The 71,145-nt window shown below is 45.0% G+C and overlaps 3 protein-coding genes across 8 annotated transcripts in view; all 3 read right to left on the reverse strand.

The window, feature by feature from the left end:
* Window positions 1-270: 270 nt before the first annotated feature.
* Window positions 271-11,460, reverse strand: HMGCL (3-hydroxy-3-methylglutaryl-CoA lyase). Of its 2 annotated transcripts, none has more exons than XM_077337598.1 (9): window positions 11,337-11,460; window positions 10,036-10,116; window positions 7,755-7,862; window positions 6,493-6,588; window positions 5,115-5,263; window positions 4,355-4,418; window positions 3,808-3,996; window positions 3,260-3,385; window positions 271-1,255 (listed from the first exon to the last, which is right to left on the reverse strand). In XM_077337598.1, exons 1-9 carry the CDS (start codon window positions 11,385-11,387, stop codon window positions 1,154-1,156), a joined length of 966 nt encoding a protein of 321 aa, XP_077193713.1. In that variant the 5' UTR covers window positions 11,388-11,460; the 3' UTR covers window positions 271-1,153. The 2 variants fall into 2 exon arrangements, with proteins under 2 accessions (XP_077193713.1, XP_077193712.1); XM_077337597.1 differs by having other exon boundaries at window positions 11,310-11,389.
* A 5,314-nt stretch (window positions 11,461-16,774) lies between these two features.
* On the reverse strand, window positions 16,775-43,675 carry FUCA1 (alpha-L-fucosidase 1). Its single transcript, XM_077337600.1, has 8 exons — window positions 43,182-43,675; window positions 31,898-32,032; window positions 31,639-31,776; window positions 29,671-29,776; window positions 27,610-27,810; window positions 22,818-23,008; window positions 20,794-20,893; window positions 16,775-18,462 (listed from the first exon to the last, which is right to left on the reverse strand). The coding sequence occupies exons 1-8, from the start codon at window positions 43,592-43,594 to the stop codon at window positions 18,322-18,324; spliced, it is 1,425 nt and encodes a 474-aa protein (XP_077193715.1). The 5' UTR covers window positions 43,595-43,675; the 3' UTR covers window positions 16,775-18,321.
* A 4,635-nt stretch (window positions 43,676-48,310) lies between these two features.
* The window catches only part of CNR2 (cannabinoid receptor 2), a 28,956-nt gene continuing 6,121 nt past the window's right edge, over window positions 48,311-71,145 (reverse strand). The window contains exons 1-4 of one of the 5 annotated variants that reach the window (XM_077337609.1): window positions 59,990-60,120; window positions 59,080-59,151; window positions 55,548-55,641; window positions 48,311-50,455 (exon numbers count right to left, since the gene is read on the reverse strand). In XM_077337609.1, the coding sequence (XP_077193724.1) occupies window positions 49,300-50,385 (1,086 nt within the window). In that variant the 5' untranslated portion in view covers window positions 50,386-50,455; window positions 55,548-55,641; window positions 59,080-59,151; window positions 59,990-60,120 and the 3' untranslated portion in view covers window positions 48,311-49,299. Of the gene's footprint in view, window positions 50,456-55,547; window positions 55,669-59,055; window positions 59,152-59,989; window positions 60,514-71,145 lie in introns of those variants that run through there. The other 4 variants (XM_077337606.1, XM_077337610.1, XM_077337607.1 and 1 more) reach the window with 4 other exon arrangements.

Here is a 71,145-nt window from a genome sequence, read left to right on the forward strand (position 1 = left end):
CTCTCAGGTAGGCCACTACCCCTCATCTGAAAGGGTTTGAAAAATCTTAAACATTAAAAACCCATGCAGATAACCTGGCATAGGGCTTTGCTACCTTTTGGGAGGTGGAGGTGCTCCCTTACAAAAATATAAACAGCAACCAGCTTTTCTGGTAATCACAGAACATGACAGTATTTTTATCTATCGGTGTGTAAAACATATTCAGGAACTAGAAGATATATTTGAGTGGTTTGTGTGTCCAGGTAATGACTATGAAAGAAAAGAGTTGGCTGAAACAGAAACCTCCTTTATTGGGGAGCTAAACAGTTCTTAAATAGATTGAAAGGAAAAATTGGTTTTAATAAAATAGAGCAAGTGGGAAGAAATATCTTTTCCAGTCAACTGGCTGCCAGGAAGTAAGTTCACAGGAGTAATATTGTCCGGAAAAGGAACAAGATTTCATCATTTCTTGCCTCACAGGGTTCTTCAGAACAAACACACGTTTGTACCACAAGTGTGTTAACTGGTGATCTTCTAGAGAAAACGGCCAGCGCTCTCCCCTCACAAAAGGCCAGGCAGCAGAAAGTGGAGAAAGACAGGGATTTTGCAGGACAGCCTTTTGGTTAGATTACCTTAATGGCAACTCAGTAGCTCTGCATCAATCTGCAAGTGGCATAATTTATACACTGGTTCTGCTCCTCTGGTTTTTGCCCCATCGATGAGTTTACTGCTGCCTGGCTTTGACGGCTCTGTGTTCTGAAATACTGCAGAGAAGGGACTGGGTGCAGGGACCTATTGAGGCTGAGAAGATTCCCAGTTTGATTGGCAGTGCCTCCCAAGAGGATGTTTTCTTCCATACAGCATTGCCCCCAACTGCAAAGTTGGCCCAGCAGGGGCATGTGAAACAGCCGGAAGGAAAGCTGCTTTCCCCCAGCAACGTCTGATCCTGGGAGGCCAGCGGCATCCCGAGTTCTCTTCAAAGAGGCCCCAGAGTTCCAGCCAAGGTTCAAGTGCATCCAGCTTCCCAGAACAATTGAACTGTAAACCTTCTGTCCTGCCACCTCGCCTCAAGGCTGGCAAAGAGTGCTTCGAGAAAATTAGGGCAGCTGGCCCACATAGCAGACGCCAGGCTGCCCCTTTGCTACCAGCAAGTCTGGTAAAGGCACGGTCCATTTCACAGTTTACAAGACGCCTGAGCCACTTTTGAATTGGTCTTCCTGTTCAACGCTTTGCAGATGAAGGAGCCTGCTTCCAGGAGCTTTGGCAGGTCCACACCCTAAGGAACGGGGGAGAGGAGAGAGAAATGTGACTGATTTTGCCTGTGAACCCAAATTCTTTGTTGCTTCCAAAACTTTGGAAACAACAGGAAACACCAAAAGTGACAGACTGGTTGGACAAACTGGGGGAGTTAGCTAAAATGGCTACATTGACCAGTCTAATGAATGATAGGCCTTCAGAGAAATTCAAAGAACTAGGGCGTTTCTATAGATTATATAGATAGGTAATAAATGTACTAGATTATCAGTGAGGCAATAATTTCATAGGAATATAATCTGATCGTATTCTCTTTTTCTTTATCTATCCTATATGAAAATTAATAAAAGCTGGTGATATACCAGCATTTGAACCCAAATTCTGAAAACAGGAACCCATCTGTAATGGACCCACTTGCCCAAGGGTGTCTTGCCCAGTGAACCTACAGGCTGTGAGCCTCAACATGGGGCCTAGCAAAGGGTTTCCTAGCAACCACTTGATTCCCCTCTCAAGTAAAGAGCTAGTTTTGACTCTCCTACACTTCAGCTGAGCAGGAGATACTCCAGAAAAGTCTAAGAGGAATCGCCTTTGCATCAGCCAGGAACGACAGACTCACAACCTTCCCAACTCTGTGGTTGGGCCTGCCTGCTACAGCTGCCCATCTTGTGGGGATGCTCACTTCCTATTCTCAAAATTCCAAGAGGGCCCACAGCCTCCACAGAATTGGGAATAAAGCTATGTTTACATGTTTTAGCTGTAACTCCAGCTTCAGCTAAAGCCAATAAAGCCCACAAGGGAAGAATAAACCCACAAGGGAAGTCAGAAGCTCAAGCGTCCACAACTGTCACCAGAAATGGGAATTACAAAAATGGTTTCTGTTCTAACAATAAGCAGCACCTTCTATTAACTGGGAGGCTTTCACACTTTCCTGTGTTTCAGATAGGCAAATATAGTGAGGTTTTTAGTTGCGTGTAGGTATTAACCAGCTAAATTTAATATCTTGAATCTTTCCAACAGATTGGGTTGCCAACTTTTAAACTGTCCCCTCTTGCTGTCACTTTAGTATCAGCTTGATCTGCAGCAAGTGATGTTTCGGACAGACCTCTATGAGGTGAGAAGGTGCAATTGCCCATTTCCACATCTTAAGAGACTAATCAAGAGTCTCCCGACTAGATGGCACTTCTATCAATAGCAAACCTCAGAATGACAGACCTGGGGGGAGGGAAGGGGGAGGGTAGAGATGACTGGCATCTATCACATGGCAGCTACACGGTTCACTTCATTTCTAATTTACATACCGTCAGTCAAAACAGAACTATGTACCCAACGATCTCCTAGCCTTAATGGTGTAACATACTCTTCCCTCTTTGACGTCAGGTGAAGATGGCTTTATCTCCCCAATCTTTCAATGAATGACATATATTTGCATAACTTCCCCCCGCAATGCTTTTATTGCTATGTCTGATATGTTGTTTCTGCTGTTTTAGCTATGATTAATTCGAAGCTTTTTTTTGTTCTGACCTGGGAGCTTTTCTAAGAGGCAGGTCAGAAAGTGTTAATGCAAAAGATACGAGACTCCTGAAGGAAGCCATGGGGGGCCTCTATCTCCCAGGCCTCTATCTCCCAGGCTGAAAAACAGGGTTATGCTGGAGAACTTTTAGGGCAGGTCTGTGTTTCCTCAGCATAAGGGAATGTTTTCCTGGCTATACACAGGGTGTTTTAGACACTGGTTGTCCTAGTGTATTGTTTAAAGTTTTTGTAAATCCTGAATATAGTTTTAACGTACTGCACATTTTAATGCTGTTATCCACTCAAGCTGTCATAAGGAGGGCCAGCATACCCAACATTTAAATCCAAATAACTAAAGTACAAGGAAAGGCTGAAGCTGCAAGCCTCCAGCATCCAAAAGACTGACAGAACAAACACTCCTTAACACTGCCTCTAAAGCAAAGAACATATTTAAACCCAGCAAAAAGCTCCCGCTTCCAATTAAAGAAATGAGCAGAAATTAAAACAGCAGACTTACTGTATGGATGCCCAGGCCATGAAGCATGTACACCATATCTTCAGTTGCCACATTCCCAGATGCCCCTTGTGCATAGGGGCAGCCCCCGAGGCCGGCCACTGAGGAATCAACCACGCTCACACCCATCTGTGAAAGAAACAAAATCTCTCTAGTTGCTGCCTGCCATGTTTCTCTTCAAGAATGTATGGGGATGTAAGACTGAGCAACTCAAATCTGAGGATGTGATTTTAGGAAAATCTGCCTTCCCTCACTGCTTTCAACCCCAAAAACCTTGTTCATTTTGGGCATCAGAAGTTGCTATGAATGCAAGACACAATTCTGAAGAATGAGGTTATGGCAGACAGGGCGCAAACATTCTTTCTTGATGAGTTTTATGAATAGATTCCACTTTCCATGCAGGTTTGATGGTGGAGGTGTTAGAACAGCTAACAAGGTACTTTCTTTGGGTGACGTCCCTTATGCGGCTTGGGTGCATTACTTGAGCCACCTTTTTTTTTAGCTAATGGTACTTTCATCTGTGGAGCCTTAAACACTGGGGAGAAACTCACCTGGAGCGCCACCAGTGTGTTGGCAAGGGCCTGTCCGTAGGTATCGTGGCAATGAACTGCAAGAGCCCCAACGGGAACCTCTTTCATGACTGCAGAAAGCATCTCTTTCATGTTTCCAGGCGTCCCAACTCCAATGGTGTCACCCAAGGAAATCTCATAGCACCCCATGGCATACATTTTCTTCGATACCTTTGGCAAAGGACAGAAGAGTTACAGGAGACGGATCTCACTTTCAGGTTCCCAGTCCCTCAAAGAGATCTCACGCTAAAGGAAGCCTCTTTGCTCCGTTCTCCATATTCATCTTCTGCTGTTAAGCTGCAAGACATCCCCCATCCAAAGGAATTTCATCTACTATGGCTGCAGCTGGAGCCCAAAGTCATTCACTAGGTAAAGCACTGCTCTAAATGTGCTAAGCTGAATGGCAAATGTGCTTCTGAAATCCTCATCTCCTAACACAACACCAGCATCCTGCTTAGTACCAATCAGACCTACTTATACCACAACACTCCTGAATACCAGACATTTAAAAAGTATGGCGAACACTCACTTCTGCTACTTTAGCAGGAGAAATCTTTCCTTCGTAAGGACAGCCAAGGACGCAGGAGACATATCTGCAAGCAGGAGGAGAAAGTTCACATTATTATAGCTTTCCTCACACCAGAAACTCTGCCCCCCAGCCCAGCATGGGGAGCTTTAGCAAAAGCTGGCCAAGAGAAACCTAGGCATAACTTAAACCTGTGCTGAGAAGCAACCTCTCCTGGACCAGCCTTACCTGGTCAGAAGACCAGACCAACAAGCACAAACTGCTGCTGGATGGCAGGAGGCTCCCAAGCCGAGGTGACTCACATCTGCCTGGGCCGGAGCAGCAACGGCAGCTGCCTCAAGAGTCACCTGGCCAAGGGGACATGGCGGGGAGAAAGGAGGGCAGGGCTACGTCCTGGGTCTTCCCAGCTTGACTGTGAAGCTGCCTTCTATGAAGTCAGTCAATAGGTCTATTAACAACTGTGTCATATACTCTGATAGGCAGCATCTCTCTTGGGTCTCAGGGTTAAGAGGTCTTTCCCATCATCTCCTACTGGATCCTTTTAACAGGAGAGACCATGGACTGAACCTGGAAATTTCGGCAGACAAAGCACTCTATCACCCAGTCATGCCCCCCACACCCCAAGGCAGAAAAGCTGGGTCCTTTCCTGCTTCACTCCCTTCCCCACACATAAGCTGCCCCTCTGCTGTCTACCCCCCAGCAGGTGAACAAGTAGAGATGGCCATAAGTCCTCAAAGCCGGCATCTATCCATCTCTCTCTCACCCTCGGACAGGGATGTTGCCTTCTTTTGCTGCGCTCAGCACGTCGCTAAATCGCTGAAGACTTTCATCAATGGAGCAGTTGATGTTCTTCTTCGTGAAGAGCTCTGAGGCCGCTCCAAAGATCGACACCTCTTTGGCTCCTGCTGCCACCTGGGGGTGAAGGGCAGAGAAGGGGAGGAGCTTACAGAAGTGCTCAATGACAAACTGAAGGCTGCATCTAGCAAATACCTTCCCCGGGCCCCAGAGACTCAATCGAAGCCCCAAACTGGGTACCCGCCAAAAAAACTTCACAATATCCTTGCATCTGTGTTGGCTCTTGGAATAAGGTCTGGTTGTGCCTCTTGAAACTGAATTTTTATGGGATATTTTACATTTCTGTGTCATGGTCTACAAAGTATTCTGAATGTACAAGTTCAGCCAGCAAGAGAACCCGGCGAGATTCACTTCTGTGGCAAGACGGAAGGCAGGAGCCTCAAGATCAAGCCCCCAACTTTCAGAACACAATGGGCTATAAAGTCAAGTTGGGTGTGTGTGCCTTTAAATAAGCTTACGGTGAACAGACATACATCCTGCCTGTATGTGCGTACATCTGTTTGCAAGAAACAGCCAACACACATTCATTCTGGGAATGAGGCAGGGGATCAGTAACTGGATAAATCTGGTGCTTGTTATCACATGTTCAGCTGTACATGTGTCCGTTTAACGTGAGAATTACTCAATTCACTTATAAAGAACAAAGCGATTATTGCATGTGGATTGTGTGTGCAGGTGCTGTAACTGGTGAACTGGATTGCTATGAATTGCACAGCTGTGAAGGCTTGAAACTGCTCTGTTTGTTGAAATAAATGGACAGCCTTCGCAAACAGAGGAGCTCCGCAAATAAAATGGAACTCTGTGGTCACGAAAAACTAAGATGTGTAGCCATCGATATACAGAGTTCCGTAATGACAAAAAAATAAGATGTGTAGCCACCAATATACAGAGCTCCGTAGTCACACATACAAAAAAAAGATGTGTATCCACCGATATACAGAGCTCTGTAGTCACGAAGAAATAAGATGTGCAGCCACCGATATACGGAGCTCCGTAGTCACAAAAAAATAAGACAAAAAAAAAAAGAGCTCTGTAGTCACAAAAACGCCGGAGGGCGTCACCCCAAGGGTCAGACATGACCCGGTGCTTGCACAGGGGATACCTTTACCTTTTTAGTTACAAAAAATAAGACCGATATACGGAGCTCTGTAATCACACAAAAATAAGATGTATAGCCACCAATATATGGAGCTCCAAAATCACAAAAAAAATAAGATGTGTAGCCATACATTTCCCTCTTTTAGACTTCCAATCCTTGAAGTCTCTGCCTTGCAGCCCATCCTTACCGCTGCTTGGAAACCTTTTAGGTTTGGGGTCAGGACAGGATAGCTGATGCCTGAAACCTTGCGAATGCCTTGCATGACTTCAGCGTGGTCTGCCATCTACACAGGAATACAAAGGATATATTTTTAAAGGCACATTACAAAATGCTTAGGCTCCAACACATACACACAAAAACGCCAGCCTCAATGCTTTGAACCTCCCCAAATGACCTGAAGACATCAAAGAGTATTCTCCTCCCTGGGGTTGCCACTTCATCACCAACACCTTAAGCTTCTCACAGTTTCTGATTCCATGCTTGGAAAGTATGAGAGAGCCGTATGTGAAAACCCAGATCTCCATCAGAGCCTACAGGGACAAACGCCCAGGGGTACACTGACCCTGCTCCCTGCTCGCTTGCTTGGGCTAGTGAGAACAGCAGACCAGTTCCTAGCCCTCGTGATGGCAGAGCTATGTGGAACTGGCATGGGCAACGCCTGCTGAGATCTCAGGAAATGCTTGCTTTGGAGGATGGGGAACAGGTTTTCGGGGCTCTTTCCATAACTAAAAGGTAAAGGTAAACGTAAAGGTATCCCCTGTGCAAGCACCGAGTCATGTCTGACCCTTGGGGTGATGCCCTCTAGCGTTTTGATGGCAGACTCAATACGGGGTGGTTTGCCAGTGCCTTCCCCAGTCATTACCATTTTACCCCCCAGCAAGCTGGGTACTCATTTTACCGACCTCGGAAGGATGGAAGTCTGAGTCAACCTTGAGCCGGCTGATGGGATTGAACTCCCAGCCTTATGGGCAAAGCTTTCAGACGGCTGCCTTACCACTCTGCGCCACAAGAGGCTCTTGCGCCACAAGAGGCTCTCTTTCCATAACTAGCAAAGCTCAAACAAAATGATGCAAGACAGTTAAAAACGCAGAAGGACAGAGAATGAATCTGCTCCAATTGCTCAATGAGCACAGAACGAGGACTGTCCAGCTGCAGATTTTTAATTCCTTCAGTGCCAAAGCTGCAGAGCTCAGCCCATAGTAAAATATGGAAACAGCCCACTGATGTTTCAACGACAATAATTAAACCAATAGTTCAGGGCTCAATTGTGAAGGTCCCCCCCATCTTTTTTCAGTTTCTCAAGGAAGAAGGAAGTTAGGTTGACCAGCAAAAGTTCAAGCCTCTGTCTCCCATGTACAAGCACAAGCAATGTGTCTTGCACCCCTACCCAACTTGCACACTTATTCCACTACCCAACTTCAAGGAGAAAAACTTATTACTGCTACTAACCTGAGGGACCCATTTAGGAGACACAAAACTGGTTGCTTCAATGACTGAAATACCAGTTTCTGACAGCATATTAATGAAGTCTATTTTCACTTGAGTAGGGACGATGTTCTACAAAGGAAAAAGAAAAAGAAACATTCTTCATTTACAAAAAGTTCTTAACATTATTTCCCCCTTCTTTTAATCTCAAACTGGAACACAAATACAGGTGTATTTCATTCACGCCATAACTCTCCCATCCTTTTTTAGAAAGGCTCATATCTGGATGCATAAAATGTTAGGGACTGGACTGTGCCAAATATGGTCAGACTTAAAAATTAAGCAACACATTTATTTCATGTAAAATAAATCAGGGTGTGTGACATATGGATTGAACCTTGCTGCTGTTACATGAGGCCTATAGTTTCTTGAAATATGATTATAGCATTAATTTTCTAAAAAGCAACTTTCTAGTCCTCATTGCAGAAGCTTCAAAAAGTGAAAGCAGAAAATATTTACAAATCAGCCAAATTCATTAATGCATCTGGCTTCACACAATTTGGAGACACACAAAGATCTTGTGATTTTTGCCATATTTGTAGGTCATTTAATTCTGAACATGACCCTGTCATGCACAGATAAAAATATTGGGGAGGGGCACCCAGATATATCTGGAATTTTCCCACAAACCCTAAGGAAACACTTAGGTTTACAACAACAACACACTCAGCCCCAAACACTGCAATAACTAGATTCAGTACCCTATCTTTTGAGCTTGCCCATGTCAGCAGTTAATTGGGAGGGGGCTCAATCCAAATGGCAATATAAAATGATCACCTACAAACCCTGAGAAAAGTGAGAAGCTTATAGCACCAGTAGCAGACAGGAAAGTGGACTGCACAGAAGGGAGGCAAAAAGTGAAGGTTCTGCTCTTGAGTAGCACACAAGATGCAAGTATCATGCATCTTGTACAGCATTAAGGTACTTGAAATGCCTGCTTGAACTCCTTTCCCATCACTGGGAGCTTGCCTGCCTGGCCAAGTGCCTAGTCAGCAAAAATGGCCCTGTGTTGCAACCCACTGATGCTCAACTGACTTTAGAACAGGTAAACACGACAGAATCAATATTACACAAATGTTCCCTGGCCACTCTCAGGTTACCGCAGAGCCAAGGCTTCAAAGACGTCAGCACTCACCTTTACCCGACTGAGCAGTCCCCACTGGGGGAACTAGGAAGCCACCTCACACTAGCTCTTTCTACTGTCTGCTCTGAGTACTTACAACCCCCAGGGTCTATAGCAAAGAAAGGGCTTTCTCAGCACCTGCCACCAAGCGCACATTAACTGGTGATGCCACAGACCGAACCTGGAACCTCCAGCTTTCAAAGCAGCAATCCTATCACTGGTCTACTCTGCCTGACTACAATAAATACTACATCTCCACCACAGGCCCTCAGGGCCCCTCCACCTAGTTCTTTCATATTGAGATGATGGCATTTTGAGACCATTCTCTTGGCAGTGCCAGCCCCCCTCCTGTTCTCCATTTTACAGATATAAGTCCACATAATACAGGGTGCATCCAACCCGAGATCCCACAGCCATTCCAGATGCTATTGCCTGTATGTCACAGGTATGACAGATTCAATATATCAAGAACTACAAAGAGTTCACATGTGTCAAAAATGAGATCTGGTTTCTGCAGTCATCCATGTTTTCATCAGAAGAGGCAGCTGACAGCCAGTTTACAGATAGCCTAAGATGAAAACTGTCTTACCAAAAGGCTAAAAACAAGTTGAGCCTGTGTGAACATAGTTTGGCCAAGGGTCATAGTCTGTCCAGGAATCCACAACCAAGCTGAGATTTAACCCATGGTTGTACATGAGCCACTAACCTACCCTTAGCATGCTCCTGTGAACCACTGTGTTTGATTTGCATAGAAAATGGAAATCAGAATGCAAGGTGAAGGTGGAATTGCTGAACAGTTGGTTCAACTATTTCAGCGGGGAGGAAAATCTTCAGCTTGATGTTGTTCTAACAGACAGTAGCATGGTCGGGTAGATGACCATGAGCACAAATGGCTTTAAAGGGGGATTAGACAGGTTTACGGGAGAGAAGGGCCATTAATTGCTGCTGCACCATGGTGAGTTAAAGAAACCTCCACATTCAGAGGCAGTATACCAGTGCTGAAGGGCGGCCTTGGGAAGGCTTCTGTTTCTCTTTGTTGACCCTCAGGAGATCGTGCAAAACCAGATTCTGTATTGGATTTGGTGTCTGACTTAACAGGGCACTGCTGATATTCTTAATTACCTTTTCATTCTGCAGGCCATCCCTTGGTCCAACCTCAACAATTTTCACGTACTTGGGAAGTGTACCAGCTGTTGAACTGAGCTGTAAGAAAAAGGGATGGGTGGATGGATGGAAATAAATCATAGTAGGGGTTAGCAATACATTTTCACACATCCTATCATTTAGCATGTCTAATGTATGAGACACTGAAGGATCATAGTTATTCTAGTCACCAAGGCCACAGGTGAGCTAACCACAACTCAGGGGATATGTCTGACACATCCAGCCCTCAAGCCCCTTAACAATTTGACAGCATCAGTTCATCACCCCACAGCTGAAACAAATGTCCAAATTACCACAGCTGTAAACAAGAAAAGCTGGATTCCAACCTAGAGCCTTCAGTAGCAGACTGTGAGGCAAAACAGTTACTCATCTCATCTATCCCCTTAGTCAGGACAACTAACACACTAGAAGGTTTTGGGCATGGACTAGCCTGAAGACCTTCACTGGCCTGTCCCTTTTTAAAACAGGAATGCTGAGCTTTTCTTAAAAGGCTGCAAACACTTTCAGGATATTATAGTTCAGCCAGCTGGGCTCTTATCTCACCTATCACTCTGAGCTGGCACCTCACAACTCTCCAGGCTGCTCTGTAGAATCAGATTGTTTGACTCCAAAATGCTTGTCAACTAAGACCCCCCCCCCACATACACATAAAGCATCTGCCCCAAGCCCCCCATATTATGCTATGCTTTGGCTGAGATCCTTTTATACACTAACTTGCTTACTTTCACATCAGGACACTAAGGCACTTTGTCATCAAAATGCATTTGCACACGTTACTTTGAGAACATCACCCAGACATTACCATTTGCAGGTCCCAGATTAAAAAACTCCTTTTTTTCATGCACACTTGGAAGTGTCTCTGCACAGATTCCCTCAACTCTACTCCCAGTATAGAGACCTCAATATTCCTCCCTATTTGCCAGCCAGAGAAACCCACTACAAACAGGTGTTACACCTGTAACAACCCACTACCTCTTACAATCAGCTGTAGATGCAACCTGATGCCTCTTACAAACGGGCAAACGTACAACCCACTACCTTCTACAAACAGGAGTCCAGGAGGGGTGTACGTATGTTCGCTGTGACACGTGAACTGAGCGCTAGGTCGCCCAGACATTCTTCCTAACTCGGGAGGTCTCCACTGAGCACTGGGAGAGGGACTTTGGGGGGAGCCAACGTCCCCCCATTTCGAAGGGAGCCCTGCTGAGGGGGAACAGAGGCAGGCTGCCCACCTGTCCGCCCAGGCCCCAGCCACTCACCGGCCGCAGCGACGCCACCAGCCGCGGGAGCGCGCCCTTCGCCAAGCCCATCGTCTTCCTCTCTGGAGAAGTGCGGGTCACATGATACGACACAGAGCCCAGGCGGGTCACGTGACCTCGCCCCACGCGCCTGCGCAGTAGACGGGCCTTCCCTTGTCTCGGGCCGGGGTTTTCTTGAGAGGGGCGTGAGGCTCGGCCTTTGGGGTTTAGGGGAGCATCAAGTAGCCCCGGAACTGATGATTTGCGAAATCCTGGCTTTAAAGGTCTGGAAAATGCCGGCTAGAATTACTGGAGACGCCTTAAGTATTTTTAAAGCAGTACCCCCGCCTGATCAGGAGTCAGCCGCTGGCCCGTCAAACTGAGCTCCAACCGGCAGTGGTCCCTGAGATCTTGGAACTAGAAATAGATCCTGGGATCTTCTGCATGCCAAGCTGGGGCTCCTCCACGCAGCCTCGCCCGTTTGAATAAACTTGGAATACCACCCCAAGCATTTCAGAAAAAGTGCAAAGGGGGAAAAATGTTTCAGAATATTGTGAAGCATGTTAAGATAGGTCCGGATATTCATTTAGTAGAACCATCTCTGCCCAAGCCGGCTTCTGTCTGTATCCCAAGGCTTACACTCACCTGCCAAGCTTTTCATGGCTGAGGAAACACCCAAGAAAGCCAAACCGCTATCTGCCTTTTTAAACACAAGATCAGGATCCTGCCTCAACTCCTTAAGGATGTCACCTTTTATTTGACACCTTTCTATATCCTCAATATCCCTAAGCATCAATTTAGTAAGCATAGAAATAGCAGGATCTTCCACATTTGGACACAAGTCTTGTTACCAGTTTCTGTACTGCCCCAAATTTGGGGAGTTTCTTTTGGCAAAGAATACAGCTGTTTGTTTAAGATTCACATTAGTGACTATTAAATAATATTTTTAGTTTCTACTAGCCTAACCCCCCCATTTCCCCCCCCAAGTTTTCCATGACTGGCACTTATTTTTCACAGTCCATTCACTGCTATTTCTTCCAGAATGTCCAGCTCTGAGGCTACCCACAGTTTTTCATCCCATCCCATTGCCTACTGGAGAGCATCCCATCCCTACAGCAGGAAATGCCCCCAGTCCTGCATTTCTGTCCTCCAAATAATTTGTCCCCCACGGTGTTGTTAGGGGGGGAAAGAGGTATGAGCAGCAGACTTCTCCCCACTGTTCCCATATTGCCCCCAAAGCACTGCAAAACTGGGGACTGGCATCCCCGAACCCTGGATGAAAAAAAATCTTTCAAGATTTATTATCAAAGGGATGAAAGCTCTGCTGCCTCTGATATTTCTCTGTCTCTTTGTTCAAGCAGGGAGCAGGAAAGTCTTCTGTAAAGCACTGTGCCTATAGATGGTGCTACAAGATTACCTTTTAAGAAACTAAGCCTCTATCTTGAACTAGCCAAATTGATCAGCCTTGACTTCAGCCTGAAAGCAACTAACCTTGAGTACCTAACTAAGGGAGCGAGTCTAAGCAGTCTGCTCAGATCTACATCCCATTTTACTTAACGGGGCTTAATCACAGGAAAGCTAGACTGGGCCTACTAGAATAGCCCAGCCTCCCCTTTCCTGCAGTAGCCACAGAGACCTTTGTAAAGCCCAGCAGGAGGAAGACATGGAGGCTAGAAGAAGAGCTGAGGTTTTGTACCCCCTTTTTACTGCCCAAAGGAGTCTCAAAGCAGCTTACAATCACCTTCCTTTCTTCTCCCCACAACAGATACCTGGTGAGGAAGATGAGGCTGAGAGAGCCCTGAGAGAACTGTGACTGGCCCAAGATCCCCCAGCTGGCTGCCTATGGAGGAAGAGTGGGGAATCAAGCCCAGTTCTCTGGATGAGAGGCCACCGCTCTTAACCGCTACACCACTCTGGCTCTCATGTACGAACCCGTGCTGGTTCTGCACAACTATCAGAGCTAATAGCCTGTGACTATCCACTCAACTCCTCCTTCCTTTCAGCTTATAGGACAAAGCCAATTTACAGCATGCCTCCTTTGCAAACTTGGTAGGAAATGTCCCACTGAATTCAGAGGGATTGCATCCCAAGTAGGTATGCATAGGATTGCAACTGAAGTCTGATGCAGGGGGATGCCTTGACTCCCTTTTATACTTGAAGTAATTGCTCTTCTTTAACCGTTCTGCTCAAACTCTGAAACAATATACCTGTCCTATCAGACTTCCTCTGCGCAGAGGCCCCATTTCGAACTCTGGCTGTTCTCGTTCTGTCCAACCGGTTTGCTTGGCTCACACGGTTGACCAGAGCACAGCCCAAGACCTCCTTTATACTAAATCAACAGAAGGCTTGGTATTGCGGTCTGTGTTTGCTTTGGCTGCAAAGCGACTAATTCTAGCTGTGAGTGATATCCTTTGCACCAAAGGGGTCTGCCTATGGGCTGAAGCCAAGAGGGGTGTCGCTATTCTCCTCCCCTTCCTCCTCAAGAGTTTGCAATCGAGGACTTTCTCGTGCCAAGGTGGCAGGCATGTCCTGCATGCGAACGGATGGCCTTCTGGGTGTTGCAAGGAAAAGATCAATGCCAAATGCTCCCAGTTGGCGTAAAAGGGCTGAAAAGATCTAAGGATCAGGCTGCATTTCTAGGACCGACAACAAGATGACATCAATTTGTCTTTCGTCTAGCTGGCATCATCTGCTTTGCTGAACCTGATTGCTTGGTGCCAGCATTAATGATTGAGCCACCGTGTTCATTGGCAATCGCCTGTACTTGGAATGAGCGTTGCGTCGGTCTTTACCCTGGAACAGGTGTTTGGGTATGACGGAGTATAGATAGCCCGAGATTATTTCAGCTCCTGCAGGAGAAAATCCCACCAATACCATCCCTGGGTGGCGAAACCCACGCTAAAATGGGAGCCAAAGTTCATTCAATGCTGGAAGTCTGTGAAGAGAACGGTGTGTGATTTGGCCTGGAAAACAAACTCCCGGGAACCTGGACTGGATTGTGAAGGCAGCTTTGGGGAAAGGGGTCAATTTCCCCCCTCCCCACACCTTTTTCTCCATTGTAAATGCCTCCCCTCCAAGCAGGTGTGGAAGGAGGGGGAGTAGGTGACTCCACCAGGGCAAATGTGGGGGAGAGTTCAAAGCCATTCTGGCTATAGTTGTGGCCCCAATTGAGACTGGGTCCCCCTGCACTTGGGCAGAGGTCACAGAGGCCTTCTAGCCCAGTTCCCTGCTCAGTGTAAGGAATCTGAAAGTAGGACATCCTCCAATGACAGAGGCTGCTCTTTTATTAATAATATATATAATAATTCTTTATATACCACTTTTCTCCCTGATCAGAAACCCCAAATAGTTTTTCATGTAATTCCCCCCTTCCCTCCATTCAGTCCTCACAGCTGGGGTTGCCAGGTTCCCCTTGCTCACTGGTGGGGGACAGGAGGATAAGGTTGCCAGATCCAGGGTGGGAAACTCCTGGAGATTTGGGGATGGAATCTGGGGAGGACAGAGACCTCAGTGGGTACGATACCATCGAGTCTGCCCTCAAACACTTCCGTTTTCTCCAGGAGAACTGAGCTCTGGAGAGGAGCTGTAATTCTGGGAGATTCCCATGTCCCACCTGGAGGCTGGCATCCTCACTCACAGCACTTATATTCTGAGGGTGGTTTAGGCTGAAAGACTGTGATCAGCCTTCCATGGCTGAATAAGGAATTTGAACTTGGTTATCCTCGGTCACTCGAACCAGTATGCCACATCAGCCCTAGGTAACAGCAGGAGCAGCAGCTCAGTGGATGCACCTCTGCTTTGCATGCAGAAGCCCCTAGGTTCAATTCCTGGCATTTCCAGCTAACAGGATCACATTGTTGGTGATAGAAAACGCCTCTGCCTGAGACACTGTGGGCTGTCACTTCCAGCCTGAGTCAATTGGACCCATGGTCTGATTCAGGATCAGGCAGCTTCATGTGTGACTGTTAGATCACTTTAACCATTTAGAAGTTTCTCCTAACATTCAACAACCCCACCCTCCTCTAGATCTCGTACTGCCACCAGAAGAAAAGTGTGTATCTCCCCTCTTTTGAAGAACAAGATCATGTTTTCCATCTTCTCCAGGATGCACACTGCCTTTCAACTTTCCTCAAAGAATTTGTTTCTCAGACTTCATAGCCTTCCTGTGAACCTGTTCTAAGTTAGGTCCCAATAAGACATTCATCCAAATGTTGTTGGCCCAAAACCCCCCTTCTTTTTGATGTCCCAAACTCCATTACTGGAGCCAATCCATTTTGCCTTGCCTAACAGAAGGGCTGTGGGAATGTTCTCACCCGAGACGCATGACCCATTTAAACTAGCCGGTCATCACAAACAGGACACAAATACTATTTACTAGAAACTGTGAGATGAACGTGCATACCAAAGGTTATTCCATACCTTTCCAAACAGCCTATCTACTCAGTGAAATCCCTACTTCAAATCTCACCTCTGTTTCAAAGACCTTAGGCTAGCAACTGTTGCTTCAGTCTTCACCCCATATATGTATAACGGGGACGAGTCATACCTACCTACATTTCAGGGCTTTTTATTCTGATTATCAAGGCATACCTCTTGTGGATCTGTTCTGCAACTGGTTTTCTTATTCCCTTAATCAAGAAAAGTGGTTTTCTTATTCCCCTAATCAATCAATGTTCAGATCTAAAGAAAGTTTTAAGTACTTCTTTTCCAGAGGATTTCTGCCCCCCTTGCTGTGTTTCCTTCAGTTCTAGTCTGTTATTTTACATTACAGGTACTACTTTAGCGCTTGTTAATGGACAGCACATGTCAAGGAACAAAAGGGACGAATATCCCAGAGTTCTTAAATGTTTCCCCACAGTTTCTTGTTGCAAAGCCTGCAAGCAGGGTAAAGGTCAGTCATCCCTTTATGTCCAGGACATCCAAGTTGTATCCACTAGCACTGCAAACCACCACAGCCACTTTGGTGCTGGATGTAAAATGGGTGTGAAAGCGTAGACAGGACAAATCTATCCTGATGGTCAATTTCAGGACCAAGCCAGGCCATCCATTCTGGGGGTTTTGTGAATGGAGTCCCAAGGATGTTTTAAACCTCACATGCCAGGTATACAAGCCCTCCATTTGGACTGGCCCACAGCATGAAGATTTAAACCCCGTTGAGGGAACACAGCTGACCCAACAGGTCAAATAGCTGCTCTGCAGGGTTATAACCATTTCAGAAAGCAGGTGGGGGAAGCTTCAACCATCTTCCCATCCCACCGAGTCCTGCTCTGCATGAGGTTGCAGGATGCCAGACAACTGGGTTTTTAACAATGCTGGGTTCCCTGCTCTCCCATGTCTCAGCACTTTTGGCTCCCCCACCCAAAATTCCTGCCCCATCATCCTTGATCTTTCCCCAGTTCCCATCCAGAACTTGCATTTCACCACCTGCTAACAAGCTTTGTAATTAGATCAACAACGAATTTACTTCAGTTCCATCATTTTTATTTTTAAAAATTACATTTGAGGCCACATGAAAAACAGAAATGCCCCATGATTAATACACCATAAATGGTCCAATCAAAGGGCCCTCCTCAAATAGAACAGTTCAAACTTTAATGTAAAGTTTGAGGCAAATGCCTCTGGCAGTCCAATCCAGCCATAGCATTATTGTATTTGTACCAGACAAAATGGGAGTCACATACAAGAATCATTGGTGTGGCCCAGTTCAAGAATGAATTTGGGACCTCTCAAATTCAAGTATTTTTACATTCACATGCCAGGTAGACATATATCCCTATTTACTTGGGTTAATTTCCGCTCCAAAAGCACAAAAGCATTTCTCCGAGGCATGAGGACAAGAAAAACAGAATCTGCCATCTCTTAAACGTTTTCCTGAAGCTATGTCATTAGCTAGGTAACAGTGGATTAGAGATGAGCTCAAAGGCGAGACTGGGACATTTTGGCACAGTCATGCTTCTGAATGTATTCAAAATGGAAGCTGAAATCCTCCTCTTAAAGAACTAGAACCATAATACAGCAACATGAGTTACCCAGAACTTCTGAAGGGAGCTTCCCTTACTTCCTTACAGTGGTTACAGTGGATGAGCAATAGGGTTGTGAGTGTCCTGCATAGTGCAGGGGGTTGGACTAGATGACCCAGGAGGTCCCTTCCAACTCTGTTATTCTATGATTCCTAGTTAGAGTGCAAAAAAGCATTAAAAAGATTAATGAGACAGAGAACTGGCCCTATTTAGGCCTGTCAAAAATTATTCAAGATTATGTAACTTCCTACATATTAGTTGTTATAAACCTACTCCTAGATACTCATTTCAAGAACCTGTTTGGTTGCTAATTCAGGTTGTAAAAAAAAACCCACAACTTTAATACACTTTAATAATCTGGGAATCATGATCTTTACACCATACACTTGCTGCTTTTGATAAAGGAAGTTTGTTTCCCCAGAGGTAAGGCAAAGATGGCTCACTACCAGTGACTCTGTGTGCCCTTTCATCATTGAACCGGGCTTGTTCAAGGATTTGTTCAAGACTTCAAGGCCTTGAAGCTTTAATACAAGCGTATTGTCTTCCAAAATGGGAAGAAGACATCTGTCATTATAGCTAGACTCTGGCCCAAACATCTAAACTGATTTGGTCCCTGGTTGGCTGCTGGGAAAAAGCCCTGCAATGGAGATGTGCTTCTCCACAGCTACTGTTTAAAATTCTATTTCATCCTTCACAATAATGTGAAAGTTATTTCCCTGAGAAGGCACTGTGGATGGCCCCCATTCCACACAAGTCCCACCTAGCACGTTTACACCAGAGCATTTCCGTTCCTGGAGTTATGCAACATAAATCTTTCCATTCTTTAGTGCATTGCTATTAAAAAGCAGTATTTGAGTATTACTGATTTCACACACGAGTTTTGTTTTATTTATCCGCAGATCCTGTAATATGACTGCTTCACTCTAAATCTGTTCATACCACTAATCAGAGCGGCTTTAATGTTTCAGAGAGAAACGAAGGGCTCCTTATTCCACTCCAACTAGTTTGACGGTCCAGGCATACTGCAGTGGGAGAAGGGAAGGGATTGTGGAGGGTAGAGTGATCTCCAATCCTTTGCCTAGAGCTGCCTGCCACTCCAAAGACTCAGAGAATCCCAGCATGGTCACCTACAAGGAGAAAAACAGAAATAGTTGGTCTGTTGATTTAAAGGGGAAAAAATCTATCCAGCTCTTTCCTACAACATGCAATAGGCACAGAGAGTGTAGAGGATTCTCAAATAGGCTAATGACCCAGTGAAGACTGTATTAAAGCAATGGGATGAAAAAACACATCCTGATGGTCCACGTACATGCTCAGGCACTGCTGATTGCAAGCTGCTGGGATCACACCTGTTGTGGCAGTTACATGTCCACCATGCCACATGGATCCACTGGCTCATAGACTCAGCACCTCCATATAGTCCCAATTGGATCATGAATGGGTTGGTGACAGACCATGTGCACACAGACCCACTGCATGGAGGCATCTGACTGCATCAAGCACCTTAATACCATCTGACATTAGGGTATCAGCGTTTTACACAATGATTCCTGGCTCCCTTTCTCTGAATTCTTGGTCGAGGAGGGAAGTGCATGAAGAGCAGCCTCCTATGAAAAGAAGATGCTCTTTGGATCAACGGTTAGAAGTTCTTCTTGAGAGATTACAAGTTATCCTGTCAAACTTGCAATGGCATCAACACATAGAGTGACAAAAATGCCTTTATTAATCTGCAAGTTTTCTACAAAATGTTTAAGAAGGCATCACTGAGAGAGAGAGAGAGAGAGAGAGAGAGAGAGAGAGAGAGAGAGAGAGAGAGAGAGAGAGAGAGAGAGAGAGAGAGAATAATGTGTTCAAATATGTATATTTTAATGCCATTTAGACTCTGCGTCAATAGATACTTAGCCTGGCTATAATAGGAATATCCATATCCACAGTAAGTAAATGGAGAACTATCTCTGACAGATGCAATGAAGCAGTAAACCTTTTCCTTGACTTTGTAGATTTAGGTGGTTTCAAAGTGGCAATTTGAAGGGGGAAATGCTCAGATGCAAGGATGAGGGAGAAGCAGAAAGATTGGAAGATTGGAAGCCCATTGTCATCTCCATTTCAGTCTGAGCCCTAATGCTGAAGAGAAAATAATCTAGGAAACACCGAAGAGAATAATGGGCGTGGGGCGGGGGGAGAGACCCTACAAATGCATTCCTATCTCTTCTGGAGTAGACCTCATGCTGACAGAGCAGCAATTATGAGATCACAGAATCTGAAGCTTTGAAGTGAACATACAAGAGCAATACAGCTGGGAATGAAAAAGTGCTTGGCCCCTTATTTGGTGGACAATCTGGATAGCTCAGTTTACTCTAAACGCTGTCACTGTGGGGAAGAACTATAGTGTAGTCTGGCTATATGAAGTCTCAGTTTCCCTCTCTGGCACTAAACAATCCCAGTGAGGCCTGTTAGAATAGGCTAGGGGTGTATGTTCTAAATGCTTTTCTGGGTCACTAGCTGGGCCTATTCAATCTCCTTCAGAATAAATCTGGTCACCAGTACAAGTTCCTCCCATGTGTTGCATGCAGGGCTTATGGTGAAATGCAGTCCTTGTTTGGGGGACTGAGAACATCCTCTTCAAAGGCATACTGGGTCCTTTATCCTCTTTCCCAGAATGCACATGATGTATAACTATACCATTACTATACCATTAAAAGTATGTGAAATGAACGTGGATATCATTGCTGATATTCCTTACAGTCCTTTAAGACTCTAAATTGAGCACAATTTTGAACTGTATCGACTAACATTTTAATATCTATGGATAGGGTTGGGATCCAAATTTGGCCTTATTTTATACTCTGCCTTTTCCTCCAATGGGGATGCAAAGTGGCTGACATCATTATTCTCCTCTTCTTTGAATCCTCATAACAACCCCGTAAGGTAGTTTAGGCTGGGAGTGTGTGTGCTGGACCAATGATCTAACTAGGCATAAAAGAGCTTCCCAATTTGACTTCTTAAACTTTGGCTGATACTTTAGCAGATGCTGCCTGCCTCGGTTTCAAGTTGTTTCTAAAGGTAAAGGTATCCCCTGTGCAAGCACCGGGTCATGTCTAACCGTTGGGGTGACGCCCTCTAGCGTTTTCATGGCAGACTCAGTACGGGGTGGTTTGCCATTCCCTTCCCCAGTCATTACCGTTTATCCCCCAGCAAGCTGGGTACTCATTTTACCAACCTCGGAAGGATGGAAGGCTGAGTCAACCTTGAGCCGGCTGCTGGGATTGAATTTCCAGCCTCATGGGCAGACAGCTTCAGACAGCATTTCTGCCGCCTTACCACCCTGTGCCACAAGAGGCTCTTCAAGTTGTTTCTAGCAGTGCCTTAAACACACAAACATAGCAGAGAACATCAGGATGTTTCAGATGCTCAGACAGATTTCTGCTAGAGAATCTCTCTGTTTCAAGCCTCCTTACTTGCACGGTTGATGTTAAGTCTGGTGATGGAAGAACCAACACACTGTTGTTTGGCCAAGTAAAAAAGATAGCATAAACCGCAGCTCCTTTTGATGTGTACCTGGAAGAATACAAGGCAAAGTTGTGAGGTACAGTGTGAAAATACTAAAGCAGACACACATCTTTCATGAGAACATCACGTCTAGCCTACATAGCTTGTCTCTTGCTGAATCTAGCTGTGGTTGAAGGCCAGCCCTAGGCCCTTCTGCCATACTCCCTCCTATCTGGGGTCCAGCCAGCCAGAAGTGATGAAAGCCTCGAAGTCCACCCGTACACACAACCTGCACGAGCAAACATTGCATTACAACCCGTCCTTGTTTTTTCATCTGCTGCCGTCAATAACACTAAGGTGGCTCATGTACCTTTTACAAAAGACCATGCAAAAGTTTCCATTTATTGTCTTTGCAGCTCTTGATGTCTTTCTGAATTGTTGTTCTCATCCCTTCTATAACTCAGGGTTCAATGTGTCTCCACAATATGGCTGGTCTATAGGTTGGCTCTGACTCTAAACACACCACAACTCAAAAATAAAATAAGATTAAATAAACCAAATAAGTCTAATAATTGTATTTAAAATTTTACAAGCAAATGGGCCAGCTACTTCTGACTTCAGAAGTTGACTTCGTACTTCGGTCCTCTCAACAATGTCCAAGCACTGCAAAATGCACTGAGGAATTCTAACAATATGCCTGAGGGGCCTTGTGTCTTGAATGTCCAATGAAATGTACAACCACTCTTTCAACTGCCTGTACTTCACAGTGCTCTGTGCCTTCACCACAACAAAATCCCTCACACTTCAGTTTCTTTAAATGTGTTGAAGCTTGTGCAACCTTTTGGAGAAAAAATTCATTCTACAAACCACCCTAGTAATATCAAACTTGGCTAATCAAGGCTTATGAGAGTCAGCTTGATGTAGTAGTTAGGAGTGCAGACTTCTAATCTGGTGAGCCGGGTTTTATTCCCTGTTCCTCCCCCACATGCAGCCAGCTGGGTGACCTTGGGCTCGCCACAGCACTGATAAAACTGTTCTGACTGAGCAGCAATATCAGGGCTCTCTCAGCCTCACCCACCTCACAGGGTGCCTGTTGTGGGGAAGCCACTTTGACCCTCCTTCGGGTAGAGAAAAGTGGCATATAAGAACCAACTCTTCTTCTCCTCGATGTACTGCACAGGGCATTCCTGCTTTTGCATAGGAGATGACAGAGGAGAACAAAAATTATTTTGCACGAGTGTGTTCGTTTCTAAATTGCTCCCAAATAAGCCTGCCTGACAATTCTGCAGACTCCTCTGACGGAGGGGTGGGTGGGCTTCCAAAGGCAAAGCCCTTTCCTCAGGGGCACCTTAACTTGCCCATTGGGTGTCTATTCTCTAGTGCTAGGTGCCAAGACCAGACATTTTATTCACTCAGGAAGATTGCGTGTGTGTCCGTGCAGACACCAATTTTAGTAATCTGATAAGCTGAATGCTGTTTTCAAAATGCTTTTTATCAGTTAAACCATCTCCAGAAGCTCTAGTTAAGAAACATGGCAATTTTTAAAAAAATCATAGACTCATAGAGTTGGAAGAGGCCACACAGGCCATCGAGTCCAACCCCCTGCTCAACACAGAATCAGCCTAAAGCATCCAAGAAAAGTGTGCATCCTACCTTTGCTTGAAAACTGCCAGTGAGGGGGAGCTCACCATCTCCTTAGGCAGCCTATTCCACTGCTGAACTACTCTGACTGTGAAAATTTTTTTCCTGATATCTAGCCTATATTGTTGTACTTTGTAGTTTAAACCCATTACTGTGCGTCCTTTCCTCAGGAAAGGAATCAAACATATCATTGTAGCACTAACCATTACTCATTCCAAATGTGCATCAAAACTGTCTCAGACCCCACAAAGTGATTCCTCCCCTTCCTAACGCCACCTTTTCTTTCAAGATCACTGGAGCCTGCCCTCACTCCAAGAACAATCAGGCTATTCAGATGAGGTTTGTATCATACCATGTCTTGGCAGTGCCATTCTCCTTCTGGACTCTCCAGGGCTTTGATTCATAAATAGCCTCCCCGTTAATCTTCAGCCACTTCCCAAGTGACAACAGCCTCTCTTGGAAGATTGGAGCAATCACCCCTTCTTTGTTGGGACCAATGTTGAGAAGGTAATTTCCTCCATAGCTCACAGTGCTCACAAGTTCCTGTGGGCAAGGGTATGAACAGGCCAACAGACAAGAAGATAATTTTAATACTGCAAGAATCTGTATGGGCTATCTGGTCCAATCCCTACACTGAGGAAAGATACCCTATATCCAGACACCTGTTCATACTTTCAGTGAAGGGTATCTTATAAGAGATTCTGATCGGTAGTTGTTCTACTCCTTCCTTACAGAAATCATTAAGACTCCTGCTCCCACTGTACCACATATATTGTTGTTGTTGTTGTTATGTGCGAAGTCGTGTCCGACCCATCGCGACCCCATGGACAATGATCCTCCAGGCCTTCCTGTCCTCTACCATTCCCCGGAGTCCATTTAAGTTTGCACCTACTGCTTCAGTGACTCCATCCAGCCACCTCATTCTCTGTCGTCCCCTTCTTCTTTTGCCCTCGATCGCTCCCAGCATTAGGCTCTTCTCCAGGGAGTCCTTCCTTCTCATGAGGTGGCCAAAATATTTGAGTTTCATCTTCAGGATCTGGCCTTCTAAAGAGCAGTCAGGGCTGATCTCCTCTAGGACTGACCGGTTTGTTCGCCTTGCAGTCCAAGGGACTCGCAAGAGTCTTCTCCAGCACCAGAGTTCAAAAGCCTCAATTCTTTGACGCTCGGCCTTCCTTATGGTCCAACTTTCGCAGCCATACATTGCAACTGGGAAGACCATAGCCTTGACTAAACGCACTTTTGTTGGCAGGGTGATGTCTCTGCTTTTTAGGATGCTGTCTAGATTTGCCATAGCTTTCCTCCCCAGGAGCAAGCGTCTTTTAATTTCTTTGCTGCAGTCCCCATCTGCAGTGATCTTGGAGCCCAGGAAAATAAAATCTGTCACTATCTCCATTTCTTCCCCTTCTATTTGCCAGGAATTGAGAGGGCCGGATGCCATGATCTTTGTTTTCTTGATGTTGAGTTTCAAGCCAACTTTTGCACTCTCCTCCTTCACCCGCATCAACAGGCTCTTTAGTTCCTCTTCACTTTCTGCCATTAGAGTGGTATCATCTGCATATCTGAGGTTGTTGATATTTCTCCCTGCAATCTTGATCCCAATTTGTGACTCCTCTAATCCCGCATTTCTCATGATGTGCTCTGCATACAAGTTAAATAGGCAAGGCGACAGTATACAGCCTTGCCGAACTCCTTTCTCAATTTTGAACCAGTCAGTGATTCCATGTTCAGTTCTCACTGTTGCTTCTTGACCTGCATATAAATTTCTCAAGAGACAAATAAGATGCTCTGGTATTCCCATCTCTTTAAGAACTTGCCACAATTTGTTGTGCTCCACACAATCAAAGGCTTTAGCATAGTCAATGAAGCAGAAGTAGACGTTCTTCTGGTACTCCCTAGCTTTCTCCATGATCCAGCGTATGTTGGCAATTTGATCTCTAGTTCCTCTGCCTCTTCAAAATCCTGCCTGTACTTCTGGAAGTTCTCGGTCCACATATTGCTGGAGCCTAGCTTGTAGGATTTTGAGCATAACTTTGCTAGCATGAGAAATTAGTGCAATGGTGCGGTAGTTTGAACATTCTTTGGCATTGCCCTTCTTTGGGATTGGAATGTAAACTGACCTTTTCCAATCCTGTGGCCATTGTTGAGTTTTCCAAATTTGCTGGCATATTGAGTGTAGCACTTTTACTGCATCGTCCTTTAAGATTTTGAATAGTTTAACTGGAATGCTGTCACTACCACTAGCTTTATTGTTGCTCAGACTTCCTAAGGCCCATTTGACTTCACATTCCAGGATGTCTGGCTCCAGGTCAGTAACTACCCCATTGTGGTCATCAGGGATGTTAAGCTCGCTCTTGTATAGTTCTTCTGTATAATTTTGCCACCTTTGTTTAATCTCTTCTGCTTCTGTGAGGTCCCTACCATTTTGGTCCCTTATCATACCCACCTTTGCATGAAACGTTCTCTTCATATCTCCAATTTTCTTGAAAAGATCTCTGGTCCTCCCCATTCTATTGTTTTCTTCTATTTGTTTGCACTGTTCATTTAAGAAGGCATTCTTATCTCTTCTAGCTTTTCTCTGGAATTCTGCATTCAATTGGGTGTATCTTTCTCTTTCTCCCTTGCCTTTCACTTCCCTTCTCTCCTTAGCTATTTGTAAAGCTTCCTCAGACAACCATTTTGATTTCTTGCATTTCTTTTTCTTTGGGATGGTTTTAGTTGCTACCTCTTGTACAATGTTGTGAACCTCCGTCCATAGTTCTTCAGGCACTCTGTCTATCAGATCTAATTCCTTAAATCTATTTGTCACCTCCACTGTGTATTCGTCGGGGATATGATTTAGTTCATACCTGAGTGACCTAGTGCTTTTCCCTACTTTCTTCAATTTAAGCCTAAATTTTGCAACAAGAAGCTCATGATCTGAACCACAATCAGCTCCTGGTCTTGTTTTTATTGACTGGATAGAACTTTTCCATCTTTGGCTGCAGAGCACATAGTCAATCTGATTTCTGTGTTGACCGTCTAGTGATGTCCATGTGTAGAGTCGTCTCTTGGGTTGCTGGAAAAGAGTGTTTGCTATGACCATTGTATTCTCTTGACAAAATTCTACCAGCCTGTGCCCTGCTTCATTTTGTACTCCAAGGCCAAACTTGCCTGTTATCCCGGTTATCTTTTGGCTTCCTACTTTAGCATTCCAATCCCCCATGATGATAAGCACATCATTTTTGGGCGTTGCTTCTAGAAGGTATTGTAGGGCTTCATAGAACTGATCAACTTCATCCTCTTCCGCAGCAGTGGTTGGGGCGTAGACCTGGATCACTGTGATGTTGAATGGTTTGCCTTGGATTCGAACTGAGATCATTCTGTCATTTTGGGGATTGTATCCCAAGACTGCTTTTCCTACTCTCTTATTGATTATGAAGGCTACTCCATTTCTTCTGCGAGATTCTTGTCCACAGTAGTATACCTGATGGTCATCTGAATTAAATTCACCCATTCCTGTCCATTTTAGTTCACTGATTCCTAAAATGTCGATGTTCAGTCTTCTCATTTCTTGTTTAACCACGTCCAGCTTGCCTTGATTCATGGATCTGACGTTCCAGGTTCCTATGGAATAAAAATCTTTACAGCATCGGACTGTCTTTTCGCCACCAGTTACTTCCACAACTGAGCGTCCTTTCGGCTTTGGCCCAGCCGCTTCATTCATTCTGGCGCTACTCGTACTAGCCGTCTGCTCATCCCCAGTAGCATATTGGACACCTTCCGACCTGAGGGGCTCATCTTCCAGCGTCATATCGTTATGCCTATTGGAACTGTCCATAGAGTTTTCATGGCAAAGATACTGGAGTGGTTTGCCATTTCCTTCTCCAGTGGATCACCTTTTGTCAGAGCTCTCAGCTATGACCTGTCCGTCTTGGGTGGCCCTGCACGGCATAGCTCATAGCTTCACTGAACTACGCAAGCCCCCTTGCCACAACAAGGCAGCGATCCTTGAAGGGGGACCACATATATATATAGACACTATTCTTGTGTAATTTATTTACTTAAACAAAATTCTAAGGCTACTTTTCTTCAAACCAGATGCAATTAAACGAGTTAAAATCATATAAAACCAAACTATTAAAATGGCCTTTAAAAACTTTATACAAAACATTCAAAAAGCCCACTCCCCTCTTAAGACCCAGCAGACTACAGACATCTTGAAGAGATGCCAAAGAGCCTTTTAAAAAACTCTATCCCACACCCCTTGTGAAAAGTTAAAGACAGGTGTCTCCCAAACCTCCAACATTTGAATGTACTGCTTTTTTGCTGCTTTCTTTGGTTATTGTCCCTAACTTCTAGCTAATTAAAAAAAAACATATTACACAGTGATAGTTTTCTTGTCCCCACAGGTCAGAGATATGTCCAGTGGCATCTTCAAGTTCACAGCTTTTTTTTAAATTGAAGGAATAAAGCAAGAAGTGCAAAATGAGACTAGAAGTTAAATTACTGACTTTCTTATGAGCAAGCACAGGGCAAGGAACCAGCCCCTGACATTTCAGCAGCAGACATGAAGGCAACAGTTTGGATCCACAGACTGCTTTGCAGGCAGAGTCTTGCATCATGGACTCCATCCCATTGCCTGCCCCTTGGTGTCCTTGTCCTTTGGCCCAGGTATTTGGGCTCATCTGACCCCTGGGAAAGGTGACTGATATAGTTCTAACTGATCCAGCAATGGGTAGAATGGACATGCCTCTTTCAGCTATTTGCCTGTGCTGGCTTGAAATGCCAACTGTCCCATACATTTATCTTAAAGCAAATGATGCCAGCATGTCCATTCCACTATGGAAGTTTTCTGGGTCACACATTCTCAGCCTATCCTATCTCACTGGGTTGTTGTGAGGGTAAAACAGAGGAGGGAGGAATGCTGTTCTGGATCACTTTGGGTCCCCACTGGGCAGAGAACTGGGCTACAAATGAAGTAAAAATTAAAAGAAAACCAGACTGGGTTTTGAAAGAATCTGACTTACCCCAGTCACACGTGACACCTGATTCAGAGCCGTGCTGGGGTCTGCTAACCCCATCTGAAAATTCTGGCAAGATTTGGTAACTTCTTCACCAAACTGCTAAGTTTTGCCAATCCCCAACTGACATTTCAAAGATCTCACCTGAATTATGGTAGTGGTATCCAAGAGTTCATGTATTTGCATGTTGCTCCGATATCCCCATGATCTGCTGTCAATAGAGCTGCACATCTCCCACTTGTGCTTTGGCAGAGAGCCAGGTTTGAATTTATCTTGGCAGTTGTAGAATCCTCCATGATGGCAGGAGCAGTTGATGCCCCACCGATCGTTCACCACCACAGTTTCCTAGAGGAGAGCAGCAAGGCGAAATGGAAGACACAAGACTTTCAGACTTTAAGGTGACAAGAATCTGGGGCTGTTCTCGCCACCTGTCCTGAAATGTTCCAAATAAAACCAGAACAATGCTTTGGGGATGAATTTAAAGTGCTTACTGTGTTGCTGTCAAAGGATCGAGCAACAAGTGGTCCTGAAGAACACCCTGGTTTTCACTCGCTCTTTTATAGCTGGCTCACGCAGCACATCCATTCTTTGTCTACAACACTGGCCACCATCTATTATGTGTGAATGAACTACCACAGATGAAACTTTTCCCCTCAGTACACAGCTTTTCAACAAAACTGGTCCACCGTTTTAGCTACGAGGCAAGCAATGTACATACGTGTAAACTGTCTCACAATTGCACAGACTGAGGATGTCTGAGGATAACAATAGCAGGGAAGCAAGGATGCAAATCAGTCCATATTTATTTAAACTCTTCAGGTTTCATGGCCCCCTTCTCTCCAAATGTAGTAAATTCCTATTAGGTATTTACAAGGGAGGGAACTAGATCAATATGAACCTGAGCTGAACACCTGACCCTCCATTTTTGCGAGTAACATAAAGCCAGTGTATGCTTGGTAAGCCACTCTTGTTAGAATATGCAGGATCCGTAGCGTACATGGTTCAAAAGCATATAAAGAATGTCCTACAGGGGGCATTGGAGGAGATGTATATTTAACATTGCTAGATATGGAACTTTCTGACATTTTTCAAATAATCTCCTCCGGTGTTCTGATTGGCTCAACAGGACTCCCTGGTCCTTTGAGCACATTTCCTCCCTGCTTGCCTTCACAACAGACTGAGTGAATGCACAACCAAACAGTTAGTCAGGTCTCTTTCTGTATAAAGTTGGTTTCTTGTCGAAATAAAACTGTTTTACTATTTAAGGAGCATATTTAATCCTGAGGTCCAATGTGGGAGAAATGCAGAATAACATATTAAAAACAAACTGCAGTTACCTGAGAATGTGGAAAATATGTTAAACTCTCATAATGAGTATTACTAAGGGACTGACTCAATTGCTGTGAATGGACCTATCCTCAAGCTGCTCAGGGGTTTAAATAAAATAGTGACATTCCTTGATTGCTCGGTCGCCATCCCTTGGAGTGTGATACCCAGAGGTGAGAGCTCATCCTCCAGCCAGCGGGACAGAACAGAGAAACAGACTGAAGGCAGCTGTGCAATCTATATCTAGAGTAGGGAGTGATTTTAAGAAGATTCGGTTAAAGTGAGGTTTAGTCTTAGAACTTGCAACTAAGGACCCAAGGAAGAGTCAGCAGCTTGTTGGGAGCATTATTTGTTTCCATTGTGCTTTGCTTGTATATATGCAAAAATAAAACTGACTACGAAAGACACAGCAAGTCTCCAGGGCTTGCCTATCTAAAAGAATTGAATAACCTTCAGGTATGCCTTTGCACTTCGCTATCGGGCAAAGTGAATACATGGCATGCATGCTACCTGCAGGCCTCCTACTCAAGATGTATTTCCAACATGACCTTCGGTGCTAACACATTGCATGTGAAGTCTAATAGGGACTCCCGACAGTCACAATGTTTGCAAAGCAGGTGAGATGGAAGAGCAAGCAGACTGGACTTTTGGTTCATTGCACTGTCCACAGTGGAAACTTGTGCCTACTTCTTTGCATAAGCCATCCCCAGATCAGGAAAATGGCTGGCCAGGGGAAAGAGGTGGAAATCACTGTGGACAATACAAATAATCCCAAACATGGGAAAACTCTGGGGAATTTTGTATTGAATACAAGACATAGACAAAGTCTTCAGTTGTAACACCTTAATTGGCTAGCAAATATGAAGAGAATTCAAATACCTTTACTGGACTATCATTGTAAAGCCAGGCAAGGAAAGAGGTGGAGTTCCAGTACGTGTCCGGAGCCTCCCATTCTCCATCGGACCAAATGATATCCGGCTTGTATCTAAACAGCAGATTTAAAAAGCCTGAACTTCAAGCCCAGGGATTTGCCGAGCCCTGTCACAACTTCACCCCGTGGATTGTCAAACAAACTTCATTAAATTTCTAAATGTCTTTAATCAGGAGTCAAATACACAGTCAACTAGTATCAACTTTTGCTATGTAAGCTGGCCTAATTTATTTACTTCACTTATACCCTGATTTCTCCTCAATGGGTGCCCAAAGTGGCCTCTCCACTCCCCCATTTTATCTTCACAACCACCACACTGTGAGGTAATTTAGGCTGAGTGTGGCTAAGCCAACTCTTCTCAACTTGGGGGTTGCAACCCCTTGAGGCGTCGTTCAGCTCTTTCCCGGGGGTCGCAGCAGTGGCTGTGGCCACAGTGGCGGCGGCATGGCACTGGCTTCCCCCGTGCCACCTCAGAGCTCACCGAGGCGGTGCACAGGAGGCCAGTGCCACGGTGAGCACCACGTGCGCTGCTGCCCCCGCTGTAGTGGTCGTGGCACTAGAGTGGTTGAGAACCGCTGGGCTAGGCCAAGCTTCTATGGCAGAGTGGGGATTTCAACCTGGGTCTCCCGGATCCTAATCTGACCACTTCACCACAGTGGCTCACTGCAGCCAACGTCCATTCTTCATCTACAGTCACCACAACAACATTTAAGAAAATACAAAGGGACAAAATGAGTTTCACCTTCCAGCCCCTTTTAAAGAAAAACCCAAATAGTCTCAGTAGGTTGCCAATTTAAGTACAGGAATGTTGGTGGCTGCAAGCTGCTGCTTAATCCTGGACCTCCCAGCCCTTTCCCATGAAAGATCACACGGACCCTGCTTTCCCACTAGCAGGAGAAAAACCAGCCTCTCTCTGTGTTATATCAAGCAGAAAAATGACTGGGGGGAAAACAATTTAAAAGTACCAGTCTACCCTTCCTACTATCTCATTGTTCAAAGATACAAGGTATCACTGTTGTTCGCATTTAAGGGGAAAAAACACAACATCTAGTCCAGATAGCAGAATTAAAACAGAGGATGACATCTCATGGAAAGGAGAAAAAAAAATAGAGATGGGGTGAAGATCTTCTAGCAGCCAGACCCTTGCATACTTACCTGGAAGCCCCACTGTGTTCAATAGGGCTTGCTCCCTTATTCCCTGCTCTGGAAACTAAAACCAGTCCAAAATGCAGCTGCTTGTGTTCTCACCCAAACACTATGGACTCCAGTGGGCTTTGATCCTCCCAACAACTGCACTGGTTACCAATCAAATACTGGATCAGGTGTAAGGTAATGGTACTCCCCTTCAAAGCCATACACTGTCAGGGTCCTGCGTACCTCAAGGATTGTCTGCTTGTATATACTTCCCTGAAGAGCTACATGCTTTATCCACACCAACAAACTGGAGAACCCTGACCCCAAATAAATTTGTCTGGCCTCAATCAAACCCAGAGCCTTTTTGTCTGTGATCCCAACTTGGTGGAACAAGCTCCCCAATGAGATCAAGGCCCTGCTGGAACTCAAACAATTCTGTAGAGCTGCAAAACTGAGCTCTTCCACTAGGCTTTTGGGTGAGGGCAACAACAGGGACCTCTCTACAACCTGGTCCCATTGCTAGGCAACTCTGACGCCCAACATGTCCCTAGCCTAAGCTTCTGTTAACCATTAACTGCCATTTTGGGCTCTGATTGATGTTGACTGTTTACGATTGTGTTTTTCATTTCAAATCATTGCAAATATTTCCATGATCTTCTCGTTCCCACAGTTCCATGTACAGCGACCTGTAGCATCACAGCGAGGGGTGGTATATAAATTGAATGAATAAAATAGTATGCATGCCCAGTAGTATTGCAGTCTCTTAATTGTGTTGCTCTTACCTTGTAACAAGGTCATAAAGCTCAGGTAGTGTTTTCTCCAAGACAAAAAATTGACTCTTGAAACCAGTTTTTTTGTCTGCTAAATAGAGTGGATTAAACCACTCAAACAAGGAATGGTATAGTCCATAGTGTATATTCCTAAAAAATATTAACAGAAGAGAGGGAGCACCATATCAGAACAGACAGATGATCAGCCCCTTGCCCCACTGTGTCATTTCATGCACCAGTCCTTGCCCCACACCCGTTTTAACCCACATACCTTTCTTTGAGGGCTACCCCCAGTTCTCCCACCAAGTCTCGATGGGGCCCTGTATCCACAGAGTTCCAGTTCCAGGACACAGGGGACCCCCAGTTCGTGAAGCCTTCATGATGCTTTGAAGTCAGCACCACATACCTGGGAGAGCAGAAAACACAGGATCAACAGGGAAGAATATGCACCTAAAATATCACCCCTCACCTGAAAACTAACTAAGGGGGAGATCTTCCCATGTTGTATGTTAGTACTTGTCTGCTGACACACACATAAGAAATCAAACTCTTATTCTGGAGCACATACACAGAAACTGATTCCTTAGCTAATGCACACTAACATTACCAATCCAACTGATAAAATATTACAAAAGGAAAAAAAGTTATTTTACCAATGTAAGCATCCCAACTGAAAGGTTAGAGAAAAAAATATCTTCATCTGCCAGTAAATGTTACAATTTTACGTTTAATGATGGCAAAGGAGAAAGGCTTCCCGCATTAACCACAGACACCAGGGGGTAAATTTCTAAGAAGACAGCAATGTTCCAATCCAGCAGAAACTGCTGTCAACCACCTAAGGGCACACTTCTTAGAAGAGAGATAACAAGGCTTAAACCCACTAGAAGCCACATTTTCCAACGAAGAAACCAGATGTGTCATAACCGCATACCAAGTGAGAAGGAAGAAAAGGAAGCAAAGAACCACCAGAACCGAGAGGAGCAGACCACCTGTAAAATGAAAGGAATGTGGAATCAGTCCCCTGTCCATCATTAGAAAGTAGATACTGCCGCTAGTACTAGCTTACTGGTGAGTAGGGTGAGAGCCAGAAAAGGAGTTTGGCAGGGAGGACGTAGATACAAGTAGGCAGATCAGCCAGATATCCTCTTCCTGGGTCTGGAAAGTCTGAAAAAGGTCTGCCAGGAAGACCAGATCTCTCCTGGTGCAAAACTTCTGGACCAAGAAGAAAAACAATCCACAAGCTGATCCAGTAGAGACAGTCTGCAGCAAGACTGCTGAGGCCAGAAGTTGCCATAAACGGACTCTGGAAGAGATCCCTCCCCAAGTAGCAGATTAGGACCTTCCTTGTCTTCATGGGACCAGGACTTATTCCAATAAAAGACTGATTGATGCCTCTAGTGCACTGGAACTCACTCTAGGGCTAGTGGCAGAGCCATATTCATTATTGCCATTAACCAAAAGAGCCACATTTACTTCCTTCCCTGGTGTGGGGCCTGCACTCCAAGGAGGCTCACAACCTACCTGTCCCACTGGTGATGGCTGTTTCACAGTGGGAATCACCTGTTAACCACAAGGTCCACTGGCCCAGTCTCCTAGCCAAGATTACTCTTATAGTACCTTGGAAAGAGCCTATGTACAACTTTTTGGTATAAAATGTTAGATCTGCGGGATATAATTTTGAGTTTCTCTTCTGCGACACATTTGGTAAAACATATCCTTTTGGGCACAATCTAATTCAGCTAAATTCACTATACTTCTGGTATTCCATTTTAATCCACAAGCTACAGACTTGGACTTCTTCCACTGTACCATGACACAACCCTCTCTTCTTCCGGACACCCTATATTTCTCATACACTGACCACACAGTCTGACAAAATAATTCTGGAGAACTCAAAAGCTTGCACACAGTTTTGCAATATTTTGGTTGATATATATATATATTATTATTATATGGATTATTGTATTCTTAATGGTTATATTATGGTTATATAATGGTTATATAATATAATATATGGTTATATAATATAATGGTTATATTATAATGGTTATATTATGAGCCTCTTGTGGCGCAGACTGGTAAGGCAGCCGTCTGACAGCTTTGCCCATGAGGCTGGGAGTTCAATCCTAGCAGCCGGCTCAAGGTTGACTCAGCCTTCCATCCTTCCGAGGTCGGTAAAATGAGTACCCAGCTTGCTGGGGGGTAAACGGTAATGACTGGGGAAGGCACTGGCAAACCACCCCGTATTGAGTCTGCCAAGAAAACGCTAGAGGGCGTCACCCCAAGGGTCAGACATGACTCGGTGCTTGCACAGGGGATACCTTTACCTTTACCTTTAATGGTTATATATTAGGTTTTTTAAAATTGTTATTGTAACCAGCTGTGGGATGTTTATTGAGAGCAACAGGTAATAAACCCAATAAATAAACAAAAAGGCAGAGGTTATACAAGTTTTGCTTTCAGAGTCGTCACCACAGGGGGGGAATAATATAACTACTAACAATCGCCACCTGTTGAACAGAAATAGAGGTAACCCATCTCACAGGGAAAGAAAATACAAGCTGGCAAAATATTTTAAGACCCACTTTTTCTATTACTGGTCTTTTACCAAGTTAAAATCACCCTCAGGTGCCTACACTATCCAGAAATAAGGTGAATGGTGACGCAGTGCATGAATTTTTCACCTGAAGTATGGAGGTTACAGAATTCCTTTCCTTGCCATATCACTGCTGATATGCAAAGGAGGAATGTTACCAGAGGGATTTTAGTGTTGCCTAATTGCCATGATGTTCACAATTTGGATTGTGCTAGTATACTTCTGTTGCTGGCTTTATTTACTGTTATTTGAATGGAATATATGAACATGTACTGGGTTTTAAAGCTGTCATGAATTCAGTGAATCAGAAGGAGCGGCATATGTAGTTTAAGACATTTGCAGATAAATGAGCTGTACTGAATCAGACCAACGGTCCATCTTCTCCCATATCTTTTACCCAGAGTGGCCAAACAGATTCTTTGAGGAAACTCACAGAAGCAAGAGATAAATGCAATAGTCTTTTACCACTGACTCCCACCCCCAACATATGATTTTAAGCAAGAAGCTCTACCTTTAAAACATTTAAGGGGTGGAGATTTCCTTCTGTTCTCTGATCCCTCTGAGACTGCCAAGAGCTGTCACAGCTTAGTAGCCAGAAACGCTTATCATCTGAATCAGAGGTGCTGTGGGCCTGACCAGACTTGCTGTTTGAAACACAGGTTAGCACAGTAGCGAGAAGTGCTTTCTATCAGCTGCATCTGTCTAAGTGGAGATCAGGGCCCTGACAGAACTTGTCCAGTTGTGCAAGACGGAGCTCTTCCACTGGGCTTATGGTTGACCCCGGCCAAACAGCTGAACAATCTTCATATATTAATGAACAGGGCCTTGCTCACAATCCCCTGTCCCACCCCCCACCCCATGTGACTTCTGCCTCCTAGTCACACCTTGATAACCGTATTACCACCTTTATAATCATGGCAATTTTGGGTTTTAATATTTTAGAAGATGCTTTTTATGGTTTTATTAATTAATAATAACTTTTATTTTTATTGTTAATTTAAAACGTTGTTCACTGCCCTGAGACAGCTTGTCTGGGAGGGGTAGCATACAAATTGACATATACAATAAATAAATAAGCAACACTCTCAGAGACCTAGGTTTGAGTTCTCACTCTGCCATGGACACTAGCTGGGTGCCCTTGCACCAATCACAGACTACCAGCATAATCTACTCACAGTGATGTTGTGAGAATAAACCAGAGAAGAGAATGATGTGAGCCACTCTGGGTCCTCATTTGTGTAAAAGGCAGAGTATAACTAAAGGAAAATAAACAAGTGGCCCCCACTTTATGAAATGGGCTCCCTGAAGAAGTACAACAGGAGGGTTCAAGAAAAGCCCACAAGGCTGTGCTATTTGCAAGGACTTTTCATGAAGCCAGAGCTATGGGCATAAGGTTTGTTCCACACTATTTGGAAGGACAATATTTGTGTCTTAACGTTTTGATGGAACAATTTGTAAGAGTGTACTTCCAAGTTGAGCAGGACAGACCATACTTTTATATTTATAACCAGTATCAAAGCCCATTTTAAAAATGGGCTTTGAAAGGGGCAGGCAGGAGTGTGTGAGAGGATGGGCGCGGCTCCTTTTGGCCCGCAAAGCAAGCGAAAGCCCCCTCCCCCTGGCGGCAGCGACAGGGCTTTGTGGCCTGCAGGGAGGCTGCAAACTCCCCCCCCAGACTCCCTCCCAGCAGGAGCGTACCTGTGGGCCGCAAAGCCCTGTCGTTGCCTCTCTCCTCATGAGCGACAATGGAGGCCGCAGTCACAAGGCTTCTAGCAGGCCAGGAGGGAGGGTGATAGCTGGAGGGGGAGGGCCAATCAGGGTGGACCTGGATAGACACGGCCCCGGACAGTCTCCTCCCAGGAGGCTGTTTGCCAAATATATAAGGTAGCAAAATAGTGTTAAGGATATAACCAATATCTGTGTGTGTGTGTTTGTGTGTACACCACATTTCCAGAATGCTGCTGGAGCACCTAACAAGGTAAAAACGCAACAAGGTCATTAAACCCCACAAAATTATATCCACAAAATAATGGTAAAGGGCAGACACCAATAAATATTTAATAAGCAACTTCAAATCAGTAATGCCAGTGGTGCTCTATAGATGACTTCTAGGATCAAATCATATCAAATTCTTATGCTTAGAGGGTCAATTAACAAAGGGTAGTTTGGGGGCAGCTTTGCTACACTGCATCTCCTGTCCATAGGTCTGGATTTATGTTCAGCATGAAGGGAATATTGACCTAACCTTATAAGCTTGATGTCAGTTATGAACACATTTTAGAAAGAGATCCACTAAGAATCTAGTCTTGAAGTTATGCATAAGCTTAAAAATCGCACACCAATATACTGTCATAGTTTGGCTGTTTTTTTCTATAAACTGCAAACATCTCTGAAAGCCCACCTCTACACCGGAGCCAATATTGTGGCATTGCTATTATTTATTGTAGAGAAACGTCACATTAAGAAACTTACCTCAAGAAATAACAGTCATTCTGCCCAAAGGGTTTGTTATACAACCCCAGAATGTCCAGTCTTTAACAAGGTTTGCATGAAGGTCAGTTTGTTGCCTCTCCTACCAAAATGCTATACCTTCATGGAATCTAGACTTGGAGGAGGTGGTGTAAATCTTTTCAGGGCCAAAAGACCATAAGTGCCAAAACTTCTCATCTCCAGAAACAGTTTCTAACTAAAGTATATGGCCAATTTTAACTCTAGTCTTAGTGTATTCATTGGCAAATCATGTTCAGGGAACCAGACCTGGCAGATAATTAGGTATGTATTCCAGGAGCTTGAAGAAGCTCAGTTGGCCAGGTTCCTTAAGAAATAATGACAGCATCACAGGCACTAAGAGACATTTTCTTGACACACTTGATCAAATGGTTAGAGGCAGTTCAGGCCCAACTGCCAGCTTGTTTGTGGCACCATTTGCTAATGACTGTTGTCAGGTGCTGCAATGCCAGACGAGCACAATGCCACAAGTACCTCCAGCAGCAAGCAGGATAGCTTTCTTCTGACTGTTGCCAGCAGGGCAATTTGGAGTAGCCTCCTTATTACGCCAAAATGCAGCTGGGAATGTGTGCGGGATCCCAGATAATAACTTGCAAGCATTTAAGTCTGCAGCAATATAAGTGAATTCATGTGCATCCCGTATGATAGAAACACTTGACAGCACAGATGGCTTTTCTTCCATGGTGAGTAAAGATGGCGGCTATTGATGATGGCTACCTTCATTCCATATAGTAAACAAAGCATCTATTGAAGTAATGTGTGGTTAACAGGCTTGGCATCACAACAGAACATCAATGTAATTACGTTAGCAAATGCAAGCCCTCCTATGTGCCAAATCTAATTAGTATCAAGCCACCAGGTGGTCAATACATTTTAGTGACCTTGCCTGAATGTCTCCTACGGGTCTGTACCTGCCTCACAAATAGGCAAAGCCTGCCCTGCCCAAGTCCTCTTGCCCACCCATGATATCTCCCTGCCTCTATGCAATCACCTTTTGTTCACTCCTGAACTCCACCAAAGTCAGGAACTCCATAGTGGCTCCTGCTGGACTCTCCCTGAATTGCTGCAATTCAGCATCGTTTCTTTGGTATTCTTTTGTGTTGGCTGCTATAACTAATATTGCTCTGCTAGCCAAAAGGTGCTGCTTGGAGTCTGACAACACTGCTTTTCTTTCTTGGGGACTTTAGGACATTTTACTTCCACACAGGACATCCTTTGCTGTTCTATCTTTTTATTATTTTCAGATAGACAGATGCTCTGTCTAAACCTTCTACTTTCAATTTCTGGATTGGACAATGAACTCTATCAAGATCAGTGGAATGAGAATAGGCAAATTCTTCCCTTTCACTGAACTGTTAAGTTTCTTTAAAAATTCTCCCTTCCCTTGTTCTCCTTGCCATGGCCATTTCAGTGCACAGAAATCTTGCTCAGCTGGTAGCTTGACTTTCTCTCCTCTAATTTAATTCATACACATGGCCTTCTGAACTCAACCATTTCACCATTCATATGCTAGTACTTTTCCACTCCAGTACCCCTACATTTCTCTAAATAAACCCTAAACATGGTTTGTGTCATGGGTCCTTTGATCTTGGTTGCACACTATCCTGGTACAATTTCCTAAACATGTTCTACTCTAGCAAGTGTGTTGAGAAGATGTTTACTCCAACACCGAGTTTACATTTTCCCAAATTAGTTGTGGTTCTGGATAAGTGTCTTGAACCCAAGTCAGAGTCCACATATGTGCAAAGAAGGAGAACAAGCAGTAACATCCTCATTGCTGTTAAGAAAATAAAACACTAAAAAAGGTGTCTGTGATGAACTTAGTGTCACTAGTACACTAACCATCTTCAGCTGTGATAGTATATTCAAGTTGAAAGCTGTGTTGGTCTGAAGTGTGCATGTATACGGAAGCTCATACTTCGAATTAACTTTGTTAATTAACGTTGTTAATTAACTTCGAATTAACTTTGTTAATATTATATTGCACACAGCTCAGAATATTACATTCTGCCACAAAGGTTGAGTCCAGTGGCACTTTTAAGATCGACAAAGTTAATTCGAAGTATAAGTTACACTGGGCTTCACTGGGTGATTCCACATGGGAATGTATTGTAAATCTCTAATGCTGTACCTTGCTAACAGCAAATTTCTTAATTCAATTCAGCAGGGCATGAAGATGTAGTTTTAGTACCCTACCTGTCCTGAATTTGCAGTTCTTTAATTTCGTCAGGTGTCTGATGAGCTCTAATGTTATCAGGAAGATAATAAAATCTTTTCAAGTCGGCGTATTGCACAATAAAACACAGCAAGTGCACCATTTCAAGATATAAATATTTGCCAAGGCTTGCAACTGCATCTTTGCCCAAATGCTTGGCAAGCAAAATTCTCCTAACAAGGAAGTAAAATTATAAAAACAAGTCATGTGCTTTACTCCTTTGTGCACGTGCAGTAGGCAGGACCTAGAGTACAAGAACAGCACAATTATTCTAACATGTTTTTATTATTATGTATAATACTTGTTCTTTCAATTTTCTGTATAAGTTGCACAGAAAACTAGCAACTGGTTAAGAAGCAGGATAAAATATCTGTTCATTCTTAATAAAACAGTAAGGGGTGATGGGGTGGGCTGTGTCCGTGATCAAAACTCCCAGATTGGCCCCTTGGCCCTGGACTGACAAGCAGAGGGGCCAATCGGAAGGTACAAACCGCCTTCTGATTGGGCCCTCACCAGGACAGACCAGAGTTCCAGGGCAAGCTGGAGACATGGCTGCCAGTCTGCTCCTGACCACCGCAGGGAGAGGAGGTCAGCAGGGCTGCCAAGGGAAATGAGAACAGAGGCTGCGCCAGCCCTTTTCGCCCCAAGGCTGTCCTAACTGTCATGTCCAACTGTAAATTGCCTCAGAACCCTGACAGAGCTGGCAGGAGGCTGGAGAGTGCGCTCCCACCCTCCCCCCTCCCTTCAGGCCTGCTGGGAAGGAGCCTCTGACAGGCCCTGACTGAGGGGAGGGAGGCCTTTCCAAGAGCAACGCAGGGGAGCCTGAGGGCATTCCTTTTGAGGGGGGGTGACTTTCCCTTTCTGCCAAACAGTTGGCTGACAGGGAGGCCACAGAAAAGCCCTTTCTCACTTAAAATACTACCATGTGATTTTCCTCTTTGCAACTCTCTGCAGATTTGAGGCCACTGCACAGCGTTATTCTGCAGACGAAACTGGTTCTTTCGTCTCCTGTTTCATCTGTACAGCAACCCTGCGCAGTAGGCTTCAAGTCTTTCAATTAAACAACAACCTGTGTGGGAGGCCATAAATGTTTCTTCTCCACCACAACCCTGTCCAAAGTAGCCCTTTCTGCCCGGGGAGCTGATCTTTATACTCTGTAGGTGAATTGTAACTCCAGGAGCTCTCCAGGCCCCACCTGAAGGTTGGCTACCCTTGGGTTGGAAATATTCCTGGAGGTTTGGAGGCTATGGTTTATGGCCAGCCCTTACCAGCAACTGTTTGTATTCTGGAGCACAGACAGGCAGACCAGCATCAGTCCTGTGAGTCTGGAAAGTGCAGGAAGATCTAAATAAAGAATATTTACAGCCTGAAACTGTAAATAGTGAACAAGTAAATGGCTGGAGACACATGAGAACTGACTTGACTTTTTCCAACCTTGGCCTGGCAAATAAAAAAACAATATAAAAAACCTTACTAAGGTCAAGACTGCTGTGCACAGAGAGTCTGCCTCTTAGGGTTGCCAGCTTCCATGTGAGGCTCTCTACCCCACCTCCCTCATGGGGAGTCTGCTATGGGGAGAGGAAGGGAAGACGACTGGAAAATGCTTTGAGACACCTGATGCCTGCTGGGTCACTGCAGCCCATTCCCAGTTCTCTCAGACCTCTCACAGCCCCACATAACTCACAGGTTGACTATTGTGGGGAGACGAAGGGAAAAGGCATTTGTAAACTGCTTTGAGACTCCTTTGGGTAGTAAACAGGGTACCAAAATCCATTCTTCTTCTAAGGAGCAACCATGAAAGAAGCATCTGGGCACATAGCAGAACTGGGGGGGAATTAGTTGCCATGTAATCTTCCCCTAAGAAGAATCTCCAGTCTGATTTTCCCTTCACATATCTGAAGACATGGCTCTGGAAAGCTCATCTGTAACCAGTATGCCACAATTCCCAAAGATCTGTCCTCTCCCACACTCAATGAACATTCCACACCACAGGTTCTTGACACCCATATCTCCACACCCGTTGTATTCTTGGATACAATGGGCTTTGCCCCTAGTCTGTACACAGCCCGTGGCGCCACGGGCACCACGGACTGTATAAAAGAGTAAGGGGTAGTGGGGAGGAGTTAGGGCGGGACCGGTCCGGGATAAAAACTCGGAGGGGCCAATCAGGAGCCGCGAAGCGGCTCCTGATTGGCCCCTCCAAGTGTCCATCCCGCCTGCTTCACCCGCACAGCCACAGGTGAGCGGCCGGCCGCGCTGCCTTCTCCCGCTCCGGCGGCCAGGAGAACGCTTGGGAGAGCCTCGGGGGGCGGGTGGGCCTGGCCGCCTTCTCTCGGCCGGCGGAGCGGCTTCCGCCGGCCGAGATAAGGCTTAGAAGTGCCCCGGGCCGTGGGTGGGCCTGGCTGCGTCAAAGACGCGGCGGCCCTGCTCCTTTCCCGGCCCTGCTGCCACGGCGCTGACGAGCCCCTTCCGCAACCTTCCCACCCCCACCACGACTACGCTGCTCCGCCGCCGGCCGTCCCCTTCCCAGCCCGCCCCCAAGCCCCAGCGCCCGACTTGCCGCTCCAGCGCCCGACTTGCCGCTCGCAAGGATTGCGAGCGGCAGGACACCGACGATGCGGCTGCCAGCCGAAACGCCGCCGTCAAGCGCCTCCGCCCCCAGCTCAGAGCCTGCCCCGGCGCCCTCGCTAACACGCCATCGGACATGGCCGCCCTCCGCTGCGGCCTCCATCTTCCCGCCGCCGACGCCCGCCCACGAAGATGGCCGGCCGACGCCAGCCCTGCCCCCACCGCGCCCTCTGCAGCCGCGAGGTAAGACCCTCTCAAGCCCGGCCCCGCTGAAGCCTACCGGCATCGGGAGCCCAACATTCTTCTGCAGCCCCATCCACGCCCTTGCCTGCCTCTCAGAGCCGCTCCAAGCCGTCCCCACCCACTCTGCAGACTTTCCCTCTCGCCGTGGGGGGGGGGGACTTCTAGCGCCCATTTTATTAATGGCATAAAATGGGCTTAAAATCTAGTATTTAAATAAATGAGGTTGGTGGAACCCTGCAAAATAAAGTTTTTTTTAAATTACCATGCCTTTGTTCTAGTACTTATTTATTTCATTTATAATTTGATTTTTATACTACCTCATTTTCCAGTCATTTAGACCAGTAGTCCACAACCTTTTTCGGGTTGAGGACCGGTGGGGGGGAGGGCGAGCTGGGGACCGCGCATGCATGGCAGCCCCTGCGCAAATGTGCATGCATGGCAGGTCCGTGCATGCGCGTTTGCACCAAGTGGGGTAGCAAACGCGCATGCATGGCAGTTTCACGCATGCGTGGACTTGCCGTGCATGTACGTCTGCACCGCCGGCTGCACTCCCCCCCCGCAGAAAGAAGCTTGCCGGGCCGCAAGCTAATTGGCCACTTTGGTGGCCAATTTGCTTGTGGCCTGGGAATTTTCTCGCTGCGGGGTGGAGGGGGGCAGGGAGAGAGAGCCGTGGCCCAGTGCCCGGTGGTTGGGGACCATTGATTTAGACCACATCCAATTTACAAGGTGATCATCAATAACAATGCCATGCAAATAGCACCTCAATAATAATGCAAATCAGTGGTGGCAAGTGTGGGTTTCAATGTACGAGATGAACAGGATTGGTTTGCCATTCCAGACCTCCACAAAGCTACTCTGGAATACCTGACTTGCCTGTCATCCCAGTACTAACCTGCTTAGCTTCCAAGATATGGCAAGCCCAGGCCAGTCAGGCAATACTTTGACAAACATCTTCCCATCAATACTACCACAAATGTATATAATTTTAACCAATAATAACAACTTTACTTTTGTAGTCCGCCCTTCCCGGTTTGCTCTGTACTGTACTAATATTCTCCATGTAAACCAAATATCCACGACATTTAGCACCCCTCCTCTCTAGTTACCAATTCCAGCTTGAGCAGTTCCTGAAGGGGTGTAATGCCTGGGGAAGCGGGAGGGGGATGTGATTCCATGGAGTTTACCCTCCAAAGCTGCCACTTCCACCAAGTGGCCAAAATTCCGGGAGAACTGAGGCTTGCAGTTCTCCAATAGCCACTGATCTCCAGAGGACAGAGATCGAGTCCCCTGCAGGAAACAGCAGCTCTGAGAGCTGACATCGCATCTCCACTGAGCTCCACTCTCCATCGACCCCCGCCCCACCAGGAGGTTGGCAACCTTGGGTATTCCCCCCCCCCCCACGACCACCGCTTGCCCGGGCCTGACCTGGCTCCGGCCTCCTGGAAGAGAGCGGCCCACTCGCGGGGCTTGAAGTCGCAGGCGCTGAAGCGCGGGGCGAAGTCGGCGTAGGTGGTGCCGGGCGGGAAGTGGGAGCGGACGAAGAGGTCGTAGTCGGGCCGGTGCTCGCCCTGCCAGTGCCACCAGAACCACTCCGAGCCCCAGGCCGGCACGGCGAAGACGCCCCAGTGGACGAAGATGCCCACCTTGGCCGCGTCATACCAGCCGGGCAGCGGCCGCGCGTCCAGGCTGGCCCAGTCGGGCGAGTAGCGCGGGCCGGAGACCTCGACCACGTCCGACTCCGGAACGGCCGCGCTGAGGAGGAAGAGCGGCAAGAGCAACGCTGCCGCCGCCCCCGCTGCCCCCGCCGCCGGCCTCAAGTCCAGCGCCCCACGCGCCATTCTTTCCCCTCAGAAGCGTCGAGCGCGGCGCCACACCCCATTGGCTGCTCGCTCCGACATGGCGCTTTGCAGACGACCCCGGCGTCTATTTCCTGATCACGTGGAGCGGCTTGATGGGCGCGGGCGCGGCGCCTCGGTTGCCTGGGAACAAGGCTCGCCAGAGCAGGCTTACGCCAACTCCGGGTCTGGTGGGGATCCTGCTGCACTTGCTTTTGCTGTTGCTTGCTACAACCAAGACAGAAGCGCAAGGAGGGGCGGTCTGTCGGGGAAATTCCTACTGCCATAAAACTCTTGTTCATCCAAAGTTTGAGCCCAGGGGTCCCTCTGATATCACATGGATACTGTATCTGAAGAAGTGTGCGTGCGCATCAGTGTGAGCGCACACCAAAGCTCTTATACCTTGAATAAAATGTTGTTGGTCTTAAAGGTGCCCCTGGACTTCAAATTTGTTCTAAAGTTTTATTCAAGGTGTTTGCTTTCCTGTGCAGGCACTCTTCTTCAGACAATGAAATAGGAATCGTCAGAGTACAGATATAAGGAGAATTAGCAGTAAATTAGTAAGCGGCAGCATTAAGATACCCAGCATTGTGAAGATCAAATAATTCCTTGCTAGAATGACGAATTGAGTTCACCAGTTGACTTATTTACTGCTAATTTATTCTCTCCATTTTAATTATACATGAGTGAAAGCTTGTGCTAGATAAGGGATTTTTGGCAGTGTGCAGCCCCTATAAACAGTATAGCTTACCTCTAAGCCACCTGAAATTTTAAGATGCAATAATTTATTAACTATTAAACATGGGCTGGAACAAAAGGAGGTAGACAAATATTTCTGCTTGGTGTTTTGGGATCACTGCCAATGTTCAATTTGTTCAGAATACTCTGCAGAACTTGAAGGCAACTGTCAGCCTCTAGTCAAAAGACAACCACCAGTAACCCCATGCCTATACAAATACACTTTTATTATTTATTACATTTCAGTTCATTATTTATCTATTGTATGTAGTGTATTCAGGAGATCTGAGGTTTGTCTGGCAGCCAGGCAAGGGACATTTGGAGGTGGTTTGTCATTGCCTGCCTCCTTGTCATGAGCCCTGGTGTTCCTTGGGGGGGTCTCCCATCCAAATACCAGCCTGGGTTGGCCCGGCTTAACTTTTTGGATTGATGGGATTGGCCTTGCCTAGGCTACCCAGGTCAGGGATCTCATATATGAATCCTTTCCCCATAGCAAGTATTCACAACTTTCCTGTGAAGGCTGATATATAGGAACTGGCCCAAGATTTTCAAGGTCAAGATCTTCAGACTGTATCGCCCTGATTCTGTTTGTGCTTTTTGCTCTGTACCAACCTGGCTTGCATCTTTCCACATTGGTCTCCCATTTCATTCTTAATTGCAGATAATACCTCTATCCAAGCTTTTTAAAAATGGCTATTCTCAATTATATAGCACTGATATGCATGTTCTACCACTGCTTTAAATTCTTTTTCTGAATCAATATTATTCCCCCTTCTACAGAAATAAAATCAAGGCTAAGCACTGCACTGAATGTATCAAATACCGCACAAAGAATTAGCATCCAAGTCTCCAACTTCCATGTTCCAGGTCTCTTTCTTGGGAGCCAAAGCAATTGTCTCTTCATTTTTGTCTAATTCCTCTTTTAAAAGGAAGAGAACAATGACTGCCAGGCTGGAAAACCTGTGTGAGGGTTTGCTGTGGGAATTTGATGACTAAGGAAAAGCAAATCACATATGTTTGGAGATATTTTCCCCATCAGACAAGATACAGAAGGAAAAAATATACAGGCTTCTGCAGCAAATGAAGCCAGCACCTGGCCTAGTCAGCTTATATGACCAGAGCCAAAACATTCCCTTATTGCTTTCTTGTATCAGCATATACATAGGCTAAAGCTGAGCATCCTGTTTCGTACTCAATCTACTGCAAGCAGCAAAGCAAGACATGCAGCTCTCTCCTGCTGTTTGCACCCTGACCCACAGGTTTTCTGTTTTGGAACAGGAGGCTCCATTTAGCATTCATGGCTAACAGCTGTTATTAGACACCCGCCATAAATAGCGAACAGCTATCTCTCCACCCATCTCAGCTATCAATGTATCTGCTTCAGCATCAGTTCAGAGAAAGAAAGCAAAGCCCTGCTGCTCTGGATTTCAAGCATTATGGATGGGAGATCTTAATATTTTACAATGTTAACCTTGACTTGGCAATGGAATTCCAGATGATTACAAGTCATAGATTCCAAAGCAGGTTTGTGTATGCAGTATTAATATCATAATAGTGATAATTTCTAGCAAAATTCTATGCCAGGAAGAGGCACACTCTGAACAGTATTGCCTTGGCTGTTACTCCCATCCGTGATCAGCCCTTTTCTGGCTTCCATCGTCCATTGCATGCCGATTGTCAGTCTTGTATCTTTGAGTAACGGTCCCCAACCTTCTCAGGTCAGGGACCGCCTCCGGGGTGAGGGGAGAGCCGACGGCCCAGGTGCTGCGCAAACGCCCACGCGCAAGGTGGCGCTAACACGCACAGCAACTGCACGCATGCGCATTTGCGTTGCCGGCGTGCCGGCAGCTGTGCCTGCCTCTTTCCTTACTTCTCGCTGTGGGTGGGGGGAGGCAGGCACGGCTGCCGGCGGCCCGGCACCGGGCCATGGACCAGGGGTTGGTGACCCCCATCTTTGGGGACAGAAGTAGGGATGTCAAGCCTCCAGGTGGAGCCTGAGGAAACCCCTGGAATAACAGCTCCTCTCCAGACTACAGAGCTCAGTTCCTCTGGAGAAAAATGGATGCTATGGAGGGTAGACTTTATGGCATTCTATCCCATTAAGGTCCCTGTCCTCCTCAGGTTCTGTCCCTAAATCTCTAGGAGTTTCCAAGCCTGGATTTGGCAACCCTATCCCCACTTCAGCTGCCTGGAGGGAACCTGTCATCTCTAGCCAGAAGGACTTGAAATGTCCTTGATATGCAAGAGAGGGAAAAATCCTGAGGCTAAATATGTGCTTGTTACACAAAATCACTGCAGGAGCTTGGTACTTTTGACACAGGGATGGGTTTGGGTGGATTCCCCATTGTTGCTGATACAGGGCAGCAGCTTCCCCATAGCAGGTTCCTCAACCGTCTCCCTGACCTAGGCCCCCAACAGTAGCCACCTCCCTGCAACACCAGGGCATTTTCCACGGTTTTAAAAAGTCACCAATTGATACTTGTTATAACATTTCAGCAATCTGTTTCTCTGAATTCCCGACTTTGGGGTTGAAAAAAATAATTAGCCCCTGCCATTGAAAAGATATATGGGGAAAGATATATCTTTGCAACAAAAGGAGCTAGAGACAGAGTTTAAAAAAAAGCAAGCAAGGGATTCAGAGCAACTAATACATTGTTAAAACAATATTCAATTTGTTGACATGGCTCTTTGTTGGAAGGGGACATGACCACAAGACACTGGGGTAGAGAAAATGGGAACAGAACTGAGAAGATCTATAGGCTCCAATCTACGTGGGCCTCACCCCTGCGTTGCCTTTTCAAAACATCACCGCAAAGCAAGTTTGGGAAAGGCAGGGAAAACCGGGAAGGTACATATACATTCATGCTGTGTAAAACTAATCTTTGAAAAATAAACAAGTGTTGGACGTAAGCATGCCATATTAAGAGAGACTGGAATACTCTTTGGTGTGACAAAGGACAATGAGTTTTCTGCTAAGCTGCTGGCAGTAGAATTTGTCATTTTTGGAACTGGCAACCTTTAGTAGGCATACAGGATGTGATTCCTTGGGAGTTCTGGCACTTTTTGATCTATTAAAGTGCAAGAGAGCCTGTTTGATGCTCGCTTGAGAAATCCTAGTGTGCTTTGGGGTTGCTGGAGACAGACCCTTCCTGGATTTAGAATGGAGTAACTCTGCATAGGATCACACTGTAAGTCTTTAGGTTCAAGGGCGTCTGATCTAAATTTCTTCCACTCACCTGGAAGCTTGGAGGTGACAAAGGGCATCTCTTAATTAGTTGTATAAAATTATAAGCACAGTAGAGTTTGTTCTGCACTAGAAAACTGACATAGCAATTAATTCAATTAAGAATATGTATCTTTTGCATAATTCTGGCTTTGCTTGTCAGAAGCTGCATGGGTGAGGAGCTATACTGCTTGCCTCCTAACACTGGAAAAGATTCTCAGCCTCCTGACTTCTGAGGTATCAGAAACCATGCCTCATTTAATTTCAAGAAAATATTTACAACAATGAAAACTGGATTAAAAAAAACCCAAGGCTGAATTCTGAATATAGTGCTACATTCTGCATGTTTGGATCCCTACTCAGCCATGATGGCTTGCTAGATAACCCTGGGCCAATCATATACTCTCAGCCTGACCTACCTTGCAGGGTGATTGTGTGAGTAAGATGGAGGAGAGGGAAACAATGTAAGCTGCTTTAGGTCTCCAATGAGCAGAAAGACAAGGTAGAAATAAAGTATAAAATAAATAATTCATGTCAAATCTTGATCCAAAGTGAATGAGTCTTCTGTTTGGATAGCCCCTCATTACTAACTGTGTAAGAAGAAGCCTCATCCACACACAATCCTGTCTTGCAAATGTTGAAATGTGTCACACTTTTATTGAAACAGATCAATGGTCCCTCAGGGTCATTACTGCTTAGAGAAGCTGGCAATAGCTCAATTCACTAACTGTGTAAGAAGAGGCCTTGTCCACACACAATCCTGTTTTGCAAGTGTTGAAATGTGTCACGCTTTTATTGAATCAGATCAATGGTCCCTCAGGGTCAGTACTGCTTAGAGAAGCTGGCAGTAGCTCAATTCACGACGGCTAGAGTATGGTCCTCTCAGCTGGAGATGCTGAGAACTGAACCTGGGACCTTTGGCATGTCAAGCTGATGCTCTGCCACTGAGCCACAGCCCTCCTCCTACCATATGCTTAGCAATTCGCTCTATAACATAACCACACCCTCAAAGAAGAAGTTTTTCTAAACATGGTTCCAATTAAGGTTGTTCAGGAGCCAACCGCCTATTTTGAGTCTGATAGCTCTTGCACATTAGTATCCTGCCTTTTCTGAAAGGAGCTCAGGGCAACACACATGGTTCTCTTTTGCCTGTTCTAACTTCACAACAACGTGAGGTAGGTTATCAAGTTTCAGGTCACTCAGGGGCAGTGTTAGTGATTTGGGGCCCAAGGCAAAAGTCTAGGATGGGACACCAGAAGAACAATGCCTCACTTTGCCGTGTCAGCTGCTAAATGGTGGGCATGCATACACTCCTACTGCAGAGCCAGCTGCCTGAGCCCCAGAGGGGGTGGGGGTGTGCCACAGTGGCATGTTCTTCCCTCCACTGCTGGAGGACAGGTGAGGCCACGGGGAGGTGGGGGGCCTGCCCAGCCTGGGGCTTGTGGCAGCTACCCCAGATTCCTTGTGGCTAAGACCATCCCTGGGAACACTCATTTAACTTCATGGCAACTCAAGGATTTGAACCTGGGTCTGATACTCTATTGTGCCACAATGGATTTTTCTCATCTGGAAGAAGAGCCCCCTGAAATTGCTCAGGACATGTCGATCCTGTCACTCACTGCTGGCAACAAGACTGCATCTAACTCACAACCTGGGAAATTATGCTGCTGGGCTCACGGTGGAACACCTGAGCCGACAGAAAACGAGCTTCAGAATCTCCTCTGCCTCTGTGTGCATGTGTTGAGGTTCAGTCCTTCATTGGTTCTGCCTGTGTGTTGCAGATTACGTCTTCATAAACGGTTTCTATTGGGCAGGACTTCTGGATGCTCTCTGCTTCTGGATTACTCTCTGTGAAGCCTGGCATCCTCCCCAAACAGGAACAGATTTTCCTCAAAGAGGAGTACAACTCTCTGCTCCTTAAGGCATAGATAGCAGGGTTGACCATAGAGTTCACCAGGCAGAGAGTACAACAGAAGGCAAATATCTTCCTGACAGTGTCGTCCAGTCTGGCAAATGTGCTGTAAGTCATGAGCAGCAAGACTGGTGACCAGCACATGACAAGAACCACCAGGACAATTACTAAGGTCTTGGCCAACGTGATGTCCATCCTCATCCTTGTGTTCTGCTGCCCTGCTTGGGAATAGTGCGTCTTCATGTACAGCACATGCTTACGGGCCTTCCAAAGGACGTGCACGTAAGCGTACAAAATAGACATCAGAAGGATCGCTACTGAAGCAATCCAGGTTGTAAGATAATTGGTGTCGACAAAGGGAAACAACTCTGAACAGGTGGAGTTCATGGTGCAGCAGTTCCACCCAAAAAGAGGCAGGAAGGCAATGAAAATAACGGTGACCCAAAGGACTGCCAAAGCGATCAAAGCTCTCCTACTTGTTATGAGGACCTTGTACTCTGATGGCTTAAGGATACAGATGTACCGATCAAATGCCATCAGCAACAGGCTGCCCAGGGAAGCTGTAAAGGATGTGGTGACGCCGCCAAGCTTCAGCAAGAAGACTTCCTTGGAGGAATCAGTCCCATCGAAGACGTGGAAGTTTACAAAGCTGAAGACAAAGATGACGCTGGCTAGTGTGTCTGCCGCAGCCAGGCTGCTGATGAAGAGATAGGAAGGTTTGTTCCGGATCCTTCGGGAAGAAAATATGAGGTACAGCACCAGGGTGTTCTCCAAGAAGCAAAGGCTCCCAAACATGCAGCACAGCACAGCAATGACAGTCTTCTGAGTAGGATCGTCAAAGACCATGTAGCACTCCATGGGCATTGCAGTGGAGCTGCAGCTGGAGGCGTTGGTGGTTTTGTTCATGCTGCATCTCTGCATCCCTGTGAACGGGGGCGGAAAATCTCTCTTCAGAATGGGAAGACTTTCCTTCAGGATTTCTACGGTGCACCTGCAAAAGAATTGAGGGTTGGGGAAAGTTAAATTTGTTGCTGATTACATCATGGCCCACCTCTGCTGGGAAGTGGGGTCACGTTGCAGTCAACTTAGGGTGATCCAGTAGGGTTTTCAAGCCAAGAGATGACCAGGGGTGGTTTGCCATTGCCTGCCTCTACATAGCACACTTGAATTCCTTGGCGGTCTCCCATTCATGTACCAATGAGGGTTGATCATCCTTAAATTCCCAGATTTGATGAGATTAGACTTCACTTGCACACTTCTAGCACATCCGGTGTTCCTTTTCTTAGCCAGCTACAGTTCTATTGGAAGGCCAAGTGATTGCATTTTTCCTGATCTGTCCCTAGTCAATCCATAGATGTTAATGTCCTTCTGGGGGTCACATCTCACTCTGGAAACTGTTTAAATGGGTACATTTCTCAGCTGATAAGAGATTTGGGGTTTGTTACCCATGAGGTGTGGTTCAGTAGTTATTGAGCTAGGATCTGGGAGAGCCTAGTTCAAATTTGCCCTGGAAGCATGGTGGGTGAGATTGGGCCATTACACACTCTTATCCTAAGCTATCTTGCAGGGTAAACGTGATAAAAGTGAGGATAAAAGGATAAAAGTGAGGATAAAACGGGGGAAACGGAATATTGTAAAAAAAAAAGTAGGGTATGATATAAATGAATAACACAAATAAATATGCCTATTGCAATATGATTGATATAAGTGCATTCTCGAGATACTGATGGGTAAGACATCGTTCAGATTAATACATTACAGGAGGAAGGACACTGCCCACAAGGTGGGTTGAGGACTATGGCTTTTAGAAAAGATTGGAGAAATTCGTGGAAGCATAAGCTTATACCCAAAATTAAACTTGGTTGGTTTGAAAGGTGCCATTGGACTCCAGATTTGTTCTATCAGCAGCTGTTAGGCTATGACTGATAAATGGAGACTCCATGTTCAGAGACAGTATAGCTCTGAATAACAGGACCTCAGTTAGCACAAGGGTGCACAGTCTTGCCATCACCATGCCCTGCTCATGAGCTCCAGGAAGGCTGCAGTTGGCAACAACGTACAGAATCAGAAGGACCTCTTAAAGTTCGTGTGCTACAGCCAGATTCAATTACCATGTCTTGGTCCCGCATGAACTGAAAATGCTTGCCGTCTCTACAGATTCCATTTCCATCCCACATCCCCTCACCAAACACATTAATTTCCCTTGCGTTCCCTCGGAAAATAAGTTCTTCCAAACCCTTATTTTGCCCTCAAAATTCATTTCCCACCAGATTTCCCTTTCTAAGACCTCATTACCCCAGATTAATTTCAGAAACTTCATTTCCCACCAGAATTTTATTTTCTTTCCCCCCACCCGCTCCAATTTTTCTTAAAGCAAAAAGGGAAAAGAATGTTCTTTTCCTTCCCAGCTTCTGTTTCCTCTCCAGCTTATACCATCACTCCCTTCAGGTACGTGGGGATGGATTCGGATGTCAATATATTCCTGTAGCAGCAAGCTAAGCTAAGTGGAGTTCCCAGTGGCATTCAAGGGCAGTGACCTACCAGGAATTTTTCTGCTAGGTTACAGAATCTGTCTCTGGACTCTGGAGGAAGGGCATAGAGAAAGGGTAGTCAACCTGTGGTCCTCCAGTTGCCCATGGACTACAATTCCCATGAGCCCCTGCCAGCAAATCCTGGCAGGGGCTCATGGGAATTGTAGTGCATTGACATCTGGAGGACCACAGGTTGACTACCCCTGGCGTAGAGAACAAAGGCTTAGTAGGGGCATGTGCTGTTGAATCAGCAGCTATCCACCTCAATAAGCCAGCTACAGAATGAAATAATGGCACACAGATAATGAGCTCCATCACTGTTCATAGAGTTTGAATATGCAGAGAAAGCAAAGCACCAGGCCGCTTAAAGATTAAAACAGTTTATTTGTGAAGAGTGTGGCGGAACCGGCCAGACAGATACCAAGCCCATGATGGGCCCAGTTCCAGCCCTCCATCCTTTCCCTGGGCGGGGCCTATCTCTTCCGGTCTGTCGCTGCCACCACTCACTGACTGCGATACCCCTTTCCGAGGGACAGTGAGACCCCTTGGCTGGGTTCCTGGTGTTCTTAAGTCAAAACCATCAATCTTCGGGTCCCACCTGGAGAGTTGGCAACAATCCAGTTTTGCGTGGTTTCCTCCCCTGGGCCCTCCCAAAACACTAGTATTACTGAAGCAGGGGAGACTAGGTGGTCCAGAGCACCAGCCACTTGGTTATGTGCGAAATTCAAGTTTAGAAAACTATTAACACTAAGATAGGAAAATTTACACTCCCTCCAGCACACCAAATGACATCAAGCCACAGCACTTATACATGCTCCCGGCATGAACTTAATGGATGTCTAAACGCACTCCTCTTTCCCTCCACTCCCTACTGAAGAGGGGGAGAGGCTCCTGTGGACATTTGCCTGCCAGGCTCACTACCCACCTCCTTGGCGGCTGCTTCTCTGGTGGCCAGGCCAGAGCCTGTCCCTTGGTCTGGAGTAAGCAGGGCCTTCTCTCTGGAAAGGAGATCCCTTGGAGATCACGGAGAGACTGCCCCCTCCCAGGAGGTCTGGAGCCTAAATACTCACACACTCCAACCCCTGGTGGAGCCTAACTCCTCCATTCTCATTGGGGCATGTGGCCCTCTCCTTTCCCTGAGTCTCCTGGGAAGTGTACAGCCTTTCCATCCCCTAGCAGCAATTACAGCCTTTCCACCCCCTAGCAGCCATTTTAACATGCAAGCCTAAAGCAGCCATTTCAGAGCACCAGTCCCCCTCCAGATCTCATTTTGCCAGAAAGAGAAACAACTATGTATACGGAGAGAGAGAAACCTAACTACCTAGCTGGCTGTTATCTGCAGTCTTTCTGTTGTTCAACTGCTGTTCTGCAGGGAGGAAATACACTAAAAAAAAGCAGGAAGTCTGCTGTTGAAGAATAGTCTGTTTTTATACCTCACTTTTCCCTACCAGGAGTCTCAAAGCGGCTTACAATCACCTTCCCTTCCTATGAGGTAGGTGAGGCTGGGAGAGCCTCACTATGAGTGCTATGACAAGCCCAAGGTCACCATCTGGCTGCATGGAGTGGGGAATCAAACTCTGTTCTCTTAACCACTACACCATGCTGGTGAATGATGACTACAAACAGGGTTGCCAACTCAAGCTTGAGAAACACCTGGACACTTGGTTTGGTGCTTGGAGAGGGTGAAAGTTGGGGACAGGAGATATGATACTCAGGGATATGCTACTCTAGAGCCTACCCTCCAAATCCACCATTTCCTCCAGGAGAATTAATCTCTGCAGTCTGGAGATCAGTTATAATTCCCAACAGGATACCAGATCCCACATGGTGGTCAGCCACCCTTGTGCAAAAGACACAGCCGTGGCACATTAGAGAGGAAAGAACTTGCTCAAGGAGTTTTCTGTCCGAAGAGGAAGTAGTTTCTGTTTGGTTTCCTGTGTTTGCAAACTTGCTTCTTTAACTGGAAAAACATTAACAGTGAAAGAAACATGTTTGTTTACTACCAGCCCTGGATAAAAGGAGCTGGAGATAGTGATGCAAGTCCCCAAGTAGGACCTGGGGATCCCCTGGTTTTACAGCTCATCTCAAGGCAACCGTGATCAGTTCCCCTGCTTAAAATGGCTTCTTTGGAGGGTGGACTCCACTGCATTATATTCAATTGATGGTGATGTTCCTCTCCCTCCCAGTTCTACCTCCAAAGTCTCCAGGTATTTCCAACCCTAAACTGGCAAACCTAGCTGGAGATCTAATTTCTTGGGTTAAAAATGCCGGTCGCCAGGTGGGACCTGGGGATCCCCTGGAATTATAGCTCCTCTCCAGATTAAAGAGATCAGTTCCCTTGGTGAAAATGGCAGCTTTGGAGGGTGGACTCCAGAGCATTATACTCCATCAGGTCCCTCCCAGTCACAAATCCCACCCACTCCCTGCTCTGTCCCAGGTCTCCCAAGTTTTTCCCAAACAAGAGCTGGCCACCCTTCCTCAGCTTGATGTCTTCAACTACTGCACAGCACCACTATCTCTTACTTCCTCTGCCTTTGTATTTGTTTGTGCTGTCAGTTCTTACGTTTGAAGGGGTGATCTGTGCATGGCATATCTATCCTTGTTTTATTTTTCTAGGCATACAGCATTCTAGATAGATTCTAGCCTGTATGTTTGGAATATTGCTGAGAAATAAACAATAATGGTGCTTAGGTCTAGTGTCACTGTAAATGGGAACCCATCCTCAGATTACCTTCAATTACTGGGTGGTGAGGCAAGGAACAGGAAACAAATGCCTCTAACATCACCTGCCGGTAAGCTTTCCAGGAGTTTCTTGCTGGCCATTGCTTCTTTATTTATTAAAATGTATATCAAAACATTTATACCCCACTTTTCCTGATGGTTACTGATGAGAGAATGCTGGACCAAAGGTCCACCTCAACACAGTTCCAGCAATGCCTTTTAACATTTCCTATCAGAAGGGAGAACTTGCTCGGGACATATGAATAGGTTAGCTAGAAGGACTTGAAATAAATGAGTGATCTGTTAAGATCTCTGACATTTCTTTGAAAAAAAGACATCTGAACTCCTCACAGCAAATAAGTTTCTGGGCATTTCTTATACTAAAACCCTGACCTTCTAGAAAGATTCAGAAAAGTTTGAGGTCTCAGACAAGCATGACAATCTATGTCCAATTTTCTTTTTTTCTTTTTTTGTTTACACTACAGTTAGAGATGGCAGTCCCCAGCTGGATCTGGGGATCTCCTGGAATTATAGCTCATTTCCAAGTGATGGAGATAAATTTTCCTGGAGAAAATGGCTGCTTTGAAGGGCGGACCCTACAGCATTAGACGCCACTGAGGTCCCTCCCCACCACAAATCCCACCCACTCCCTAGCCCCAGCATCTCCAGGTATTTCCCAACCCAGAGCTGGCAACCCTAACTTCAGTATTTTCCATCTAAGAGATCTATAACATTTCAAGACAGCCTATATTCTTTTGTTTGCAACTGTGAAGTACAGATTTGAGGCTTGAAATTATCCATCTGAGAAGAAAGTATTGATCAAGACCCTACCTGAGTGACTCCTTTCAGTTCCTTCAGCAGCAGAGAGAAAGCTGTGGAAAGCAGGATGAATGCTGCCCACTGCTCCAGATGGAGACAGGAGGTCCTGTGGAAAGAAGCGAGGTCTGGAGAGCTGCAACCACCAAGCCATGAGAAGAGAAGACCACATAAACAAAAAAATGATGAATCATATTAATACGAAGGCAGAGGGATGGAACGGAAAAACGTGCGAGAGAGATGTTCGAGATCGGCCTGATTTGACGGAGGTGCCTAGTAGTCGTGCCTGATCTGTGTCTGGTTTTCTCTGAGTGACCTTTCAAGCAAAAGGAAAGGGAACAGCTGTGGCAGGAAAGCAGGTGGCGAAATGGAAGGCAATGGAACAGAAGACTGCCACCAGGAAAAGCTTGAGAGCAGAGAGTTCTGCTTAGCAGTTTCTGCCACCAGGGGAGACAAAAGTACAACTGGAGGCAGGCAGTCATTTTTAAGAGTGGAAGGCTGTGCGATAGGGCATCATTACTCGAAGCACTCACAAAGTAATTTTCTTCTGAGGGGGCTTGCACATGTTTCAAGTACCACATACACCACTGAGGAAATGGGACAGAATAAAAATGTGTGCACGTCACAGGCAATTATCATTGCTCTTTCAGCTCTCAGTGTGCGTGGGTTAGGGAGCATTATACCATTTCATTGTCCATGGAAGAATTCTGTTGGACTGGATCAAGGGTTCTTATCCAGCCAATCTGTTTCTAGAATTAGCCAGCCAATTCTTTCTCCCCTTTTTTCCCTTTTCTACTGTGATCTTTTTGGTATGTCAAAAACCTTTAAAAATACCATTTATTGCCTGGGAGGGATAAATCTATCCTTTATAGGCAATTTCATGTTACTGGGGGTGGGAACTGCCCTCTGTATGTAATTGGATTTTCTTTTCTTAAATCACCCTAGTGATGCTAAAAAGTGCATTTGTTGTTGAGGTTTTGTCTATGAACTGTGAGAAGGCAGAAGTTGTGAAAGAAAAAGGAACTACTTCTGTGAAAAAGGAGTTCTCTGTTTAGCTTCTGTGTTTTCCACCCACAGTAAGCTCTGGGTTGCTAATAACATAAGGAACTACAGTGTGGGTGGGTGGGTAGGAATCAAATGGAGTATCCCCAGGCAAGTCAGTGAGACAGACAAAATTCATTCTAAAACTGCATTAGCTATTAGACTAAATATATTTCAGCAGTAATGGCTGCCTATGCTGCAGCAGGCGGCTAGATGGGGAGAAACAACAGAGTGCATCAGACACTAGAAAAACAGGCTGGAGGATTATCTGAGAGAGGCAGATGAAGAGACAGGGGTAGGGCAGTGAGTGGTGCCAGTGCATAGGGGTCAAGGAGACGGACTGAGGAGGGGAGGGTAAAATGTCCAGACAAAGAGGGATTGAATCACAATAATAAACAGATGCTGCTGCTGCTGCTTCTAAACTCCTATGTTGAGTAGAGGCTTGATGGAGAAGCAAAACAGATGTGGATTGATAGCGCCAGTTGGGCCTCCGAATGAGCTCCCTCAGAATGCTCCGTTGTATATAGCAGTCCATAAAGTTACACCACTGTAGTGAGCGAATAAAACCCCTGGCCCTCCTGCATATCAACCAAAGCTTTTCTCAGAGTCCAGTAGTCCCTTTAAGACCAACAAAGATTTATTCAGGGCGTGAGCTTGTTGGTCTTAAAGGTGCTGCTGACTCTGATTTTATGGTGCTGCTTCAGACCAACATGGCTACCCATTTGAATCTATGGCTATTCTCAGTTGTGTCTGATAGATATGTGTATATCAAATGTGGAATTCTTGGAAGCACACTGTGAGATGTAGTAGCTGTATTCTTCCACAGTATTCTTTGGGTCTGAAAACTGAAATGTCCATCACTGTATCCAGCAGGTTTCAAGTTTGACTGCTTTAAAAACCAACCAGCCAGATGGCCCCACCCTAGGCCCCACTGGGAACGTGTCATCCTCATGTAAGGCAATGGGCCTTCACGTGTAAAGTAATCCGTATGAATGAGGCTGGTCTTGAGCAGGGCTGGATGACTCTAAAATGAAAACACAATATTATTTTTTAAATAAACACACTGACTGACCTTGTCCTCTTTGCTTGGTTTTATAATTTAAAAATTTCCAGTTTTATCTGTTGTTATCTGCATTTTCGTTTGTGCTTTTAATCATCTTCCTGCTGTTTATATGTATTTTTAAGATATTTCTGTCTTTTATACTTAATCTTTTTTTTATGGAGGCCGACAGGTGCTTCAGAAGCATTTTTATTGGTAGTTTTTTGAGATGTAAATATTCTTAATAAACAAATAATCCAAATATGTGGTGGTGCAGAAAGGGGAGAATGGTAAGTGATTCCAGATAGGTCTCTCTTCAAAGCTATCTATTCTACTGCTTTCACAATGTGAAAATGTCTTTCCTAAATTATCTTGAACCTTCCCCCCTCCCCCCCACTGCATAGCTTGCTGAGACATATCTACAGGATATCACATCAGCTCTTCAGTAAAGGGGTCACTTTTTCAGTTGTGCCCCCTTTACTGAAGAGCTGTTGCCTATGTGATATCCTGTACCTGTAATACTGGTGATATTATATGATGTTATATTATGACTATAATTGCAACCACTGAAGAAGTACTAGAAAGCGGGATTGAATACCTGGGACCCTGCTCTGGTTGCAAGATTATTCAGGATTGCATTTAATAAATTGCAAGAAGACACAACTTTTTGCCTTTTGGTTTCGTTTGCTTTGGGTGAACTTCTACAAGAAACTGATGGTGTTTCTTCATATGTCCACCTAGAAGTTGGCATCCCCAGTTGGCAATGAACCTAAGGGGAAAATATATAGTTAATAGGGCCAGTTCTCCCCTCAACCAAGCGAAATAAGTCCCTGAATCTTGGACTGCACTACTGACAGTGTGGGTGAAAGCAGTAGGCATGATTGACACCTGCCATTTCCTCTGGGACTCATGAATTTTGGTTTCGTTTGCTTTGGGTGAACTTCTAGGTGGAGCCTGGAGATCCCCTAGCTTTACAATTGATCCCCAGAGTTCAGAGATCAGTCCCCCTGGGGAAAACAGGTTCTTTGGAGGGTATGACATTGTATGTACAGGTACTTTGGACTGTATGACATTGTACGCCATTGAGGTCCCTCCCCTACCCCAAACTGTGCCTTCCCCAGGCTGTACCCTTGAATCTACAGGAATTTCCCAACCTAGAGGTGACAACCTTGTGGCCAGGCCTCGCCAACAGATATAATTCAGGAGTTGCAAGTATTTAACTTACAGAGCAAGTCTAATTAAATGATCCAGGGAGGATGTAAAAGAAACAAATGTGTAGTTAAGGATCTTGTTCCCTCCGTCTGCCCTTGTACAAATATTAACCAGCTCCAAGGCACACTGTCTTGCAGCCAGGCAACAAAGTCACGGTGTGTGTGTGTGCATGCATCCTCCCTTTGATAATTGCAAACAAGAGGGAATTTTGGGCAGTGCATCTTTTCCCACCTTGACATGACAAGCTGCACTCACTGAATGAAATGTCTTCTTCTGCCCCACTGTCACAGTGACAGGTGCCTTCATCTTCCTCTGCAGCTGAGCACCCTGTCAAGAAGACAGTCATTGAAGATCTTCTCTCGGCGTTTGCAAAGGGGGATTTGGAAAAGGAAGAGATCTCCCTCAACAAAGGGTTTAATGCAAGACAGGAAAATGCTTTCAGTGCTGCAGTATGTGGAATTAATGAGAAGCAATACGCTCTAAAAGTTTGCCTCTGAGTATTTGCAGTTTCCCACCCACCCATCTAGGGATTAATGGGCAGATAGAGCTTCCACTGAGCCTCAGTGTTGATGAAACTGATTGTGCAATGAGCTTAGAAAGGTGCTTAAGTCTGCTTGGGATAGCTCTGTAGTTCCCCTCTCAGTGAATCCTTGGTAATCTCTAGGTGAAGCATTCAGCTGTTCTAACATGCTGTGCAAATGAATAAATAATAAATCATTACCATTAGCATATATTTATAGAGCACCATGGATGTGCACAGCAATTAACAGAGATCAGTAAGCAAAACAGAAGGTCCCTGCCCCAAGAAGCTTGCAATCTAAATTCTAACAAAAGGAACTGTTTTTTTATACCCACTTTTCACTACCTGAAAGAATCCCAAAGCAGTTTACAACTACCGTTCCCTTCCTCTCCCCACAGCAGACACCCCATGAGGTAGGTGGGGCTGAGTGAGCTCTAAGAGAACTACTCTGCTCTGTGAGAACAGCTCAAGGTCTCCCAGCTGGCTGCATGTGGAGGAATGGGGGATCAGACCTCGTTCTCCAGATTAGAGTCCACCACTTTGAACCACCACATCATGCAGGAGAGGAGCTATAACTGCAAATGCACTAGCCAGTTTTTGCATCAACCATCACGTTAAATAAAAATAGGTGAGATTTGGAGATACCTTTTCTTCCCAGGGAAACCAGTTGTTTGGGATAGGAGGCAGATCAGATCTCCACACGGCTTTTTCAACTGGACCGGACTGCCTTCAAAGGTGCTCTCTTTGCCGCTGCTGCTCCTTGTAGTGCCCTCTGGAAAATGGGCGCTGCATAACACACTTCTTGTCCTCATTGGCTCTGCCAGGGCTACTATTCCTGATTGGGTGGCAGCTGATCAGGGACCATCCTCTCCTCAGCTGCAGTGCTCTGTCCTCCACCTTCTCTTGGAACTCACCTGCTGGTACTCCACTTCCGAGTTCTTCACTTCTTGGAGAAGCAACAGTGGGGAGCCCTAATAGTCTGGACTTCCCTTCCGGTCTACCTAAGAACCATAGGCTAGTTCCTTGCCACGCAGAGCAAGGTCTGTTTTGACTTTTCAGTCTCTGACTGGTGCAGGAACCTGCCAACTAAGAAATATACCCTCTTTCTTCCTCTACAGTGTCTCTGCTGTATGAGACCTTGGCGGTGCGGTTAAACTGCTGTCATGCGCCTGTGGAGACAGACAGGAAAGCAAGTCACTATCTCTCACCAGCTAATGAGGAAGCCCCATAAACACCTGCTCAGCACCATACTCAGGGGCTCCCACCTGATGCATGTTATATATTACTGGTATCAGTAACCAGAGTGGGACTGCGACAATCAATCAAGATCTCTATTCAGTATTACGCTGATGAACAGCTGCTAATTAATTTTGAAAAATCCAAGGAAGAAGTCCAATTTTATAAATATCTGAGAGATACAGAATTCATTCTCTTGGCTTTTGCACACTAAAGAGATATCTGCAGCTGCAGGTTTTAAGAATCCCCCCCTTCAGGTGCTCAATTTGTATGCTTTTCAGGCAACACTAGCCTTTTGTATGGTATTTCGGTGTGGATTGGTAGCCTGGGTATGTGCTCAAATTTAATCCAGACAAATTTTCCTAGATTTAGGGAAGTTCCGCACAATGGTCAAAATACCATGATGGTAGTTTTAGCATGTCCTTTGTCAATTGAAACTAGGCAGAAGACAATTTCTTTTTTAGCCTGATTGATGGTTATTAAAAATATTAGCTTGCAATTAAGCTAGAGAGTAAGGAGTCCCAAGTTACACAGTATGAGATTCTTCTAAACCTGGATGGATTTGCTTCCTTAAAGATAAACTGAACTCATTCAGTGTGGATTGGGACTCTGTTCTGGCTTTAGGGAAGACTGTGCTTTTAGTTTGGTTAGTAGCCACCTAGTGGCCAAAGAATGGTATGGCCTTCAAGAAGGAAAGTGGCACATATGTTCACCCGTACACTTAGATATTAAAATTTTAATCAATATCCGTTACGTATTCCTTCTGTAGTATTATGATACCACGTTCTCGGAGATTTTGTTGCTGTTGTTGCAAAAATGGATTCTCTTGCATTTGCTGTCTTACATGGACACCATACAGGCCAACAAAGGGAATCTAGAGTTTGTATCTGTGATAGGTCTTTGGTAGAAACTATTGAGCATTTCTTCTTTTTCTGTGTGATCTATTTGGATCTGAGGAGGAAATTTCTGGATCTTCATCTGAATAAGAGGCCTGTTCACTCTACTCACTATCAATGACTCTGTTAGAGGACCCGGATTTTGGTATCACTTTAAATGTCTATAAATATATAGTTGCTGAATTTAAACGCCATCTTTAATCAATGTTGGACAACAATGACTTTTTTTTGTTATACGGTTGACTTTTTCTGGTTGAACAACCTACTGGCTTTAAGACTTAAATGGGATAAGTTATACTACTGGCACAATTACCAGGGAAGCCCTGCCACATACTGAAATGATGCTCTTGCATCATCTCTCTTTCGTTTCCATGGGGTTTGCATAGGAAGGTCTTTCCAGTTTATTGTGCCATAAATTATTTCTTTCTTTCATTTTGTCTAAGATCACAGACATGGCTGGTGATGGGACTTAAAAAAAAAGTGCAGTTGATCAGTTGGGAACCTATACAATGGATCACTGTTTACATTTCAAATAAAAGATGCTCAGGCTCTGCCAATCCCCAGGGAGGGGGAAAGAAGAGAGTGCTTCTGGAAATGCTTCTCTGTGCATACTTTACAAACAGCCTTTCTCAACGTTTGTACTGTTGAGAAACCCCTGAAACATTCTTCAGGCTTCAAGAAACCCCGGAGGTGGCATGATCATGCAGAAAATTGCTGGGAAGCATAGCTCTGTTCACGCTCATCCGGGCCACCCTCCAGTTTCTACCCTTTCCAGGCACAGCATTGACCATGTTGGCAGGCATGGGTGGGTTGACATGGCCATATATGGTCATATATCTGATAAATGTTTAACAAATTTAAAATTATGTGTTAAAATATATGTGAGTTAATTCAATGTTTCCCACATTTTTCTACTGTTCCATGTTGCTTGTTGTTTCACTTCATTCATTATTGTTAATATAAGTTATCTGTATTGTTCTGATTTATGTGAACCGCCCTGAGCCTTCGGGGAGGGCGGTATATAAATATAATAATAATTAAAAAATCCCAACCATTAAGGAAGCCCTTCCAGGGCCGTCAAGTGAAAAAGCCTGCTTTACGTCGTAACTTGGAAATATTAATAAGGATTAGTGAAGTGATGAGCTTATATCTAGGGCTGTAGCAGTTTGTTCTTCATGTGTGGGATTATATGGTCACAAGTCATACCAAACAGAATGTTCCTGTTTAAGGAACTTCTTATCCATGATCCTGGTTGAAGGATGACCAGCTTCCCCCTTCCTCTCTCTCATCCCTTTGTTGTTGTTGTTGTTATGTGCGAAGTCGTGTCCGACCCATCGCGACCCCATGGACAATGATCCTCCAGGCCTTCCTGTCCTCTACCATTCCCCGGAGTCCATTTAAGTTTGCACCTACTGCTTCAGTGACTCCATCCATCCACCTCATTCTCTGTCGTCCCCTTCTTCTTTTGCCCTCGATCTCTCCCAGCATTAGGCTCTTCTCCAGGGAGTCCTTCCTTCTCATGAGGTGGCCAAAATATTTGAGTTTCATCTTCAGGATCTGGCCTTCTAAAGAGCAGTCAGGGCTGATCTCCTCTAAGACTGACTGGTTTGTTCGCCTTGCAGTTCAAGGGACTCGCAAGAGTCTTCTCCAGCACCAGAGTTCAAAAGCCTCAATTCTTTGACGCTCGGCCTTCCTTATGGTCCAACTTTCGCAGCCATACATTGCAACTGGGAAGACCATAGCCTTGACTAAACGCACTTTTGTTGGCAGGGTGATGTCTCTGCTTTTTAGGATGCTGTCTAGATTTGCCATAGCTTTCCTCCCCAGGAGCAAGCGTCTTTTAATTTCTTTGCTGCAGTCCCCATCTGCAGTGATCTTGGAGCCCAGGAAAATAAAATCTGTCACTATCTCCATTTCTTCCCCTTCTATTTGCCAGGAATTGAGAGGGCCGGATGCCATGATCTTTGTTTTCTTGATGTTGAGTTTCAAGCCAACTTTGGCACTCTCCTCCTTCACCCGCATCAACAGGCTCTTTAGTTCCTCTTCACTTTCTGCCATTAGAGTGGTATCATCTGCATATCTGAGGTTGTTGATATTTCTCCCTGCAATCTTGATCCCAATTTGTGACTCCTCTAATCCCGCATTTCTCATGATGTGCTCTGCATACAAGTTAAATAGGCAAGGCGACAGTATACAGCCTTGCCGAACTCCTTTCTCAATTTTGAACCAGTCAGTGATTCCATGTTCAGTTCTCACTGTTGCTTCTTGACCTGCATATAAATTTCTCAAGAGACAAATAAGATGTTCTGGTATTCCCATCTCTTTAAGAACTTGCCACAATTTGTTGTGCTCCACACAATCAAAGGCTTTAGCATAGTCAATGAAGCAGAAGTAGACGTTCTTCTGGTACTCCCTAGCTTTCTCCATGATCCAGCGTATGTTGGCAATTTGATCTCTAGTTCCTCTGCCTCTTCGAAATCCTGCCTGTACTTCTGGAAGTTCTCGGTCCACGTATTGCTGGAGCCTAGCTTGTAGGATTTTGAGCATAACTTTGCTAGCATGAGAAATTAGTGCGATGGTGCGGTAGTTTGAACATTCTTTGGCATTGCCCTTCTTTGGGATTGGAATGTAAACTGACCTTTTCCAATCCTGTGGCCATTGTTGAGTTTTCCAAATTTGCTGGCATATTGAGTGTAGCACTTTTACTGCATCGTCCTTTAAGATTTTGAATAGTTCAACTGGAATGCTGTCACTACCACTAGCTTTATTGTTGCTCAGACTTCCTAAGGCCCATTTGACTTCACATTCCAGGATGTCTGGCTCCAGGTCAGTAACTACCCCATTGTGGTCATCAGGGATGTTAAGCTCGCTCTTGTATAGTTCTTCTGTATAATTTTGCCACCTTTGTTTGATCTCTTCTGCTTCTGTGAGGTCCCTACCATTTTGGTCCCTTATCATACCCATCTTTGCATGAAACATTCTCTTCATATCTCCAATTTTCTTGAAAAGATCTCTGGTCCTCCCCATTCTATTGTTTTCTTCTATTTGTTTGCACTGTTCATTTAAGAAGGCATTCTTATCTCTTCTAGCTTTTCTCTGGAATTCTGCATTCAATTGGGTGTATCTTTCTCTTTCTCCCTTGCCTTTCACTTCCCTTCTCTCCTTAGCTATTTGTAAAGCTTCCTCAGACAGCCATTTTGATTTCTTGCATTTCTTTTTCTTTGGGATGGTTTTAGTTGCTACCTCTTGTACAATGTTGCGAACCTCCATCCATAGTTCTTCAGGCACTCTGTCTATCAGATCTAATTCCTTAAATCTATTTGTCACCTCCACTGTGTATTCGTCAGGGATATGATTTAGTTCATACCTGAGTGGCCTAGTGCTTTTCCCTACTTTCTTCAATTTAAGCCTAAATTTTGCAACAAGAAGCTCATGATCTGAACCACAATCAGCTCCTGGTCTTGTTTTTATTGACTGGATAGAACTTTTCCATCTTTGGCTGCAGAGCACATAGTCAATCTGATTTCTGTGTTGACCGTCTGGTGATGTCCATGTGTAGAGTCGTCTCTTGGGTTGCTGGAAAAGAGTGTTTGCTATGACCATTGTATTCTCTTGACAAAATTCTACCAGCCTGTGCCCTGCTTCATTTTGTACTCCAAGGCCAAACTTGCCTGTTATCCCAGTTATCTTTTGGCTTCCTACTTTAGCATTCCAATCCCCCATGATGATAAGCACATCATTTTTGGGCGTTGCTTCTAGAAGGTGTTGTAGGGCTTCATAGAACTGATCAACTTCATCCTCTTCAGCAGCAGTGGTTGGGGCGTAGACCTGGATCACTGTGATGTTGAATGGTTTGCCTTGGATTCGAACTGAGATCATTCTGTCATTTTGGGGATTGTATCCCAAGACTGCTTTTCCTACTCTCTTATTGATTATGAAGGCTACTCCATTTCTTCTGCGAGATTCTTGTCCACAGTAGTATACCTGATGGTCATCTGAATTAAATTCACCCATTCCTGTCCATTTTAGTTCACTGATTCCTAAAATGTCGATGTTCAGTCTTCTCATTTCTTGTTTAACCACGTCCAGCTTGCCTTGATTCATGGATCTGACGTTCCAGGTTCCTATGGAATAAAAATCTTTACAGCATCGGACTGTCTTTTCGCCACCAGTTACTTCCACAACTGAGCGTCCTTTCGGCTTTGGCCCAGCCGCTTCATTCATTCTGGCGCTACTCGTACTAGCCGTCTGCTCATCCCCAGTAGCATATTGGACACCTTCCGACCTGAGGGGCTCATCTTCCGGCGTCATATCGTTATGCCTATTGGAACTGTCCATAGAGTTTTCATGGCAAAGATACTGGAGTGGTTTGCCATTTCCTTCTCCAGTGGATCACCTTTTGTCAGAGCTCTCAGCTATGACCTGTCCGTCTTGGGTGGCCCTGCACGGTATAGCTCATAGCTTCACTGAACTACGCAAGCCCCCTTGCCACAACAAGGCAGCGATCCTTGAAGGGGGCTCTCATCCCTAGCAGCATGTAAAACATTTCCTGTTCCACATGTTATTGGGTGAAAGTTTTAAAGCGTGAGCTATTTTATTCTCATTGGGTTTATACTGATTTATGATCTGAGGAATGTTGGATTTATTATCCATCTTTTCTGTTTTATTAGAATTTTAAACCTGCTGTTAGCTGCTTTCAACAGACTTGGAAATACATGTTATACGTTATCATTATGCACAAATAAATAAATATATTAGGTTAGGTTAGGACCTTCTCATCATACCAGTTCTAGGCATGCAAGCATTTCTTTTTATGGAGAGCTATTCACTAGAAGACACATAGATCTACCAAAACATGGCCTTAAATGGATCCTTTGAAGGGTGTGACAAGGTCTCTTGGGTATAATGGGCCCTGGTAAAAACAGCAGCCAGCCCATAACATTAGAATGAGAGGTCCCTGCATTGAAGGAAATGCATAATCACTGCTGCCTTGGCAGTGCTGGGAATTAACTGGGAACAGGGGCGCAATCCATTCAGGAGGTGACTGTACTCCCCTTGAAAAAGTAAATTTACAGTATGGGGGGCTCCTGAGCTTCTCTCTTTCCCTGAAAAAAGAACAGCTGGAGAGGGCTGTTTTGTCAGCTTGTGCCCGGTCCTAATTGCTGCCAAGTATTGTTGTTCCTTGAGAAAGCAGTCTTCATCTTTCTTATTCAGGCTGTCATCTGAGGAGCTCCAAAATAAGGGACGTTGTGCAATGGTCGGGAAACTGTGGATTAGGTGTATGTTGGAACACTGAAGCATAAGCCAGAGGGGGTGGGGGCAGAAGTACTGAAACTGCTGTAGCTGTGCTTTAATTTTAGTGGGCGGGATCCCACAGATCCCTTTCAGTAGTGGTGGCTCTTTAGTCCAGCACAAGGATGTTCAGAGCAAGATACTCAGAGGAGGGCTTAGCCTTATCCCATTAGGAAAGAAACAAAACTTCTCCTAATGGAATAGGCCCAACGCAATACAGTTAATGCTCACACAATCCTCCTTGGGATCTTGCTAGATTTGTTCCTGTTCTTTTAAAAAGCTATAGGATAAGAAGAAGTGTATTGAAACCAAATTGTTCTGCAACTGTTATAGAAAGAAGACAGCCCAGGAGCTTCTGCAGTCTGCGTCATTACTGTGTACTGCTTCATTTGCAATGAAATTTACAAGATAAGAGGGCAATTGTTGTGGTGATAAAGATATATAAGAAAATGACATTTTTCCTTTGGTAAGTGATCTGCTGTTCAAAATTTTCCCAACGCCTTGCAGGATGTGGCTTAGGCTCTCAAAGCTTTAACAATGCATCCTCCTAGGCACAAAAACAGGGCTGATGATTCACTATGGATATAGACTCGAAAATAGCGACCATCCTTGGTAGGTAGGAACAGTTGTTTTCTATATTGGCCCCCCCAGGTATCAGCAAGGACATTTGGGGCAGAATGTAGATTTCAAGCCACATCTCCCAGGTCCTATTGCGTGGCCATGTCATCATGCACTTTGTCAGCGATGGAACCTCCTTTTTTTGGTGCATGTGCAGTAACATCATATCGTAGCACTGTAAAAAAAAAAATCTGGTCGTATTGTGCGGAACAGCATGGCTGCCCGCATTTCAAGGGTCTCATGTTCCTTATTCACCAGCTACAAAAATGGTTGGCAATCATCAAAGTGGGTACACCAATTCATGATAGTGTTATCCAATAATTATGAAGCCTGATAAATGTATGGGTTTGTACTTAGTGATGGAATCTCCTTTTTTGTGAGTGTATATATGATAGTGTTATAACATCATTAAAACATCATAGTATTGGTTTTCTTAAAAGAAAACAAACGGAGTTGTAGGGGGAGAGAGTGTTAAAAAAAAAGAAAAAATATTTTTTTATTAGAAGATTTCTAGGCTGCCCTCTTCAAAAAGTCTTGGGGTGGCTTGCAACAAGAAAAAAATGCATACAATAAAACAATTAAAATCTTTAAAGAAGACTAATAGCATACTATTTCAAGTCACTGTATCTCCCCAGGCCTGATGTTAAAGTGGTTCAGAATACAAGACCTATCCACCCACTCCCCAAAAAGGAAAGGAACTTCATAGATGGGTAATTGTGTGGAGAAGGCTACATGAATCCTCGCTGCCCATTTTGTCCTAATGTTGCTATAGTATAATGAAAAACAAAAGTGTCATAACAACACTTAAAAAATAGCAGATTGTTCAGGGAACAACCTGAGGGGTGGGGTGTATGTGTGTGAACATAAGATAATGACAACATAAAAAGGGGGTAGAAACAAAATTCAAAATTGGGCATTCCTAACGGGAAAACTGCAAGTTCAGATCAAAGGGTGGGAAAAATGCATAAAAAATGAATTTGGAAAAAATGGGATTACAGGGCACTAAATTTGGATCTACTTCTGGGGACACAATAAGTGGTGCAGAAAGTTTTACACATTTTGATTAATTAAGAATGCCAATGTGGAGGTTTCCACTTGTGCAGAAATGGTCTTAAAGAACACGGCCTGAAGCATTCCCACCATTTAAAAACCACCCTGGCTCATTAAAAGTTCTGGAGAACTCAAAATATTACACATTGTTTTGTGGTGTTTGGATAGGTCTTCATACATAGAGCCAATTTTGTTTTTTGACATTTTTTGGTCTAGAACAACTGTCCTACAACATGTGTGTGTGTGAATGGTACAACCATAGCTTAAGTTGGTTGAAGAGGTGGTGGAATGACTTTCCACAGAGATTTTCAGAAGAAGACTGGATGGAAACTGATCAGATACAGAAGAAGACTGGATGGAAACCAGTCAGATATCATGTCCTATATTTGCAAATCTTTGGAAATCTGAGGCAGAATATCTAATTTATTCCCCTCATTAAAAACTCAGAGACTAAATATTGGACAATTTGATGCCCTCTAATAATACTCTGAGCCCTGACCTAGGCAAGCCCTACCTCATCAGATCTTGGAAGCTGAGCAGGGTCAGCCCTGGTCAGTAATTGAACAAGAAACCACCCAGGGTCTCTAGGCGGAGGAAGGCAATTGCAAACCACCTCCAACCAACTCTTGCCTTGAAAACTGTATGGGGTCACTATAAGACTGCAACTTGATGACACTTTTTACGTACTAAAGCACTCTGAAATCTACCACCTGAGGCAGTCCATCTCACCCTCCTTAATCCTGGGGCTGGCTGTGGCAATTTCTCACTGAATTACTTCCTGCTCTCCCACTATTTTATGAGTCATCTGATAGCCTCTAGTCATGTTCCTCCCTGAAACTAGTCTGATACACTGTCTAAACTTTGAGTCAACAGGCTGAGGAACAATAATTAGCCATGTTTCCTGCATTACCTAGAGGTCAAAGTTCCTCCTGATGTTTGTTAGTCAAGTGTTGACTTGATTTGCACAGAACAAGTAGATAGTTTCTGAGATAGTGCTTTTGGAAGCTTAAACACCACAAAGGACATGTGTTTTCTTTTCAGGCTGTATATTTCCAGGAAGAGATTATGCCTTTTCTCCCCCTTCACAGGCACACACAAAAATCTGAAAATGTATTAGGAGCTTATGAATTTCCCCCATCAGATGTCACAGCAGATTGGAGGTACTGAGTTTTAGGCATGGGAATATTACCTAAAAAGCCCCAAACTGTTTGATACGTATAAGAAGAACATGGAATGTGAAAAGTATGAATCAAGGTAAACCTCAAAATTGTAAAAAGAGAAATTGAACATTGTAATCATGAGAGTGGGTGAACTAAAGTAGACTCAATTAGTCTACTTTTAAGTCAGAACATTACAAAGTATTTTATTCTGGAAATAAAAAACACAGAGGAAACAGAGTTTCTCTAATAGCGAGGCAAGATATAACACAAGCAGTGCAAGGCTACAGTGCAAACTCTGACTGAATAATATCATGGAAAGTCTACCAGCATAACCATCATTCAAGTTTATGTCCCAACAACAGATGCTGATGCTGAAGAAATTTTAAAAATGTATGCAAATATCCAGGGAGGAGCTGATCACAGGCCTAAAAAAGACACTGGGAACTCTGCTATTGGCAGCCAGCAGTGCCTGTTATGCTTTGGAGGGCTCCTGTTGGTGTTTCCACAGCTGGAGAATTCTGCACCCCCTGTAGCTTTGAAGTTTTGTAAATGGTTTAATTGAATGGAGACTGCCTGTCTGGGAATGGATGGGTCCGCCTTGAGCAACAAGAATGCTTGTGGAATGTTCATGCTGATTGCCCTGCTACAAACTTCCCTCCAGACTTGCCATATCCTCCAGGGAAACTAATCTCTGTAGCCTAGAGATGTTGTAATTTCAGGCCTGACAGCTCACAACCCTGTCTCCAAGGCTTTCCCTCTGTTTTCCTTCCACTCCCACGCTGTTTTATTATGTTTCATTTTGGGGATACTAAGTGCTTTGTTATCAACAGTACTGTAAATAACTCCCCCGTGATCAAAAAAGAGGCCCTTAGAAATGCCACTGTTTCCAGGGTATTCACTGCTGAACAGCGAAGTCCATACCCTGTGAGACATTGTCATGCATGTAAATAATAGACAATACCAGCAGTTTCTTTAAATTAGAACAAAAATGATTAAAGGAAAGTATTATGCTACATTACCAAACAATTTTTATATTAGAGAAAAGTCTGGAACCCATAAAGATATGCATGCATGCTACAGAACAGAATCTGGCTTTCTAGCGTGAATACCAATGGCTGAGATTGTGCTGGTTTCCAAAAATTAGCATGAATGCAGATTCTAGATAAAAAGCTTAATCTTTACAATTATTTATCTGCTATAAGAAGCCGTAGATAAGTGGTCTTTCAGTAGACATAGACTGAGATTTCGCAATTTTATGCAAGTCATAGTTCTTCACCCTTTTTTCTTCCCATCCCCATCAGAAGTTAATTGCATACCCTCCAGCTTTTCAATACCCCAATTATCATTTATTATGAACACTGCCTATGGCTTTCAGCAGTAATGCAGTTAGGTAATTTTAGACTGTGGACATAGGGCTGCCACCCCTAGCTCCCTCCCCTCAGTGTGGGCAAGGATCCCCTGGTTTTAGGTGCTCCTCTCTGCTGCTGGCCAGCTGGCTGGCAGGAAGAAATTAAACCCCTAGACAGGCAAGAAGCCAGAAGGATATAGG

Source organism: Paroedura picta, chromosome 5 (genome assembly GCF_049243985.1).
Source record: "Paroedura picta isolate Pp20150507F chromosome 5, Ppicta_v3.0, whole genome shotgun sequence".
NCBI lineage: Eukaryota > Metazoa > Chordata > Lepidosauria > Squamata > Gekkonidae > Paroedura > Paroedura picta.

Bases quoted from the DNA above. Each gene is read 5' to 3' on its own strand.
- HMGCL (XM_077337597.1), bottom strand. From the start codon at position 11,387: ATGGGCTTGGCGAAGGGCGCGCTCCCGCGGCTGGTGGCGTCGCTGCGG. The intron at 10,117-11,309 runs GTGGGCAGCCTG...TTTTTCTTACAG, and splicing joins GCTGGGGCCTGGGCGGACAG to CTCAGTTCAACAGCTGGTAC. The intron at 4,419-5,114 runs GTGAGAGAGAGA...TCCTGCTTGCAG, and splicing joins GGCAACATCCCTGTCCGAGG to ATATGTCTCCTGCGTCCTTG.
- FUCA1 (XM_077337600.1), bottom strand. From the start codon at position 43,594: ATGGCGCGTGGGGCGCTGGACTTGAGGCCGGCGGCGGGGGCAGCGGGG. The intron at 32,033-43,181 runs GTCAGGCCCGGG...CTGCTCTCCCAG, and splicing joins TTCCAGGAGGCCGGAGCCAG to GTATGTGGTGCTGACTTCAA. The intron at 31,777-31,897 runs GTATGTGGGTTA...AATATTTTTTAG, and splicing joins GGGGTAGCCCTCAAAGAAAG to GAATATACACTATGGACTAT.